Here is a 60,948-nt window from a genome sequence, read left to right as displayed (position 1 = left end):
TTGTAGCCATGTTACAGATGAGAAAAAGGAGATTCAATTACAGAAATTTGATATGAAGAGAATATTTGTAAAGGAAAAGGCACAAAGAGAACAGGGATATGACATATAACATCTGTAAAGTTATTAGCTCATTTGTTTAAAGGAACTTAAAACAAATGGTTTTTAATAATTTGGTGTTTTAACATAGTGATTTATTCATAGCTTTGTAGGTATACTGTTTCCAGTCCCATTACTTACCTTTATCACTCTATGGTGATAACATAGACCCTAATGAAGACTGACGCCTGTGTATTTGATTTAAAAACTATTAAGACATGGTAAAGGTTCAGTAAACCAAACACCTTAGCAAATATTTGCTAGGTTAGGTTATACACGCATAAATTTATATATAGATGTACTTACCTTTACACAGTAAGTACCCCAAAATTGTATGTAAATTGATTACTTTTGAGTGTAAGCAGTTTAAATAAAACCTGTGGTTGAGTCCCCTTTATTGTTAAAGGTCAGTCAACACTAACTTAGTTTTGTAAATTTGATTCTAACATACTGGGCTTTTCAAAGTGAAACCTGTATATGCATATAAAATATGAGCATGCATATATGTACCAAAACCCTTAAAAGGAATTCAGCTTTCTTTTATAAACACCAAAACTCACTCTGCCTGTAAAATGTTTTTGCTAAAGTTTGCATCACTGACTCTCAAATTTGCACCTTTCTGTCTGCATACACTACTAGGACTATCTGTGCATGTAGATTTTTGTCAGCTCCCTCCTTCCCCCTCAATAAATCCGTTAACTTAAAAAAAATGTGACACTTCTATAGAATAAATGTTCATAAAACAAATTAGCATATTCAGCTTATACAGAAATAAAAATTAAATTATTCCATTCACACAAGGAATTTCTACTTTGTAAAAATGTAGCTTGTATTTTGGAGTGTAATAAAATCTGATGTAAGAACAACTGTTGAGTGGGTTAAGTGATTATTCTGAATATATTTACTTTTTTAGTGTCAACAATTATTTGAGGTGATGGTGGGAAGGAGTTATAAGGATGAAGTTAAACAAGTTTTTAACATTGCAATGGAAGTTTGTTCCATGAGATATGTTAATATAATATAGAACACTTAATGAAGCCCAGCAATACCATTTCTTCATTTTCTCTCTGTGCTGACACAGCAGCATCTATCACATCCAAGACTACTGAGTCAAACTAGGACCTTAGGACCTTGAAAATGAACCTGTGATGTCCATTAGGATTGGTTTATATCACCACTGAGAATTAATTAAAGGACAAGTCAAGATTCAGCACAGCAAACTGGGCAGCATTTGCAGCTTTTGGACTGGCCTGGTTAGAGGTTATTTAGGGATTAGTACCAATTTGCAAAAAGTTTGTATTCAGCAGTGTTGTCTCTTCCGTAAAGTACATTCTTCCTTTGTACACTTGATTCTTCCCTTTCAAAGTAGACCTTTAGTTTTCTTCATTGAACACAATTTGAGTCTCTTTTGTCATTCCTATGCTTAATCCAACCTTGAGTTTCCCCTCTGCCCTTAAAACATCCATTTTCTTTCATATTAAGTTGACTTCCTTGGGTATTGAGTGACTTTCCATAACACAGCATAATTCCATTCTCTGTTAAGTAAATTCAGTAAATACACCTGTATTTCATTTAATTGTGGTGCTTTAAAAAGGAAACACCTTTTCAAGAGGCAGCCTTCCTTCCCTATGACACGCTCTCCTCCTCCTTGCTAAGTCTGGCACCTCTTCAGTTATCACATGGAAAGCTACCAAGGGGATCCAGCTAAAATGGAAACTTAACCAGCCTCCTCCTTGCCCGAAACCTTTCATTGGTTTCCTATTCCTTATCCCCAAATAAATTCAATTAACATGCAGTATGAGTAAGATACAGCTCTTGCCTACATTTCCATCTTTTTTTTTTTTTTTTTTTGGCCACACCTTGCGGCATGCGGGATCTTCCCGACCAGGAATCGAACCTATGCCCCGTGCAGTGGAAGCGAGGATTCTTAGCCACTGGACCACCAGGGAAGTCCTACATTTCCATCTTGATATTTTTCTACCGCAGCCTGAATGCTCTGTTTCCCTGCTTGTACCATACAGCCTCACCTCTACTTGACCTATTCCCTCTGCCTGGAATGCCCTTCCTTTCACCACCCGGCTAACTCCTGCTCATCCTTGAGTACCCATTGAAGGCATTCCTTCTCCAAGAAGCCCAATGCTCGCATCTTTATCAAGGCCTTTGATATACCGAATCCCAATTATCTGTTCTCTCATTAGACCACAAGCTCTTCTGGGGTGGGATCACTGACTCGATCTTTTTTTTCCCTTTTATTTCCAGAACCAAGTACGTACAGGTTGCTGGGTGGTGAGGTGGGAGATGGTGTGCAGAACCATTGGCACTTATTTGCTTAGTTAATAGAGTGACAACCATTTTGAAAACAACGTGTAAAATTTGTAAATGTAGGAAGTTGCTGCTGCCTGAACAGTGTGATCATTACATATAATTCAATGTGTATCTTTCCTTCCTCCCTTTTTTCTCCAAAGACTAGCTTGCTGTACATTCCATTAAATGCAGGTATATGAGTGTTCATCTGATAACCAAGTTTTAAAAATTCTATGACTTTACAGATTTAAATTGCCAACACTAGATATACAGTAGTATGGTGTATATAGACTATGGGACTGTCATGGTATCAAGACCTTTCATCTCTGAATCTTTGTGTTGTTTTGGAAAACTTTTATTTTCCTTAGGAAAGTTCTTAAACTATGAGAGTCAAAACTAAAGTGTCAAAAACATGAAATACCTGCTCATCTTCCTGATCTAATATTTTAATTTTTAAAGACAGTCCTTGTTCCTGAGATTCTTTATGTCATTATAGATAAATAAGCCATTCCTCCTCAGCCGTGTCTGTCAAGCCGCACTGCCAGCCCTGTTACTAGGAGAGTAACTTATTGGTAATTGGACTACATCAGCAGCCTGATTTGTACTGCAAAGGTAGAAATCATTATGCTGCTCCATGCCCAATGACCACTTACTGAAAGCAGACTGAAAGGGTGTGAAGACCTGGTTTTCAGAATGTCAATGAAAGTCCTTCCCTACAAGTCTGATTTACCTTCGACTACATTTTCCTTCTTTATCCTAATGCTTGCTAATGCTCTTTTCTTGGGGGTGACTCTTAACAGGGCGGCCACCTGTTAATCACATGCCAGCACATAGTATAAAGAATTTCCTATGAGCTGCCTTATAATGTTTACTCTCAGATGCCATTATACGTCTTGTTTTCCCTTTTCTGTCTATGTTTTTATCTAGGAACTCTGGGGGCACATTTGCAAGACTGGGAAAGAACAATAAAGGTTAAGAACAACTGAGGAATTATGTACAAATAACAACAGCAGACAACTAAATTGTTTTAGTCAGTGATGATTTAAAAGGAACTCAAGTGTACAGTTGAGATCTTTGACAAATTGTGAATAATTTTTCATGATTATTTCAAAATAGCTTGGTAAGGAAGTCTTAAAAGCAGGTCTTACTGGCAAAGAAAAGCAAAAAATAGCAAGTAATAAAAGGATTATGATGAAATTTTAGACTTAAACTACCCTTTCAGTACATTTGCAATTCTGGATAAAGTTCTGCAAAGCAGTTCAAAAATATTCTGTTAAGTGTCTCGAATAACATTGCTCAGATGGAATATAAAATACTTTGTGGTCCCTTCAGCATCAAGATGCCTCAAACTTTGGTTGTTTCTGGAGTTAATTCTTTACAGCACCTGGTATATGAAGTGATTTCACACCATGCCCAAGATGCGGGCCACCCACCAGCTACATGGCATGACAACTCTACAGGCTGAACGGCAACCCTGGTAATTATAAGGCCATGGATAATAGCCCCCCAGTGGTTCACAGATCTTCTGGCAGTGGGTGTAGCTCCGCCTGCATTCTATACAGCAGATTCCTTCATGATCCAATCTAGGGTCGAATGTCATGCCTTCTCCTTCCTGCTGCTGTGAAATAAAAGAGAATTATTTGTGTTTCCTTCCCAATGAGAAGTTTATAGCATCCACGTTATTTTAAAATAAGGTCCTGAATGTCTCACTGCTACCAGAAATCAGCATTATTTTCTGTAAGGAGTTTTCAATCTTTAAACCTTATAATTCAGAAATCCTTCTAACATCAGGGAACTTCCGTCCTACCTAATCTGTCACTGGCAGGAAGGTTTAGTTTTTTTTGTTTTTTTAATGTTATGGTGAAGTTTCTCCATGCCTTAAGTGAGCCATGGTTACCACTCACTAGTGACTCAATTTGTTTTAAATAGGAAAACAGGGAGCGTGATTCAAAAGTAGCATTTCTGCCACTGCTGAGGCACCCTGGTGCCTTCTTGTAGTAATGGCTTCCAGGGCTCTGGGGAGCACATTTTGAAACTCATTGATCCAGGCTAACAACAGATTGCTATTCCACTTGCAGTGGCTGAGAGCACTGCCAGGTCATTTAGCTTCTGCCCTCATGTCAACGTAAGGGTCTGTAACACTCAGAAAAAGGCACCATACAGTGTGGAAAGATTCAAGACCTTAAACTTTATCTTCTAGTTTCTATGTGCCATCGTTATAGTTACATAAATACAAACTCGTATCGAAGTAAAAGTCACCTACAGAACCCTATTTTCACTGCTGGAGAGATCACAGAACTGGAAGAAACGTGCCCCTGCCAAGTTATGTAATACCTGGTTTTCCTTTTCATGGATTTCTAGGGGTAAAGAGTCCATATCCTCTTTAATATGGCATTGAATTACACTGGCAAAAAGCCCTTATCATTCACGTAAATTCTTTGTTCAATTTAAGCCTCTTTCCTGGAAGAACAACTTGGGGAGATACAGCACCAACATGGGTTAGGCTTGAGCTAAGTGAACTTAAGCAACCCTATCACCTTTCTGGTATCCTTTTAAAAAAGTCTTTATTCAACTTTTTTTGCTGTGTGTGTGTGAGGGGGTGCTTTCTATTATGAGAAATTTCCAACATATTGGAAAGTGGAGAAAATTGTGTACCGAACATCTAGATTTGACAATTGCCAACCTTTTGTCAAATTTGATTTTTTTAAGTATTTTAAATTCTGAAGTAAATTTAAAGAGACTTGAGGGCATTGTGACATTTCACCCGTAAATACATTAGAATGTCTCTCCAAAATAAGATAGTGTTTTCCTGCACCACACTGCCATTATCACACCTCACAAAACTAACAATTCATTAACACCATCTGACAGCCTATGTTCGGATTTTGTCGTCAAAGTATTTGTCTTACTCTCTTAACACCATTTTTAAAAAAAATTCTTTAGACTCTCCCCTTTAGAATGTTCCCTTTAGACATTTTTTCCCCCTTATCTCTTGAAATAGGTTCATCTGGGACAGCAAAATTAAAAACTGCCTCATTAATTAATTGTCGCTGACTCTTCCAGGGCAGGAGTAGTCAAAAAGCCTGTTGGTTGAGGCATTTCCTCACCTGAGGGTTCAACAAAAGTTTGTTAGGATTAAAAAGTTGGCAGAAATCTCAGGTTCTTGCCCTGAGATATTTCCTTAAAGGGATATGTGAAGGACTGAGATCACGGGGAAGGTGTTCCTGCTTAAAGCTCAACACGTAAGAAAGGAAACTGTTATCAGTGGAAGTTTTTCAAGAATATGGATCACTTAAGCCTGAAAGCAGGGCAAAGTCACATCCTGCCCTTCTGTGGAGGGGCTGATGCCCTCATCCCTAGAACCAGATGCAGCTAGGCCAGCTACCTGAGAATAAACTATTAAGTTTTCTGCCTATTCAGTGTTTTTTTTTTTTTTTTTTTGTCTGCGTTGGGTCTTCGTTGCTATGCGCGGGCTTTCTCTAGTTGGGGCGGGCGGGGGCCCCTTTTCGTTGTGGTGCGCGGGCTTCTCATTGCAGTGGCTTCTCTTGTTGCGGAGCATGGGCTCTAGGCGCACGGGCCTCAGTAGTTGCAGCACGCGAGCTCAGTAGTTGTGGCTTGACGGCTCTAGAGCGCAGGCTCAGTAGTTGTGGCGCACGGGCTTAGTTGCTGCACGGCATGTGGGATCTTCCTGGACCAGGGATGGATTACCTGTGTCCCCTGCATTGGCAGCGGGATTCTTAACCACTGCGCCACCAGGGAAGTCCCAGATTTTATTTCTTTATTCTTTGAGCTTTAGGGAATGAAGTACTGTGGTGTCCTGAATTTTCTGGAAAGCCTTGGGTTACTTAAAAAAAATACTTTTTTGCTCTAAATCTTTCTAAAATATATTAGTCTAAAATGGTAAACTAGAAAATATATTTGCAACACATGAAACGAGGAAAGAAAATGTACAAATGGCTTCTCTGTGTATGAAAAGATGCTCAATCTTACACATAATTAAAGACTGGCAAGATAAAGACAACCAGGAGATACACTTTTACACCCAAGACTTTTTAAAAGTTTGATAATAAATTAGGCCTTTCATTACCATTTGAAGACATGTAGCTGCTGTAATTCCCCGGAAGACAATTTAGTGTCCTCCATTAAAATATAAAATTCTTTGGCCCAGCAGACCCATGTGTCAGTATTTGTGCTAAAGATATACTCCTACAGTGTACAAGAGGTATAGACTAATAGCTAACATGGAGTAAGGTAGTGCTTACTATGCGCCCAGCACTGTGCTAAGAGCTTCACCTGCATTACCTCATTTACTCCTTCCCATACCCTATGAAGCATGTACAAGGTGTATCTTATTAACAGTATTTGAGAGGGACTTCTCTGGTGGCGCATTGGTTAAGAATCCGCCTGCCAATGCAGGGGACACGGGTTCGAGCCCTGGTCCGGGAAGATCCCACATGCTGCGGAGCAACTAAGCCCGTGCGCCACAACTACTGAGCCCGCATGCCACAGCTACTGAAGCCCACACGCCTAGAGCCCATGCTCCACTACAAGAGAAGCCACCGCAGTGAGAAGCCCGTGCACCACAACAAAGAGTAGCCCCCACTCGCCACAACTAGAGAAAGCCCCCATGCAGCAATGAAGACCCAATGCAGCCAAATAAATAAATAAATAAAATTAAAAGTTAAAAAAAAAAACGGTATTCGAGGAAAATAATTTACATGTCCACCAAAGCAGAACTAGTTCAATTTCTGTACATTTATCCACACAATGGAATATAATGGTGCCATTAAAATGAATGAGGTGGATCCATATAGGAGATACAAAAAAATTTCCAGAATACTGTATTGTAACTGAAAAGACAGCAAAGTGGAAGTTGTGTATGCTCCTTTGTGTTAAAAATGTGTGTGTCTGTGTGTGTGTGTACACTTATACAAAGGAACTGGGCAAATAGCCATTGTTAGCACGTTGCTCAGGGGAGGGTGTCTGTGGTAGAAAGGAAACTCACTTTTCATTGTATACATTTTTATACTGTTTTAAAAAAAATACATGCATGTATTATTTTTTCAATTAAAACACTAGTTACACATAAGTACTTATTTTTCTATTTTCACTCCCTGCAAAGTATAGTAATGGTAAAACTACATTTCATTGAAGATTTGAGAAGTTTTTAGCATGTTGGTGTCATCCTTACAAACACCAGTTCTCGAGGTTTCTGTCTAAAGTGTTTGATCCCCGTATGTGAGTCTGTCTCCTGAATGGACTGAGTGCCCTCAAGGGCAGAAGTTACTCCTGTCTGTGTGCACAGGGCCTGGAAAAGAGCAGGTTCTCAACCAATGTCTGTTGAATGGATGAATAAAGTGCATGTAAAGGGGGATAGAGAATACTTTCATCCTGTGTGTTGCCTGCAGGGCACACTCTTGGAAATATTTTTAAATAATCAAATTCCTGATATGAATTTGTGTTTATAAATTTGCCTGTGACTCAAAAAAGGAGAGCACAGAAAACAACTTTGAACAAGGAGTACAACCAATCAGGATTTTACACTACAGAAGCAATGCTGAAGAGTTGTTACCCTCATTTATAAACCCTGCAACAAACAAATTAAGATGTATTTTTTAAAATAATTGAGTAGAAGTCTCAGTTGAATCCTAGATGCTTATTTGAAATCTCAAGCAGAAATATCACCGCTTCAGTGCTGGGTTTAGTGCAGTCATCTGAAACTGTCATACAAACGCCAGTACACACGTGGTAAGGGTTGTCTGGATTGAAGGGCTCTGAATCCTCTTGAACACTGGGTCTGGTTTCGTTATTTGGTCTTCCAGGCCCTGGGTTGCCCCGTGGACCACTGCGTAATCGTCTTGTGGTCATCGTTGTAACAATTTTTCTTACCAATTCTCTTCTTTCTCTCTGGATTTCTGCCAAAAAAAAAAACAAACTTGCGGTAAGTTAATTCCTTTATTTGAATAATTAAGGAAATTCTGTGTTTATCAGGGTGAAAAACATTAGAAAAGGATATTAAAACACATACGACCAGATCCTATTTAAATTTGTATTAATGATTTTCCCAAGAATAAAGCATGTTTCACAGTCTTGGGTTAGTAGTTAAACATCAGATAATCAGAATTTGGTTTATAATACTAACTGAGGCAGGTGTTGTAAGATAACTGACAAAATCCATTCTCAGTTCCCTTTTTCTTTGCCTGCCTCTACTTAGGGGCTGAGAAAGTAAAATAGCACTTATTTCCGTAGCCTCCCTTGCAATTAGGAACGGCCAGATGACACATAAGCAGAATATGCTAGTGCAGTTTCTCGGAAAGCTTTTGCTTTCTTGGTAAAAGGGGACAGATACAGCTTCCTCCATCTCGTCTGCCTTCCTTGAATGTAGATGTGACATCTGGGTTATGTGACCAGAAGTGATAGGCACAAGGATGACAAGCCAGCATGCCTCAGTTAGCAGATGGTAAGCTAGAAAGAGTTGACGATAGTGCCAAAAACCTACCTCCAGACTTCTGGCTGTATGAAAAAAGTCAACCCGTATTTGTTGAAACCACTGTTGGTCTGCTATTCTGTTACTTGCAGCCCTACACATTCCTCATGAATTTACTATATATGTATAAAGCTTTACAGTTTTCAGGGGATTTACTATTATCTTGGTTGATTCTTTTAAAAATCATTTGGGATAGAATAAGCAGATACTTTTATACAAAAGGGCAACAAGGCTCGGAAAGACCAAGTGACTTGGCCGAGATCACAGAAGGGGTGGCAGAGAAGAGGGTTGAACGTGAACTTCTCTGGCTTCCAGCCCACTGCCCTCATTCTCCACAATGCCTCATGGGTCCTGCAGCAGGACTGATGGCTGCCGAGTAACAAGAATGGAGAGAGGACCACACAGGGTGGCTTTGGCATCTCTCTGAGTCTCAGTTTCTTCTTCAGTAAAATGGAAATAATAATAGTATCTAATTCAGAGGATAGTAATAGAGTTCATGAGAGTTTGTTTCTAAGGGTTTTAGCATAGTGTTTGGCATATAATAAGCCCTCAAACGTTAGGTGATGATGATGATATGATGCTATGTTATCTGTGAGGGCATGCATGTGCGTCCAGCCGTGGATAGCTTCCACGGATATAGCTTCTTGGTCTCTGAGGCAGGGCTGGAGAGGCATCAGGGAAACCTGGATTCAAACCTCAACTTCACTCCTTTTTTTTTTTTTTTAATTAAAAAAAATTTTTTTTTAGCAACTCCACTTGTTTTAACTAACAATGACCTCAGGAGAGTGATTCAATCTCTGAACCTTAGTTTATTCATCTATAAAATGGGAATATTACTAGTTAGCTGGACAGTTGTTGGCAAAGATTAAATGAGGACAAGATGTAAAGCTCTAGCACAGTACGGTGCCTGGTACACAGCCCGAGCTCAGCAGACCTCAGCTCCCACCCGCCTCCCCGCTTTCCTCTGACCTTGTACAGCGTCATTCCCAGGGTCTCTGATGATACAGCTACATGACACGACCTGCCAGCGTAAAGATCCAAGGGCAGGGGTTGCTGGACCCTGGAGCTGGGAGGCTTTTATTAGAATTAGGTGGTGGGGAGCCAGGCATCCTCAGGGAGGGTTTCATTTTGTTGACTTTATTGTAAAATATGACTGCATTTATGAGACTGGAAAAAAAATTCCCTCACTTTTAATGTCTATGATATTCCATCCTATGACTACACCAACACTTATTTAATCCTTTTCAAATCTGGGGGCATTTAGATGGTTTCTACTTTTCTGGTGTTGTATGTAATGTGTGTAATTCTTGGATGGATGGTGTGATGACTGAATACTTAAGATGTGTAATTAATACTTAATGATACATAATTGAATACTTAAGATGTGCTCATGGGATTTCCCTGGCAGTCCAAGTTGTTAAGACTCTGTGCTCCCAATGCAGGGGGCACAGGTTTGATCCCTGGTTGGGGAACTAAGATCCCGCATGCTACACGGTGTGGCAAAAAAAAAAAAAAAAAAAAGATTTGGTCATGCTGTTAGCTGTGAGGGACCAAGTCACATCTTGGATGTAGGAAACAAGCTCCTTCCCAGAAGGTGAAGGTTCTCATTGTATCAGTCATCCCAGCACTGCCAAGAGCACTGTCTTCCCAACCCCACCCGCAGACCTCTTGCCCTGCTCTTTTTCCATAGCACCTTGGATCATACCATACGATTTTCTTATTTTAGTTTAGTGTTTATGTACTGTCTCCCTTCAGCTACAACGTAAAACTCCTGGGGGGCATGGATTCTTGTCTCTTCTGTTCATCAGCGCATTCCAGGTGCCTAGAACAAGTAAATGGCACATAATAAACGTGTCAATAAATGTTTGTTGAATGAATGAATGAATACATGAATGAACTTTCTGGGTAAGAAGCATGTCCTCAAACAGAAAGTGATCAGAGAGAGGTCCACATGTAGCAGAGTCGGAGACTTTTGTCCTTGACTGGAAAAGGTGACAAGGTATTGGAGAAGGAGTTCCTGGGTGGTGGAAGGCAAGAAGGCCCATTCCACGTGGAGACAAGTGGGGAACTGAAAACCAGAACTTGTAAATGGCCAGAGAATTGAGTTGCGACCACCCGCTGGGGCAAGACCTCGGATGGCAAAAGCGATGGTCCATTTGGCAGCCCCTAGGGTTGTGACAGACACCGCTCAGAGGATTCCTTCTCACTGAGCCTGCGTGTAGCCTTGGAATTCTCAACCCACTCTTCCAGTCAGCCACTGCCAGCAGCTTATAAATTGCATCCTATTTGCTTTGCCTGGGCTAAAAAGTAACTGTCTTATCCAAGCTTTGGAACTGAATAAGACTTGTGAACTGTAGGAATAAGTTAGCCATGGCAGAATCAGAAGCCTGGAGTGTGTGTGTGTGTGTGTGTGTGTGTGTGTGTGTGTGTTTAATTTTTGGGCGCATTGTGCGCAGCATGTGGGATCTTAGTTCCCCGACCAGGGATCGAACCCACGCTCCCTGCATTGGAAGCGCAGAGTCTTAAGTACTAGACGGCCAGGGAAGTCCCTGTTTTTTCCAATTGTGGTAAAATATATATAAAACTTACCATTCTAACCTTTTTAAGTGTACAGTTAAGTGGCATTAAGTACAGTCACATGGCTCTGCTAACATCATCACCATCTATCTCCCGAACATTTTTCATCTTGCAAAACTGAAACCTGCACCCGTTAAATAGTAACTGCTCGTTCCCCTCTCCTAAGTCTGGTGGTTTTAATTCCTGTGTTTTATTTCCATGCTGCTCTCTCTTTGCGTTCAACATAATCTTTCTGAGAACATAGCCTATCTAGGCTGTGCTAGGAGAGGGGCCTTTTCCCCCCGCTTGAGCCAGAGCTACAAAGTAGGACTTTGGGAGGCCAGTGGGGTGACTGGGATGGAAATCAAGAGAGCAGCCCTGGAGACAGACAAAATCCGGGGAAAGAGCCTGGCCTGCAGAGCTCATCAGCTGCCCTTCTCCACCCGGAAACAGCCCACAGGGTGCTCCAACCTAGCTCTGAACCCCAGGGGCCCTTCATTTATTTTCTCTGGACTTGGAAGTGGACCCTTGAGCCTTGAACTTAAGGAATCTCAGCCTATACCCACAGCTGCTTTTGGCTGCCCCATAATTCAAGGTTTGACCATAATAAGGATTCGGCGGTATAACAGCTTCTTAGACCCCTGATTCTCTGCTTTAGGAATAAAAAAATGTAAAATTGCAAAGTGCAAACAACAGAGATTAGGGGCAGAGTGGAAGCAGTGGGAGTGTCATAAATAAAATCTGCAGGTGAGGCAGAGGTGTTCTGGGCCCACCTGCTGCCTGTTACCCCGCTGCTCTGGCCCTGCCCTGTGACATTCATGGCTGTCCTTTCCCTTCCCTTTGACCTCTCATGCCAATTACTGTGACACTGCGATGTGCACCCGGATTCATCTTCCTTGTCACATGCTTGGGCCTGTGCAGGGGCTCACAGGAACCTCACCAGGGCAGGGAGAATTCCAAGCAGGGTCAAAAGAATTTAAAATGTTACCTTTTGGATAGGTTGGTTTAAGCCAGAAAATAGGAAGGTCGCCACAGAGTTCTAAGATTTTAGAACTCAAGAAGCTGTTGTCCTTCACGGGCTGGTCTACAGCCACCCAGATGAGAGAATTTTCTTCATATTTAACAGGCATGATCTTGCCTTCCTGTAAGTAAGTGAAAATGAAATGCACTGAACAAAGAGGACAGTGGAACATGCTGCATATTAAGATTCATGTGTTGGTAAAAGATTATCTCGCCCTAGAAAAACTTAATGAGTTTGGGATTAGCAGATGCAAACTAGTATATATAGGATGGATAAACAACAGGGTCCTACTGTATAGCACAGGGAACTATATTCAATATACTGTGATAAACCATAATGGAAAAGAATATGAAAAAGAATATGTATCTGTACAACTAAGTCACTTTGCTGTACAGCGGAAGTTAACAAAACATTGTAAATCAACTATACTTCAATAAAATTTAAAAGAAAACTTAATGAGAATTCTCTGTGTATATGTGTGCGCATTCGCGTTCACACACGTGCATGCACACACACACACACACTCTGAAGTTCTAATCTCTTCTCTCTGTAGCTCTTTTCACAATATTCCACACCCCTCATGCCATCCTGCCTTTGGATAACTCGAATGTGTGAATATGAGCATCCTGAGTGGAAGTGAAAATTACTTGATGTCAACTTTGAGATTTAGGTTAATCTGATGTTTTTGATCAAAGATGTTTTAGAGGAAAAGCAACTGAACGGACTCTGGAATCTGATAAAGGATAGAGGAGCCCTTCGTGTGAAGTGAAAGTCCTTTGGGGGCTTGTTCTGCCACTTCCAAACCACAATGGAAAAAGCCAGCAATTGGTTCTTTAATGTCTTCAGTTCAAAGTAGTATTTAACATAAACCATTTCTACATTTCCCAGTTATAACAAAACATATTTCAGATGTTCTTTGCATCAAGCACACCACTGAGATTTCAAAGCTAAACGCTGAGTTTTCTTCTACAGCGAGATGCTGAGAATAGTTTGATAACCCAGGAGACAAATTTATATTGCCAGGTTGCTCCTTTCATGTATTTATTAGTTTGCAATAGGTTGGATAAATTAAAATGTTTTCTTATTTTTTAGCTAAAAGCAACACTTCATTTATGCTTTCTCCCTCAGGCTTCTGGCTGCATTAAAACAAGTTAAAGTTATTGGAGGTAGCTAACACTCAGGTAATCCAGTTATTTACCTTAAATTAAATGGCTCCATCCAGGAGATGAATGTTCTTTGGGTATAGGACTTTTTAAAAGTTATACAAAACTGGGCTTCCCTGGTGGTGCAGTGGTTAAGAATCCGCCTGCCAATGCAGGGGACACGGGTTCGAGCCCTGGTCCAGGAAGGTCCCACATGCCGCGGAGCAGCTAAGCCCGTGCGCCACAACTACTGAGCCTGCACTCTAGAGCCCACGAGCCACAACTACTGAGCCCACACGCTGCAACTACTGAAGCCCGAGTGCCTAGAGCCCGTGCTCCGCAACAAGAGAAGCCACCTCAATGAGAAGCCCGTGCACCGCCATGAAGAGTAGCCCCCGCTCGCCGCAACTAGAGAAAGCCCGAGCGCAGCAACGAAGACCCAATGTAGCCAAAAATAAATAAATAAAATAATTTTTTAAAAAAATAAATAAAATAAAAGTTATACAAAACTGATGAAAAATGTATGAGAGCTAGTGGTGCATAAATCTACCCCATCACAATCTAAAGTGTGTGGGCACAGAATGGGGTGATAGGAAGAATGCATGTGTGCACAACCTACAAGCTAGGGATGTTAAATAAAAAGTGTATGGCACATACTTTCAGCTGCCGACCCCATCTCCTTCCTCCCTCCCTCCCTTTCCTTGCAACACAATCCTGCTTTTGTTGGTGGCAGCAATGTGCTGGCCCCAGGGGAGACACCTGTTTCTCAGACTCCCCGGCAGCTAGGGGTGCCCGTGTGACCAGCTCTAGACAATGCGATCCGTGCTAAAGTGTGTTGCGGGGCTGAGAAGGCGTCTGGCTTTTCCCGAGTTAAGGGAAAACATGGTCGGCACTACTCAGCGTCTTCCTGCCTTCCTTACTTGACTGTGCAGTTGATGTTTAGAGCTGGAAGGAAAGGACGAAAAAATCAGAGATGCTGGCCACGGAGCCAATGTCTGGGGCTACCTACTTCCACAGTACTTACTATGGAGAAAAGTCTTTATTTGTCTAAGTCACTCTAAGTGTAATGTTCTGCTACTGACAGCCAAACACATTCCTAATTCCCACAAACACGTTGCCTGAATTTGGTTTTGTCCACCAGAGAATCCACCACACACCCTATAAACAATCAAAACACAAGAAAAAGCATTCACCTCTATGGCCTAAGAAAAGAATCAGAGGCAAAGATTTAAATACAAAACTATTCACCACAGTGAATTATATCTGTATTCAAAAAATTATTTTGAATTATTATTATTATTTGAAAAATGGAAAATTGAAGATACCTGTATTCAAGAACAAAAGATTTTTAAAATTATATATAATCATATGATGACATACAATACATTCATTATAATCTACATTTTAGAAGACCTAAAGTTAAGTGAAAATAATAAGAATGTACAGCAGTATAACTTCCATTATGAAAAGAATATCACACACATTTGCACATGGAGAAAATCCACCAAAACATTAACATTAGCTATCTGTGGATTATGCAATTGTGGGTGATTTTCTTCTATATTCTTTTATGTATTTCCCAACTTTCTACAATGACAAAGTATTGTTTTTAAAAATCAGAGAAAGGAACTTCCCTGGTGGCGAAATGGTTAAGAATCCTCCTGCCAATGCAGGGACACGGATTCGATCCCTGGTCCGGGAAGATCCCACATGCCGCGGAGCAACTAACCCCGTGTGCCACAGCTACTGAGCACATGAGCCACAACTACTGAAGCCTGCGCGCCTAGAACCCATGCTCTGCAACGAGAAGCCACCGCAATGAGAAGCCCACGCACCATAACGAAGAGTAGCCCCTGCTCGCCGCAACTAGAGAAAGCCCGCGCGCAGCAACGAAGACCCAACGCAGCCAAAAAAAAAAAAAAAAAAAAAAAAAATCAGAAAAAAAACCCACCTTGCTTTTAAAAAAATCAGAAAATGTACTGCAAACTTATGATAAGATCTCGGTTGGCTATGGCTGAGAAGTTGGTTCTTTATATCCACTCATGGGGGAAATGTCAAGAGTTATTAGTTCACTAAAGGCTTCATAACAGAAACTGAGTGATAGGACCATTAAAAAAAAAAGGTAATGCAATAAGGGATGTTCAAGGTCAGAACACAGGTGGTCTCCGTCTCATTTTTAGACTCTGTACTAGTGGGTCCACACTTGTGTTCTGAAGGGCACAGCTCAAGGGGAACAAACCAGATCATGATCAGAGGAGAATCACGAGAGGGATGAAGGGCTGGAACCTATCTCACAGGACGAATGGTTGGGGAAACTGGGAGTAGAGGAGATACTGAGGACATGAGATCCAACTTTAAAAACTCACCGGGTTGGTTTTGGCTCTTGTTTTGAGACACCTGGGGCTGCTCCTAGGAGAGCAAACAATCGGGCAGTTTCCAGGCACTTTTGCTTATTCTTATTTTTCCTCAGCTGCCTTGAGGAAGCTGATGCCTGATATATCTCCCTCTCGGGGATACTGGAATGATCAAAGGTGATCATAATAAAATTAAGAATTAAAGCAGCAGCCGTCTATTCATTATCTATCGAGTTCAGGGCCATGGGGACGGGGTGCACACTGTAGTTTGTAGGTGACAAATCTGAGGCTCAAAGAGTTGAAGCTACATCCATAGCAAGTGTCAGAGCTGGGATTTGAACCCACATTTTCCAAAGTCCATTTTTTTTCCCACCCTACCCTGCCACAACTCAAATGGAAGATGAGAACGAATGCGGCTACTTCGTAAGCCCTAAAGCACCAAATAAGTGTAAGGTATTATTGTTAAATGTATCTTTAGAACTCTGTGTGCAATTCTTAACATAAATTTTTATAAAACCAAGCTCAAAGGCAAGCTATTAATAATAAATGGATGAACTATGTTTAAAGCACCTCACAAGCCTGACACATAGGAAAGGAATTCGATATATGTTGAGTAGCCTCGTTGGGCTGAACTTGAACCAGTGGGAAGAAATTGCAGAGGGAGTCACTCAGCTCAACGTAGGGCAAAACAATTAGAACTACCTCCCATGAAGTCACCTGACACACAGGGAAGGAGCGCCCTGTCGCTGCTTTCCAGCAGAGGCTGAGGGATCAGCTGTGGTGAATTTTCAGGAGGAAATCCCCCTGCTGAGTGGCGCTGAGGCTGGAGTGAGGCTTGAGGCTCCTGAGGCCCCTTTAATGAAAAGATCCTAACACGTGAAGTCCTTTATTATTTTTTTAAAAATTTATCTATTTATTTATTGATTTTTGCCTGCGTTGGGTCTTCATTGCTGCGCATGGGCTTTCTCTATTTGCGGCCAGTGGGGGCTACTCTTCGTTGCGGTGTGCGGGCTTCTCATTGCGGTGGCTTCTCTTGTTGCAGAGCATGGGCTCTAGGCGCGCGGGCCTCAGCAGTTGCGGCACGTGGGCTCAGTAGTTGTGGCTCGCGGGCTCCAGAGCGCAGGCTCAGCAGCTGTGGCTCACGGATTTAGTTGCTCCGCGGCATGTGGGATCCTCCCTGACCCGGGCTCGAACCCGTGTCTCCTGCATTGGCAGTCAGATTCCCAACCACTGAGCCACCAGGGAAGCCCATGAAGTCCTTTAAGTTGTCATTTAAAAAAAATTTTTGTTTGGTTGCGCTGGGTCTTAGTTGCAGCAGGTGGGCTGCTTAGTTGTGGCATGAGAACTCTTAGTTGCGCCATGCATGATCTAGTTCCCTGACCAGGGATCAAACCTGCGTCCCCTGCATTGGAAGGCAGATTCTAAACCACTGCACCACCAGGGAAGTCCCCTTTAGGTTGTCTTAATCACTGATCAGATAGTTCCCTAACATCAGGCAAATAAGGGCCATGTCATGACCAATCCCCTTTATGTACTTTAAAATCTGGTTTTCCAAAACCTCCAATTATACTACATCACGTAAGAATGATCACTTGGAACCAATGAGTAGGACCAAAATAATTAAGTTCCTTTGGCAGAGAAGAAAGAGAGCTTATGTTCAGGTCACGAACCTATCCAGGAACTAGAGACAGAAAGGGCTGTACCTTCAATGTCTGCCCAAAGCCCTTGCCGTGTGGAGCAGGCTGGTACCCACCAGTTCAGAGGAGATGCTCTGCTTGGTCATGGTGCCCACCTCAGGAACTCGAGCCTTCACCTGTGTTTTGATGTAGCACTTCTCCCCTCCGGCAAAACGGATTCCTGTGATGCCCTAGGAAACAAAAGTTTATCCATCCATCTATCCATCTGTTCATTTATTCAGTGTATTGAGTGTCTACTGTGAGCTAGGCACCGTTCCAGGTCCTGGGTACAGGGATGAACAAAACGGATGGAGTCTCTGCCCCCATGGAGCTTATCTTTTAGTGTTATTTACCAAAAATAAAAAAACAGAGATAGTCAGGTGGCGTTAAGTGCTATGGAGAAAAATAAAGCAGAGTGCAGAGATAGGCGTGACAGGGGATTGTACTTTATACTGTGTGATGGGGAGGCCCCTGCCAGGGGCTGCCTTCAAGCTGAGACAGAGCTGTTAATTGCTCCATCCATCCCCCCAAGCTCAGATGAAATGCCATCTTTCCTACGCAGCTTTCTCTGACCATCCCAGGCTAAGTGGGCTTCCCTCCCTCTGACTCCCTGAAAGCCCTCCCATCTTCATTCCTCATTTGGCACTTAGTTCTCAGGGCCCTTGCTCCTTGTGAATGTCACCTCCCTACTCAGGTCTAAGCTTGAGATTGATCTGAATGTTTTCTTTTTTGTTTTTGTTTGTTTGGTGCTCCCACAAAGGTTCTCAAAAGATGTTGGTCCAACTAATTAATTCCATCAGTTCGGATTTTTCCTAAGTTGCTGAGCCCAGAGTAAATAGTAGCTTTCTATAACATTGGGAACTGAATTTTGCTCCTAGACCTTATCCAAGGACATGGACGTTTTGTTTTTGTCCCCTGTGAGATATAAACAGTGTCTCCTCCTCTGCCTAGGGAACAGCCTCAAGGGAAACCTCAGCCGCAAGGCTCCAGTCTTGGCTGACAGCTGGGCACTGACTCCGCCCGCGGAGCGCATCAGGCATAACGGTATGTTCTGACCCAAGAGTGTTTACTTTCACTGTGCTGGTTAATTTCATGACTAGTGAGTGGCCAAAAGCGGTATTAAAGACCTACAAATTTTATGACATAATAATGTAGATACCAACACAAATCTGAACATCTCAACTGATCAATCTTCTGTTGAACTGAGACAAATGTCAGGAAGATACAGAACTTGTTCTAACGTCAACACCAAGGAGCGGGAAGAAGAAAAGCCTTTATAAACCTAGGGGCCTGGCTCAGGAGTCAGCCCTCTTAAATGAAGAACGAAGTGAAACGTCATTCATGCTTGAGGATATTCACGGATGGTTACACCATATGGAATCTCAGAGCCAGGAGCCCTGCAAAACGGGGTGGGTGACAGACTGGAGAAGAGAAGGAAAGGCTCCTTCTTCCTGAAGCTTCTCGTTATTCGCCTTGCGGCCTGATTGGCCACATACACATGTAACACATGTCACTTATTCCTCCCAGTGTCACCTCTCACCCAGAGAGAGGTGGCGGCATGACCCCCCCGACCACCCTTTACAGAGGACGGACTCCAGGCTTACTGCAGAGGGTCTCGACTCTGCACCAAAATCACCTGGAGAGAGTTTAAAAACACAGAGGCCTGGGCCTCTCCTCAGAGATTCCCATTTAATTGGCCTGGGGCCGTGCCCAGACACTGGCATGCTTAAAAGCTCCCCATGTGTTTATAATGTACAGCTGGAGCTGAGGACCACCAGTTTAGGGAGAAAGACACTTGTTCAGGGTAACAAAGTTTTAAAATAACTGAAACAGCCTGCTATGCACTGAATGTCTGTGTCCCCCCCACATTCCTATGTTGAAACCTAACCCCCCATGTGATGGTACCCAGAAGTGGGCCTTTGGGAAGTGATGAGGTCATGAGGGTGGAGCCCTCATGAATGGGATTAGTGCCCTTTTCCCAGAGAGCTCCTTTCCCCTTCTGCCATGTGAGGACACAGTGAGAAGACAGCTGTCTGTGAGCCAGAAAGCAAGACCCTCACTAGACACGCAAACTGCCGGCACCTTAGGCTTGGACTTTCCAGCCTCCAGAACTATGAGAAACAAGTTTCTGTTGTTTAAGAGTCACTCAGTCTATGGCAATTTGTTATAGCAGCCTCAAGGGACTAAGACACAGCCTCTGGACCCAAGTTTCTTCTGTACTAGTGGCTCACAAATTTTCCCTTGTATTCCAATCACCTGGAGGACTTGTTAAATAAAATACCGTGTTGGTCCCCTCCCCGAGAGTTTCTGATTCAGGAGGTCTGGAGTGGGGGCTAAACTGTGTATTTCTAACAAGCACTCAGGTGCTGCTGCTGCTGGTGGCCTAACGAACACACTTGGTGAACCACTGCTCTCCACCATGCTATCTCTGGAAGGTCTGCTGTTCTTATTCTACTTGTAAATCTAGGGCACATGGTTGGAAAAACAGAAGGCAGGGGAGGGGGATTACTGCCCCCCTATGTGACATGTTCTCTTAACTTCAAACCCTCATAGCCTCTGAATCTGAGATGCCAGGGAGGAAACACCATAGAGATATTACCATATCCCTAGGGAGAGAACTGACACTCTGGAAGGATTCACAGCCCTGAATGTGAGTCTAGTATGTATTGAGTTAGTTCTGACAGTCTACAGGCTGCACAGGAAACCGAAACCCCATAGGGATGGGCCCTGTGGGAAGGAGTTCACACTTATTAACCACTCTGTTTAGCTACAAATCCATATCAAGCAGCCAGACATGTTAAGAGATTAAACAGAGGGAAGGGAAAGGCAAGAAAATATCCTGTTTTTGCAAACAAACAAGACCTTAGAAGCTGGTGATAATGAAGAAGTTTGCTAAAAAGGTAATGAGTGAGGATCCCAGTGATCTAACATCCTTTTATCGAGTCGGCTAATCTCGTGTTAGCTGTACAATTTTTTTCTTTCTAGGGGATCTCGTTTATTTCTGTGGCTTAAACCAGAAGTTTCCAAGGAGGGCAAGGGGTCCTTTCCCCAGGGGGGCGATTTAGAAACTTTTGAGGGAGTTTTTTATTGTCACAAAAACTGGGGGCTCTCTGGGTTTTTGTTGGGCGGGGCCCAGGGGTGTCGGGTCCCAACCAGCTCGGGGCGGGGGGGGGCCCTGAAGAACGAACCACCCAGAGCCCTGGGTGAAAAACCTGATTGTAAGCATCTGTGCCTAGAACATAACACCGTTTTACATATAAAAGAGTGATTTTTGGTATAGTCTTAATATACAACCAATTTCCTAGGAATGGAATTATTGTGCAAATGGAGAGAAAATGGTACTTTCGTTTACTGTTTGAGAAAATTACCTGGTATTTAATTTGTCAACACACACTTAGGTCAATCTCCATTTTAGGCTGTGGCACAGACATTGACCCAAGCATATGACTTTTATGATGTTTTCAAGTACATCAGGCTCAAGTCCAAATTTTATTATAAATTACTTTCAATTTATTTTTTCTTTATGTTATAGTTGGGGGCCATACTGATTCTTGAAACCAATAACCTGCTTACCTACCAGGTAGGTTGTGCTAACCTTTCCCACCCCCCCCACTTTTTTCCCTTTTCCCAGCTTTTTAAATTAAAAATTTCAAATATACACAAAGTCAAAAGAATTGTAGAGTGAAAATCTGTATATATCAGTTTATTCTATCTTAATTTCTAACCAGGATTTTTGTTATATAAATGGGTCATTAGGTCTGAGAGGGTTGGCTTAAACCAACATCACTAATGCTATTGAGGGTATAACTTTCTAGAAAGTAACTCATACATTATCAACAAACCTAGCTTCTGTGTTCCACAGGGTATTGACAAAGACTCTCCTGACCTAACTCTAGTCAGGCTCCTCTGAGTCCTCTGTTTACTAGGCCCCAACCTTGGGCTCTGTCTTGGCCCGTTTATTCCAGTTTTAGCAAGAATCCTGCTGAGTCAGCCTTGGTCTCTGATCAACCTGGATATCTGATCTCCTTGACCTGCCTGCAGCAAAAATCCTGTTAGGTCAGTTTAGCAAAGAACCTCTTAGTAATTTTCCATCCACCAACACCTCCACCCTGCTCCTTGGCTATAAATCCCCACTTTTCCTTATTGTATTCGGGGCTGAGCCCACTCTCTCTCTCCTACTACAAAACCCCACTGTAGTAGCCTGCCTTGAATGAAGTCCGCCTCACCTTCTTTAACAAGTGTCCTGAACAACTTTTTCTCTAACAGTGTAGAGCCTGGAGCCCTTTGTTCAGTGCTAATTCCCTCTCAGGGGGCTCTTTTTTTCCATTGGCTCTACTACAGTCTTGGTGGGGTTAGCGGGGAAGGTTGTTCACTTACAATTCAGAAACTTTCCTACTCTGGCCCCATCTGCAACTCCATTTTCTCGTCTTCCCCACCTCCCGGGCTACTTAGAACTTGGGAGCAGAACTGAGCACGGGTATTGCGTAGTCTTCCCTGGGCCTGGAAAGTCCTGCCCCTGCTTCTCTGCCGGTCAAAATTCTTCTTCCATTCTTCCAGACCTGATTCAACTGTTGCTGATAATGAGCAGGACCCTGTGGGGCTCCTGGGCACAAAAGCCTTTCTGTGTCCCCTATTTCTTTGGTTACAGGAAATAGGCATCATTCAGCCTCCAGGATATTCCCTGAGTTCCAATGCGCAGGTTCAAACAGTTGCTAATTAAGGAAGGGAAGGGATGCAGAGACCAGGGAGGAACAGTCAAGAAACAATAGTGCAGCCTTGGGGCAGGGTCCTGGTTCCCCATCAAGGGATACAAACAACAATATCTTTGAGCTGTTTTGCAGATACTGAAACCCCCTCCAGGTGGGAGAAGTTAACTGTGTGCTGCCCACAAGCCTGTAGACCCCAGACCAGTTGGACCCGGAAGGTTGATGATGCTGACTCCCACTTACCTCACCACCAACCCATCAGAAGAATGTCCACGAGCTGATCACACCCTCTTTGAACCATTACTATAAACTCCTCACTCCCCCCTCCAGGTTGGGACACACAGTTCTGAGGGCATTAGCCCACTGTGGCTCCCTTTGCCTGGCAAAGCAATAAAGCTATTCTTTTCTACTTCACCCAAAACTCTGTCTCCAAAAATTAATTCAGTGCTGGGATTCAGAGACTGGATTCGGCTTCATTGCCACCTCTGTAAAACCTGCTCCATCCCCTAACTGGCAGCGATGGCCTCCTCCTCCTCGATGGCTCCATGTTTCTGTTCATAGCTCCGTGGCAGCATGTTTCCCAGCCTTACCTGAAGCCACTTCTGTGTGGATGTCCGCCTCCTGGACCCGGACTGTAAGGTCCTTGAGGGAGGGGACAAGTGTCAGTCATCTTTGCATCCTCCATGCTTCGCACCATCCCTTGCACACAGTGGGCTCCAATAACGCTTCCTGAATTTGACTGACAGTTTGTAATACAGGAGAAAGTAATACTGCAGGTACCATAGTGGTTGATTCATGGGTTTTCAAAAGTCCGGGCTTATTTATACCCATAACAGGTTCTATCCATCAAAAAAATGTTCTACTCACCAGTTCTGACTTAGAGAAATGTGGAAGCTATCAAAGAGAATTGATCAGTTTATAAAATATGTGTGGCCCCATTGGCCTCTGAGAACAAAATACAATCAATACCATTATTAGAACCAAAGGATTATAAAACAGAAATATAGGTTTGGGATTAAATTTTTTTAAAATAAATTTATTTATTTTTGGCTGCATTGCATCTTCCTTGCTGCGTGTGGGCTTTCTCTAGTTGCAGCGAGTGGGGGCTACTCTTCGTTGCGGTGCGCAGGCTTCTCATTGCAGGGACTTGTTGCAGAGCATGGGCTCCAGGCGTGTGGGCTTCAGTAGTTGTGGCATGTGGGCTCAGTAGTTGTGGCTCTCAGGCTTAGCTGCTCCGTGGCATGTGGGATCTTCTCAGACCAGGGCTCGAACCCGTGTCCCCTGCATTGGCAGGCGGATTCTTAACCACTGTGCCACCAGGGAAGCTCAGGATTAACTATTTTAAAAGGATATTCCTGATACATGCACATCTTGAGAGAGATGGATCTTTTCTTATTTAACTGCATAGCTACCTTTGCATATCTCGATATTATGGCACATTCTAGGTATTCAATTTTGTTCTGGGTTGGATGAATAAAGCATGTGTGGGAGTCACATTTTATAATTTTATATTGAGCAGTGCAAAGAAAAAAATGCCTTTTACCTTGTCCTGGGTCTTGCAGTAAAAGCCTTTAATAGGTCCAGAGAAATTATCCCTGTGCCTTGACCAGAACCATCTGCAAAGCTATGACTAAGCGAAATGCAGCCACGCACACACAGGGCTGCAGAGCTTGGTCCTGGGGCAGAGCCCACGCTGAACACAGCCAGTCCTTGTCATCATCAAATAATGTGTAACATCAGCTGGGCTCTGAGGTTAGCATCTGTTTGTTATTCAAAAGGGCTTGTGAAGTGTGTTTGGGTATCAACAAGGGGAGTTCTTTCATTCGAATGAAAAGCATCTCTAGTTTTTCTCATCAGTCAGAGGAAGACAGGTCGATGAGATGTTTGTAGGCCAATAAAATATCAGAAGAGACATTATTTTCAAGAGCCTTTTTTCATGAAGTCTCACCAACTCCATCTACAGATTTAACAGGAGAGCACAAACAGTGATGCCTCTTTCTCATCTCAGAACATGAAAGAGAGTAAGATATTTATGGTGGCCACCCAGAGAGGAGGCCTGCAGTGACACTTTGGTTTGCAGATGTCCACTGAAGCATCAATGCATGGCTTAATGTCTCCAACTGCCTGTAAATTGAATTTTTGAAAACAAACATGTGTGCCCTTTTCAAAGGAGACTCGAAGGTTTCATCTGTAATAGGCCATAGTCAGAAAGCAGATGATACACTCGGGGAATTTCTCCATGCTCATTTCCTGGATTAAATGGGAAATCTGAAGAATTGAGAAACATGTATAAATAGATCCCACCTGTTGTTGATGAGATTATTAGGTCATTAAAGTTTCCTTCCTCTTGACAAGTGCCACTTTCAGACCTTGCAATGTTCTAGAGGAGCTTGAGCATTTTATTCACTGTGTTAAGAAAGCTGCTTGGAAAGAAATAGCTCTCGCAAGTCTTTCTGCCAGAACATTTTTTTTAAAAAAATAATTAATCAATTAATTTTGGGCTGCGTTGGGTCTTCGTTGCTGCGCGCGGGCTTTCTCTAGTTGCGGTGAGCAGGGGCTACTTTTTGTTGTGGTGCGTGGGCTTCTCATTGTGGTGGCTTCTCATTGCGGTGGCTTCTCATTGCGGTGGCTTCTCTTGTTGCGGAGCATGGGCTCTAGGTGTGCAGGCTCAGTAGCTGTGGCACGTGGGCTCAGTAGTTGTGGCTCGCGGGCTCTAGAGCGCAGGCTCAGTAGTTGTGGCGCACGGGCTTAGTTGCTCTGCGGCATGTGGGATCTTCCCGGACCAGGGCTCGAACCCATGTCCCCTGCATTGGCAGGCTCATTCTTAAACACTGCACCACCAGGGAAGTCCCTCTGCCAAGAATTTGTATAGTTCTAAGAACTTGTTTTTTTTTTAATGCTAAGATGTTGCTTTTTCATTTTGAAAATGTAAAGGACACAGAGTGGTCCTTTCTCAGAGAGAATATGCTGCACGGTGCAGGTGGGTTAGCGGTACCATGACTGCCAAAAAGAACAGTTCCCATTTGGATGTGTGTGAGAGGTGCTCCTTCTCCCTGAATGAGAAGTCTCCCAGGCTTGCCTGGTTCAACTCCCTAAATGCACGAAATATACTTACATTCTGGAAATCATTAACTTCAATCGCTTCTTCAGCTCCACTTCCCATTTTAAAGGTCTCCAAGTTGTTCCCAGCATCTATTTCCATTGACCCATCTTGTAATTTCCCATTGATACTCATGGTATAATGGACATTGTAAATCTGGAAGAGAACATCAGAGTTAGTGATGCCTCCCTTTTAGAGCAATTCAGGGCTTATCTTTAGATCTGCAGTATATAAAGTAGCTTCCCTATTTCTCAGAGATACACTGAATCATCCTTAATAGTAAGGATGATTATCTTAGTTATCGGTGACGACTTTATTCATAGACCAATCACTTAATACATGATTTCTTAAAAAATATCTTAAAAGTAAAGCTTTTGATAGTCTCTGATACTAAATCAAATAGCTCAGTGATTTGCAATCCTGACTGCATGTAGAATCTCCAGCTACCATGCTTAGGTTCCCCCCACTGGACTGATCAAATCAGAGCCTGTGGGGATGGGGTGTGAGCATAGATCTTTCTTTTTCTAAAGGTCAGTTCTACTATGCAGCCAGAGTTAAGACCCGTTGATGGATAAATGGAAATTGAGGAGGCAGAGGGTTCACTGGGCTGTTACCTAAACAAATCTGCAGTGGCACCTCACTTTGAAGGTATTCTTTTTAAGTCCTTCAGTCAAGATTTGGCGTGGAGTGTGGTATACAGTAAGAACTGCAGACAGGACTAGGATATGCCTGAGATAGAGTAGCATTTACAGAGAGCAAGGTCAATGTGCACATCTGTTTCAGCTCAGAATAAGAGGTACTCATTTTAATGACTCTTTGGGACAGACATGGCATCATAAGGCATTATGTTATGAGACGTGTGGGGAGAAGGGAGGGAGGCTTGGCATTGTCCAAGAGCACTGGCCCAGGAATCAGAAAAACAGGTGGCCACACCCCTTACCCCTGGGTCTTGGGAGTTGCCTTGAGTGTAAAACAACGAAGTGGGACCTCAGAGGTGATTTGCATTTATGTCCTTAGAGTTCTGGGGCTTCATGGAGGTGGTCCAGAGGTGAGGGGAGCAGAGCAGGGGTGACTGTGAGGCTCCTTTATCCACCCCAAGCCCCAGCCCCACGCAGTTTAACCAAAGCAGCTCTGCTTCTGATCTGTTTTATGTGTTGGATTTCTGAGTAACATCTTGTTTAAAATTCTGCCATTAGAAATTTTTTTTCCAGTGTACCACGAAATTAGATGATCCAAAGGGCTCTCTTAGTTTAGACATCTGGTAAGGACAATAGTTTAAAAAGTAATTCACACGCAGCTCCTGCTCAGTATGCTGCTGTTCTAGAACATTCTCTGTGTCATGGGGTAGTAGGTGGGTTCCTTTTCTTCTCTTTTCTTCCTTTTCCTTCAAGGTATATATATGTATATATCTATATGTTATATATGATATATAATATATCTCTTATATGATATATAAGCTATAAAATCTTTAAAGGGGAAGGAATGGGAACTGATGAAAGACACTTGCTACTTAGTGTCAGGTCAGTAGGTCAGAACTGCAAAGAGCTCAGATTCAATTCAAGTCTGATTTTCTCCCTCGTTATGAAGAATGGCTGACTGCAGCATGGACAAACCCTGGGAAAAGTATCTGTTGTTATTGGATCATTACTTGTAGAAAACTCATTATTGCAAGACCCACAGAGTGCTATTTTATTTTATCAGCAGAGACGTAGAAACGGCTTTGCTAGCGTGTACCCTTTTAGGTAACAGCCCTCGGTCAGTGGAAGGGAAAATGCCGGCATGCAGTTCAGCCACGTTCTCAATGCCCCTCCTTCCCTCCTTCTGATGAACTTCGATTCCAGCAGGACACTGTCTCCACAGCTCACCTGATCATAAGAACCACTTCTAGGGGTTCTGATTTAGGGGGGCGGGAGCAGAGCCCACCAATCTGTTTTCACTTTCCAACTCAGGCGGTCCTCACCATCAGCCAATTTGGGGAAACCTGTTTTCTTTGGCTGAGCCAGGGCTTTCTGCAGGTAAAGCTCAGAAAGCGGGCTCTGTTCTGCCCCTGTGCTCTCTGAGCAGCCCCTGTTCACTTGAACAAATTTTGGTTGTCAAAGGGCATATGGCAGACAACACGCATGTGAGTTTCTGCTGGCACGAGTGTCCTTCCTTCACTCATGAGACAAGAGGCTCTTTTTTTTTTTTTTAAGCATTGCACATAAGCTTTTTACTACTCAAGCAATCCTAAATTTAAGTTAAGTGTTTCCAAATTCTTAGCGGGTCTTAAGGAGACAAGATCGTAACACTAGAACTGTGGCTTGTTATCCTAATTTCACTTTCCTCTACCACCCTTCGCCACCTCCCCGCCAGCAAAAGCTCCCTAACGAGGCATCCTTTGTGATGCAGCTGCAGCCCGGCTTTCATAAGCAGTACACTGTCTGCATGGGGCAGCAATGGAGGTTTGTGCCCTCCTGAAATGCCTTGGCTTGGGGGGTGGTAAAAAGTCGGAAGTTATTTCCAAAGTACTGGGCCTTGAGCTCAGAAAGTGGCTCGGTTGGTGGAGCAGTAATTACATTATCTGCTCTAAACTGATGGAGCTGTTAGCACCTACGGCTATTTCTATCCAAGCACAAAGAGAGTCTATTATGTGCCAATATTCTGCGCAATATGGTGCCTTTACAGCCAAGGAGATTTGCTAATGAGTTTCTAATAAAGCCTGGGTTCATAAGATAATTACATCATGTTTGGGACAGTGTCTTGAAAAATCAGGCTGAGAATAAAGGCCCCAAGCAATGATCTCATCCCCTCATCCCACGGGGTAGGGTTGTCAGTTATCTCATATTGGTGGGAGTTTCCCATATTTCAATGCCTTGTTCCATTTACAATAATGTGGATGAAGCATGGCCTCAATATTTGAGCCCAGTCACTTGTCCCCTGATTATTAGCACTCCAATGCTTCAGAGTTCTCTAGCTGATTTCCAGTAAACCTGTCCTAAGGGGATTTACCCATATGAAAGGCATAGGAGGTAAATTACTGCTGGTTCTCCTCTATAAACCAATATAGAGGAGCAGAGGCATGGATAATCTGCAAAGAGTGGGTAGTCCATTTGGTTGGGGATGTCTTTCTGTTTGACAGAGACTTGATTATGTTTTGTTTGGGCCATCTACGTTTGTATTCAGGGAAAGCAGACCTGTGCCTGTGCTATGCATAGATGGTGCCAAATTTACTCTGTTTAGTATTTTGTGATTTGTTTTTCAGATTTAAGTAATATGGATCGGCATGGAATAGTTTGGGAGTTAAAAACAAAAACACAAAAAAAACCTACCACGATTTTCTTCATTTTCCTGCCTCTATAAGAGACAGGGATAACTTTGATTGTTGGCAATAAAATGTGATTCACTATTCCTCTGTATTTTTAGAATTTAATACTGCTCTCTTGAACCAGACAACCAACCATCTTGCAGTAAAGTACAAGTTATGATAAAAGGAGGCCCTGCTCATTCAGGGTGATCTTTCAATCTCTCTTTCTAGAAGCTTGTCAGTTAGCTGTGTTTGCCTTGAATAATTAAATGCCAAATGGTGTTCATTTTAATACATATCAGGACCAAAATCTTTACCCCCCCCCAAAAAAAAACCAAAGCTATTTTTGTACCCAAAGGACCTATACCATTGAAGTTTTGTCGTCTAAAAGATAGCATTTACATTCGAAGATGGTACAATTTCCCAAGGGATGACAATCTAAACCCTGCTATTAATGGAGTTGGAGATACTGACATCGTTCTCATGTTCAGATATGCTGCTTTCAAATGTGAGCATCTGGCCCAGCTTCTATATTTAAAATATACAAATAGATTAAGGCACTTTTCAAATATACACAAAATACTGTGCAATTCTGATCTTACAAATCGATGCTTGTAAATTTGATGTAGTCCCTAAAACAGACTCAGTGCTAAATGGCATGCTTATCTACGTTAGGCATTTGAGTTAAAAATACAAATTATGCAGTGACTGCAGAAGATGTGATGTGTAAAATGGTTGAATTGCTTTCAGCACCATTTTCTCTAAGTACTGGAATTCGTTCATGCTTTGAATTTCATGGTGGGAGAGAAACGGGAAACAGCAGTCACAGGTCCTCTGAGGGTAGTGATTAAGAAACAGCCCTTTGTGTGCACCCTGGAGATGGAATTCTTTTCCATTAGTTGAAATACTTATACCAAGCCTGGCAATGGTCATCAAGATAAAATGCCTCCCTTTACATAGGTGAACAAAATTCAGAGTATTTAACAAAAACACGGGTATTTTGTTTAGTTGGGTCAGAAACACTTTTTATATTCCTTGAGAGCCAACTGAGCTTTAAAATAAATAGTTGCATACAAAGAAAGTAGGACAGCAGTTAGTAAAACATTTACCATTAAATCACAGGTGACCAGGCCAGAAGTGATTTTTAAAGACATTTGCCATCTTTAAGGAAGTTAGATCTTTTTTTTTTTTCCCCCTTACTGCATGAGAGAAGGGGGCATTAAAAGATGGGGAAAGAGAGAGGGAGAGAGAGAGAGAGAGAGAAGACAGAAGGGAGAGGGAGGAAGGGAGGAAGGGAGGGAGAGAGAGAGAGGGAGAGAGAGCTACTGAGAGGTCAAATTCGTCCCCTTATTGGGTCTGAATGTTCCTCCACTGTCTTTGTCCCAGGTTCTTAAATTCACAGCCTTTCTCAGCTGGGAGAGGGCTTAGTTCCATTTCTTTCCTAAGGATGAGTAAAGCGAGGCCAGAGGGGATGTGCCTTACCCATGGTCACTCAACTGCTTAGTGGAGACGCCAGGCTGGGATGGGCCAAAAAGAGCTTTCTTGGAACCGTCCACTGCATTTCCCCGCTACTCTGTCTTAACATCTTCCCGTAAAGCCCTGACTGGCTTTTCTGCAAAGTTGCCCGTGAGTGGGAAGCCGCATCGTGGATTTGGATGGAAGAAGGGAGAAGGTACCCGGGAGGCCCGAGGCCCCGAGGGGAAAGCATCAGCTGGAGCGAGGGGGCCGCTCTGGCGCCCCCTAGGAGGGGACACGCGAGTGACAGAGAGGACCCCGCCAGCCCGCGCGCCCCCAGGCCCCGCGCCCCTCCCGGCCTCGCGCACCCTGACTCGTGCCCGCAAGCCGGCAGCCGCCCTCCGGACTTACGTGATTGTCGCTCCCCTTCCAGAAGTAGAAGGCCCCGATGGCCCCGAAGAGCAGCAGCGCCGCCCCCGAAATGAGGACCACGGCTCCGACCTGGAGCAACCGCGCGGGGCTGGTGGGCTTCACGGTCACCGTGGCGTACGCCTGCGGGCCGGCGGGAGAGGGACTGTCATGTCCGCGCGCAGCGACCCTGCGAGTCGGGGGTGGCGGACAGCTCGCCCCGGGCTCCTCCGGGCGCCCCCTTTCGCCGCGCTTGTGTCCGCCGGTCCCTGGTCCTCGGGAGTGGATGTGCGCTGAACAAACTTCGCGGTGCAGGACCATCGCCCCGCGGGTCTCTCTCCGCCTGCCACCCGACGCCCCCTCTTTCCTCCCTATCCACCCTCCCCTTCACACCAGACTGGGGATGCCAGGCCCCTTGCACACGCACACGCGTGGAGCGCCACCCCAAGCCCACATTTGGGCGCCCACATTTGGGCGCCCACATTTGTTCCCACCTCCCAAATTCGGTGACACAAATCGCTGACCCGGGACAGGGGATACGGGCCCCGCGTGTCTGGGGCTCCCAGGCGGTACTCACCGGGGGGCTACAAAACTCAACCTCGTCGGGTCCCACCAGGGCGATGGGCACTTTGTCCGAGTTCTCCGTCATGGCTGCGGCCACAGGAGCGGGACACTGGGAGGCTCCGCGCGCGCCCTGGGCTCTGTCCTGCTGCCCCGACGTGCCGGGCACTTCAACGCGGCGCACGCGCGCGCGTGCACCGTGCCCCGTCCCGCCTGGGCCAGCCCAGCGCTCCCCACCCCTCCCAGCGCCTCACCTTTCTCCTCCCTTCCTTCTCCCGCCTGCAGCAGCAGTGAGCGCATCCTGCCTTCCAGATGCCCCTCTTCTCGCTCTCTCTCGTCTACTGCCCCCACCGCCCCCCCCCCAACATCCTGGTAAACCTGAGTGTGTCATGGTGGGTGGGCTGAGTGAGTAGACTAGGGATGCTGACCCCAAGAAATGCTAAATCGCCGGCACTCTTTCCACCAGCCAAGGATCTCTTAGGTTGTCAGAGGGCTCTGCCGTGACGCTTGGCTGGAGGCCCATTTCCTGCAGTGTCCTCGGATGTGTGTGTTGGGCGGTGGTGCTGGTGGAACAGGACGCAGAGGAGAGCAGGGCCGTGGAGGTGGAACCGGGGACACTGGCCAAAGTTTGCCAGGGTTTATGCTGGCCTGGCACTGCTGGATGGCCCTGGGACAGGAGCGTGGATCAGGGTCTTAGAGATGGGCCCTTGTCACTGGTTTCTCTAGGAGCCTTAGCAGGAGGGTACAGCTGCAGCAAAACTGAAAGCCAAGCAAAGGGGCTGGAGGGAAGGAGCTGGCGAGACCAGAATAAGAGTACCTTCTGGTTGATTGACTAAGTTAAACAAAGAGACAAAAACAACAATGGCAACACACATACACCAAAAACACTGATATGTCCAAAGGAATAGCTAAGTATATATGTACATATATAGTATGTATTTTATACTATATATAGAGATAGACAGATAGATATAGATATAGTATATAGTATATATTTTTAAAGCAGAACAGGAGAGAGTTTGTTCACTTTGGAAATGCCATCTGCCAGTACTAGGACTACGTGGTACCTCATTTGGATCCAGGCTGCATTAATTGGGTTCTAGCTTGGTGCAGAGTCCTTTGCTGGGGAGTAAGCGGGGTAGGGGACGGTGCAGGGGAGGACCTGTGGTTTCCGGAGCAGAGTGAGGTTGGGCGGGCAGTACTGCGGTAGGAGGAAGTGTTGGATCTTGAGGGGATGCTGATGAGAGGGAGCACGTGGTGACAAGTATGATGACAGCGGAGCCGGGAAGGAGCGGAGGAATGGAAGAGACTTGCACAGAAGAGTCTGTAGGTCTCTGCCGGTGCTGGGCTGGGGAGACTGAGGCTTCAGGCCTAGGGAGACTGGGAGAGTGGTGGGAGCCCAAGGGAAATGAGGAAGTTGGGAGGAGCAGTTGTTAGAGCGCGGATATGGTAAGACTAATTTCAGACTTGTTGAGCTTGCTGTGGGGAATGGAAAAGAAGAGCCCAGGAACGTCCTAAACCTGCCTTGGATTCAGACAAGGCACCACTGGCTGCACCTCCCACTAGACGTAAGGGGCTGAAAAACCCCCTTACAGTCTGCAGAGGCTCAGCCCCAGGGCACTGCTGCAGAGTTCAAGACCTCCTCTCCCAGGGGCACTTGTAATGGGAATTTCAGAAGGAATAAGAGTAGTCACAGTCAGAAAATTGGGAGAAGATCCAGGATATAGTAGTGACGCAGGAAGAAAAGGAGAGTTCGAGAAGGATGGGTCCGCAGAGTCAGATGCTGAAATCACGGAAACAGGAAGGAATACACAGTAAGGCCATTGGATTTCCCAGTTAGGAGGGCACGGGAACCAAAGAGACAGCAGTTCCAGTTGTTTTATTTATTGGGCACAGAAGACATGCTGCAAAGCATCATAGAGTGACTAAAAATATTTGCAACTCATACCACAGACAAGGAGCTCGTTTTCTTAAATAGAGAGCTCCTCAGAATCATAAACAGACCACCAAAAGATAAAAGGATAGGAACAGAGACTCCACAGAAGGGGAAATTCAAATGGCTCTTCAACAAAAGAAAAATGTTTGACTACATTTATAAAAAGGCATGCAAATGAAAAGTATTCCTTTTCACCTATCAGACTAGCAAAAATAAAAACCCTTGTTAAAACAATCTGTTAGGGCTTCCCTGGTGGCGCAGTGGTTGAGAATCAGCCTGCCAATGCAGGGGACACGGGTTCGAGCCCTGGTCTGGGAAGATCCCACATGCCGCGGAGCAACTGGGCCCGTGAGCCACAATTGCTGAGCCTGCGCGTCTGGAGCCTGTGCTCCGCAACAAGAGAGGCCGCGATAAAGAGTGGCCCCCACTTGCCACAACTGGAGAAGGCCCTCGCACAGAAACGAAGACCCAACACAGCCATAAATAAATAAATAAATAAAATTAAAAAAAAAAAAAAACAATCTGTCAGAGAGTATGAGGGGAAACGAGGTCTTGTTGCTGTGGGTGGGTGAATTGGTACAACTTTTATGGAGAAAATTTAATTCCAAAATGCAAAGCATAATTTCATTTCTGTGGATTTATCCCCCAGATGCGCTCACAAGGCTGGAAAAGTCCTCTACATGCAAGGATAGTCCTTGTAGCATGTTTGTTAGAACAAAGGACTAGAAACGTTTTCAGTGTCCACAGCAGAGAATTTATGGTACAGCCTCACAGAGGGATCTTGGCAGGCATTTAAAAGGATGATGCAGCTTTGAATATACTGATCTAAGAACATCTCCTAAGATACTTTAAGTGAAAAAAGGAAAGGGTAGAAAATGTTCATAAATGCTTCCATTTGTATAAAAGATACAAACAAGGGAATTCCCTGGCGGTCCAGTGGTTAGGACTCTGCGCTTTCACTGCCGAGGGCCCGGGTTCCATCCCTGGTCAGGGAACTAAGATCCCACAAGCTCTGCGGTGTGACCAAAAACAAACAAACAAACAAACAAACAAGAATATGTATATGCATATGCTCTCTGGAAAGACACAGAGGATGTTGACAACAGGGTTTGCCTCTGAGGAGAACCGTGGGGCTTGGGGACACCAGTGGGAGGAAGGTGCGTCACTGTGTGTACCTTTTGGAACGTTCTGAATTTTGTTTGTGAACATGTATTAACTATTCAAAAAAATGAGTGAATAAAACAATAAATAGCAGTGAGTGGGTGGGGAGGAAGTGAATGCTGCAAATGGAGACAATTCTTTCGAGAACTTTGGCTTTAAGGGGAGAAGAAAGTAAGGAGGACAGATCAAGGGAGTTGGAGGATCAGGGAAGTGCTCCCCAACCCTTCCAGGCTGGAAAGATGTTTGAAGGCTGAAGGGGGATGGGAAAGGAGGGGATGGAGCCAAAGCAAGCGAGAAGATTAAATCTGAGAAGGAGAGAGGGTCTGGGGGAGTAAGTGACGATACGGATGCTTTGGGGATATGGATGCTGAGGAGAGGGACATTGAGGAGAGGGTGAGGAGTGGGGCTGGGGATGCGGGACTCTGCCTCGTTCATACAGCAAATGATGCCTGTTTCAGTTACAACACAGAAAGCAGCTGACTGGGGCTCGAGGGATGGCGGTGAGGGTCGGGCAGGGAGACCACTTACATCCTCTGAGCACATTCTCCCAAAGTGGTATATTTTCAACAATTTTAAGGTGATACGTTTAATACAATGATCGTTACGAGTGATGAAAAGATAGTAGAAGCAAGAGCACGGCGGGAGGTCCGGGGGGAAGGGGATGAAGGGATCCCCATTTCACAGGCTTGCTCCCCTCTGCTCATCCCCCTGCTGTACCTAATCCACGGGCTCATTTCCTGGGGGTCAGGACCCGACTCTGCCCTTGTGCCAGGCACTGTGCCAGGTCTGGGGACACAGCAATGAGCAAATGAGACATGGTCCCTGCTCTTGAATTGCTTATAGTGGAGTGGAAAAGACAGTCATTAGCCAGGTAATCGCAAAATAAAGGTGTCCCTGCCTTTGTGATAAACAATAAGAGGGAAAAGTACAGGTACCCCAAGATAACATAACATCTACTCTACGTTGGGCAGGGGAGGGAGGAGCCCCTGAGGAAGTGACATTTAAGCTGAGGACTGAAAGAAGAGTAAGAATTTTGCAGGTGGAGGTGGGTGTATGGGTGTGGGAAGTGTGGAGAGACAGTGGGTTCAAAGGCCTTGAGGTGGTAAAGAATTTGGCATTTGAAAAAAAGAGAGGCTGGATTGTAGAGAATGAGAGAAAGAATGGCAGGAGATGAGGCTACAGAGAGAGGCAGTTATCTCAGCAGACAAAGCCACGTTAAGGGTTTTGAATTTTTTTCTCTTGGGATTGGGAGGTCATAAGGGGTTTGAAACAGTGAAATGGCATGATCAGGTTTGCATTTTAAAGACATCATTTTTATTACAACCCACACAAACTCATGATAAATTTTTTATCTATTATAATGATTTTATATTTCTTCAGACACCTTTTCCCGGTAGCCTAGATCTTTGGCTATATATAGGGAAATACTTTACCAGACTATAGAACAGTGCTACACTTGGAATTGAAAACCCTCTTTTCTTTCCTAAACTTGTCATATACTTGCTGTGTGGCCTTGGGTAAGGTTTTTCACTTCTTTGGTGCTCTTTTTTCTCAGCTTTAAGATGAAAGAAAAGTCTAAAAGGCGTCTCAATTTGTGACCTTCTATAAGTCTATGTTTTTCCTTACAGATAGTCATAGAAATAAAACATTACTACTTGCAAAAAATGAAATGAAATGAAATGAAATAAAATAAAATAATAGAAACATCATTTTGACCTCCGTGGGCTAGAATGGCTAAATTGGAGGGAGGCAAACGTGAAAGGGGTAGGGCTTCCCTGGTGGTGCAGTGGTTGAGAATCTGCCTGCCAATGCAGGGGACACGGGTTCGAGCCCTGGTCTGGGAAGATCCCACATGCCGTGGAGCAACTAGGCCCGTGAGCCACAATTACTGAGCCTGCATGTCTGGAGCCTGTGCTCCGCAACAAGAGAGGCCGTGATAATGAGAGGCCCACACACCGCGATGAAGAGTGGCCCCCACTTGCCGCAACTAGAGAAAGCCCTCGCACAGAAATGAAGACCCAACACACACACAGCCATAAATAAATAAATAAAAATTAAAAAAAAAAAATGAAGGCAGCTGTCTGTATCATTCAGGCAAAGCTCCAACTTCGCCTACAGATCTTGGGTGATTGCCTCAATTAAAAAAAAAAAAAAAAAAAAAAAAGAGTGAAAGGGGTAGATATTTTAGGAGGTTTCTTAGCAGTCCAAGCAAGAGAGATGATGGTGGTTAGGACCAGGAGAATCACAAACGATGGAGATGGGAAGGAATGAATGGATTGGAGATTTCTTTTGGAGGAAGAATCAACAAGCTCTGAAGGTTGATTGAGTGTGAGGTATGGGGCAGAGGCAGATGTCAAGATGACCCCTACATTTGGAGCACAAATAACTGGGTAGATGGAGGGAGCGCTGGCTGAATTTTGGACACGTAAGTGTAAGAGCTATAAAAATTCAGGTGGAGAGCTTGTACTTGATAGTGTCAGGGAAGAGGCAGAGAGGGCCATCTGCTGAGACAGAGAGGCTGGGAGACCGAGCAGGGCTTCTGAAGTGTGGGAGAAGTTGATAGCAGTTGTATGAGAGACACAATATGGAGTTTACAGAAGTTGTGACCATTTGGAGCTGGAGAACAGAAAGGTGCCAGGACTCCATCAGCTCGGAACAAACTAGGAGCAGGGTAGAGGGCGCTGGATGATGTTGGGAGTGATGGGTATATTGGTCAGGGTTCTCCAGAGACACAGAGCCAATAGGGTGTATATAGATAAATAGAAAGGTATTTATTACAGGGGATTGGTTCACATGATTATGGAGTCTGGGAAGTCCCATGATCTTCCATCTAAAAACTGGAGGCCCTGGAAAGCAGGTGCTGTTAATTCTCAGTTAGAGTCCTGAAGACCAGAGAATGAGTGCAGATGTCTGAGGGCAGGAGATGGGTGCCCCAGCTCAAGCAGAGAGAGTGACTTCACCCTTTTGTTCTATTCAGACCCTCAACAGACTGGAAGATGCCCACCCATATTGGTAAGGGCAGATTTTCTTTACTGAGTCTACTGATTCAAATGCTAGTCTTTTCTGGAAATGCCTCACAGATACCTAGAAATGTTTTACCAGCCATCTGAGCATCCTTTAGTCCAGTGAAATTGACACATAACCATCACAACATGTTAATAAACTAGATGGGGAGAAATTCTTTCACAATGTATATGTTATCAAATCACCACAATGTAACACTTTAAATATCTTACAGTTTTATATGTCAATTATACCTCAATAAAGCTAAAAAAAATTAACCATCACAATTGGGTATTGAAGATGGTCTTGGGAAGGGCAGAAGGTCAGGGTCTAGTGATTCTAGGGTATGGGCTGGAAAGGGAGGTCCTTGAAGTTGGGAGGTGCTGATGAACTTGGAGAAGGATTGGCGTGATGGTGGTGGCCTGATGGGGTGGGAGAGGAAAAAGCTATGGAGGTTATAATCAGAGAGGGAGAACACAGAACTTGAGAACTTAGAGGTGGTTTGGTTCTGCATAGAAACATGGTCTAAACTGTGGACTTAGGGACAGAGGGGATTAGAGATCATGCTTCTAGGAGTTGAGGATATTGAGGTCAGGGTGATTTTGAAGTTGAAGTAGGGGTGATAAGGATGTGATGGAAAGAAAAACTACAAGAGAGTTGCAGAAATTGTTAAGGAAAGGGAGAATGTTCTGCATGGAACTCCTTCGCCAGAGGTGAGGGAGTGAATAATATGGTGTGAAAAAAAGGAAAAGAAAAAGATGGCGTGAATGGATGCATGAACTTCAGAAGAAGAACTCTGTTCCAAGAGGGTGGTGAGACCCAGTCCTGGAATGGACTGTGGAGAACCAGAAACAGCTTCTGGTCTCCAGGGAATGCATGGAGCACCTCCCTTTTCCAGGAGAGGGATGGAGGAGCGGCGTAGAGCTCCAATATTAGCACTATTGTTGTAGCTACTTTTATACAGGTTTTCTATCACTACTGCTTCCTGTATACTCTGGCATTTAGGTGAGGAAATAGTGGACAAGTGGTTAAAAGGGGGGATTCTAAAAGAAAACAAAAACATTAACTCAAAAAATATCCACACTCCCATGTTCACTGTAGCACTATTTACAACCAAGATATGGAAACATCCTAAGTGTCCATCAATGGGTGAATTGATAAAGAAGATGAGATATGTATATACAATGGAATATTATTCAGCCATAAAAAATGGGGAAATTCTATTTTTGACAATGTGAATCAACCTTGAAGGCATCATGCTAAGTGAAATAAGTCAAGAGAGAAAGACAAATACTGTATGATCTCACTTACATGTGGAATCTAAAAGAAAAACAAAACGAAATCAGAAAACTCACAGAAAAAGAAATCAGATCTGTGGTTACTAGAGGCAGAGCGTGGGAGGAGGGGCAATTAGAGGAAGGTGGTCAAAGGGTACAAACATCCAGTTAGAAGACAAATAAATACTAGGGAGGTAATGTATTTACAATATGATGGCTATAGTTAACACTGCTATGTGATATATATGTATATATATAGGAAAGTTGTTAAGAGAGTGTAGCCTAAGAATTCTCATCACAAGGAGAAAACTCTTTTCCTTCTTTTCTTTTCTTTTCTTTTTATTGCAACCATATCAGAAGATGGACGTTGGCTGAACCTATTGTGGTAATCATTTCACAATATATGTAAATCGAACCACCATTCTGTTCGCCTTAAACTTACACACTGATATATGTAAATTATTTCGCAATAAAACTGGGAAAAAAGGGATTGCATGGTGTCACTAACACACACTCTACTCAGGCAGCTGGCACCTCTCTATAACTTTCCCGTGGCAACATCGATGTCCACGACTAGGGGGACTGAGAGGGCGTTGATGTACGGCCATCGTAGGCAGTTAATTCTTGGTGTATCGTTCCAGGCCCTATATACCCGTACTCATGAGCTAGCTCATGGGTTCTGTTTGCTTTTCCTTTCCCACTTCCTGCTGTGCAGTCAGTTTGGAGTTAGTGCAGGGAACATTTTTATATTGACAAAATAAAAAGCCATTGCACTGATGGCAGATACACTCCAGAAAAAAAAAAAAAGAAAGGTGCATTCCATTGCTACACACCAGGGGTTAGTTTATTATCTGCCTTTTGGGGTCATCAAAGCAGGACTTCTTCCCTTTAGCTTAGCCAATTTTGAGCCTTTAAAATTTTTGTCAGTCCACATAGATAGGTTAATTTCCAGAGGATTTTTCACTACTCATCCCTAAGCTGCCTCCTTCTCCTCATCTAAATGCCAGAGTGTATAGAAAGCGTGCAGAGCGTAGTGATGCAGAGCCTGTATACGTAACTGGAGCTGTAGCCTGTCACTGCACCCCTCTAGGTGGCTATTTCTCGGCTTGTTGGCTCCATCTCACCTTTCCACTCTCAAGAACTGAAATCCCCCTTGATGGAGCTTTATGTGGCAGTAATCCCTGGGACATCATGAGAACGTCCTCTGTGTCTGCCTGCCTCCCTTCAGGCTTGCCCCCTTCAACCCCTTTGCACTGTAGTGAGATCAACTTTTCTCAAGTGCAACTCCCATCCCCTCCCACCTCTGCTTAAGACCCCACAGTGGCTCTCAGTGCCCAGAGTCAAGTCCATCTTCCTTCAAAGCACATGCGAGGCTCCGGCCATTTCTCCAGTTGCCCCTTTGCCTAGTTATTTGTCTGTTTTCCCCTCCAGACTGTGGTGTAAGTTTCTGGGAGGTCAGGACTGTGTCTTATTCACTGTCATTCATTGGATAGATGCATAGTTAATTAATTAATGAAAAGAGAAGCAGCGCAAGGGCCATTGAAAACAAGTCATAGGTTAGGAAACCTTGCTGGAAAGGCTCACGCTCCTTGTTAATTGCCTTTGTAGAATTATGAATGGTCACTCACCTTATGGTAGGAGCTACTCGTGTGTTCAGTGACCATCAGTTTTAGCTAAAAACCAGAACTCATGGTTTGACAGGATTTTTGCTTTGCTTCCAGATAGGAGAGGTGGTCTGAGAAATGCAGTTTGGATGCTGATTATTGGAGTACTTCAATGAGTTATGGGGATAATGACATAGAAAATGAAGTATTAAAACTAGCCTGTTTTGGGGGGGCAAGAAAAAAAAAACTAGCCTAGCAAATCCAGGACCTATGATCACGGGTCATAAGGATAGCAGAGCCATTGGCATCTAAACTGTACGACCTTGTGTTGCCGGGGACTGTCTTGTACAACTTTGGACCCTTCCAATGTTTAGTGGTGTGTGTCGAACATGGTAGGTCATTGGTAGATGTTTGCTGATGTTGAAGAAGGAGTAAGTCAGTCATCTCCTCTGTGTTGCACATAATTGCTCAGGGGAACGGAGACGGAATACTCAGGAACATCTAGACACTCTTCACAACAGAGCAATTACCACCTGAGCCCATTCACCATGATTTCCCCTGAGTTTCCCTCAGAGAACAGCTCAGCCAATTAACAGTTTATTTATTTATTTAAAAATTGATTGATTGATTGATTGATTTTTGGCTGTGTTGGATCCTCGTTGCTGTAGGTGGGCCCTCTCCAGTTGCAGCGAGTGGGGGTCACTCTTCCTTGTGGTGCGTGGTCCTCTCATTGCGGTGTCTTCTCTTGTTGTGGAGCACAGACTCTAGGCGCGCGGGCTTCAGTAGTTGTAGCACGTGGGCTCAGTAGTTGTGGTGCACGGGTTTAGTTGCTCCGCGGCATGTGGGATCTTCCCAGACCAGGGCTCAAACCCGTGACTCCTAACCACTTCGCCACCAGGGAAGCCCAACAGTTTATTTAAAATGACTATAACTTCAACACACCTTTCCTTGGAATCACTAAGGAAAATGGGCCAAGCTGGTAACTTTCAAGTCCCATTCATATGGATCTTTATGGTCCTCCAGCCATACTCATCCAGATATGTTTTTCCATCAATTGTGGGAAATTCCTTCTAAGAAAAGGGACTGTGAAAATAGATAGGGATAACCAATTGAATTCTCTTTGCTGAAAGTAATAAAAATGGGAATAGAGAGAAATGAAGATGGGGGCATCCTGAAGGATCATTAGGTCTGTCTCTTCTGCATCCTTGCTGAATAGCTACTGCGTGTCAACCCACAGCGGGTGCAGTAAGTGGGTAGGATCCCTGCACAGCAAGTTAATCCATATGCAAACACGGTGACCCCAATTGCTTTGCAATAGAGAGCCACATGGCCTGTGCCCTTAAAATACATCATTTGGGCAGCTGCCAGTGGGCTAATTTATCCCAGCTGGCCAGAAACAGCCCTGAGATCATCAGCGCTTTTGTTAATTGGGAGAGAGGGGTAGAGGAATCGAGATATTCCTGGGCACCAAGCATTCATTAGCCACCTGGCCTCCCTAAATTATGAGCCTGCCATGATTTTCCCAGTGCTTCGACTGAAATTTTAATATTTGGAATGTATTAATAACTCGGAACATGTCATTTCCTAAATAAGCAATGCCCTTCTGGACTCATTGGAGAAGGGAGCCCAGAGATTGGTTAAATGGTACAGATATTGGCTACCCAGTGAAATGAGCAGTGTGGAGGTGACCCTGGAAGTTCTATCCACGGCAGCAAATACAAACAGATGCGATGTATGAATGGACCTCTGGGTTGATGCCCCTGATTTCTATTCATTTGTTCTATTCATATAGCATCTTAACAGGACCAACCTGGGGAGAAATGGTGAAACAGATGATAATAGCAGCTAACAATTCTAGAGCACTTATTCTGCACAATCACCATGCCATGCAGCTTATACCACGGACTCTTCAGAGCAACCCCATGAGACACTGTTACCATCCCTTGGGGATGTATGCTTCACAATGGCAGGGACGTGGCCTGTCTTGTGTACCTTTTTTATCCCCAGCACCTACAACTGTTCCTGGCATACAGTAGCAACTCAATAAAATATTTGGTGGAGGAACAGTTAAGTCTTCATTTTAGAGGAGGTGGTTGAGGTGTGGCAAAGTTAGTAACCCATCCAAGTTGTCTAGCTCTAGAAAGTGACAGAGCCAGGACTCACACCTTACTCACCGTCCTCAAGCATCCCCTTATTCTGGTGCTCAGAGTCCCATCAGCCTCCCATTTAGGTCTGTTTCTCTTAGTGCTCTGTTCTCCAGTGCTCTGCCATTCATATGTTGAAGCTCTGGCCCCCATGGGATGGTATTTGGAAGCAGGGCCTTTGGGAGGTAATTTGGTTTGGATGAGGTCATGAGGGTGGGGTCCCGTGATGGGATTAGTGCCTTTATAAGAAGAGGAAGAGACATCAGAGCTCACTCTCTCCACCTTGTGAGGACACAGTGAGAGGGCAGTCAGCTGCAAGGCAGTAAGTGAGCCCTCACCAGGAACAGAATCTGCCAGCAACTTGATCTAGGACTTCCCAGCCTCCAGAAGTATGAGAAATAAGTGTCTGTTGTTTAAGCCACCCAGTCTGTGGTATTTTGTTAAGACAGCTTGAACAGATTAAGACAACCCTTCAGGTACACTCATCAACATTTACCTGTCCTGTGTCCCACTCATTTAAGGCTCTGTTCGCCACCATTCAGCAACAGCTGGTGACATGGTCAGCTTCCTGCCTCTCCTTCCTGCCGTCTCACCCCTCCAACATCTGTGTCGTACATCAGAGTTTACAGAGAGTTCACATACGTGAGCTCACATGATACTCAAACACAACTTGTGAAAGAGGCAGCACAGTCATTATTATCCCCATTTTACAGATAAATAAACTGAGGCTTAGCAGGATCTATTGACTCCCTGTGGCCATGCAGAAAAGACTAGGACTCAGTTCTCTGACTCCCTAGCCCAGTGCCCCTTCCCCAGTACCACATTGTGGATGATGTCATAATGTGTCATTCATTCAAGAGCAGGTCGCCTCATAACTGGAGGCTGATGGAGAGGATGTCAACTTAAACGAATGACCCTCCTATGGCAGCATTTTGGGCAGGTGAGCTCAGATTTGGGGTACCTCAAAGGACTCTGAATTAGCAGGTGTCTGTCTTTCCTACACCTAAGCCTGAGGCAGGATCATTCTCCTGAAAATCTCCCAAAATCTGGCAAACAAGTTCATTTGCCTAACCTGGATACCTGATTGACCTTCAAGGTCTGACCATTCTTTTTTTTTATATAAATTTTATTTATTTATTTTTATTTTTGGCTGCGTTGGGTCTTTGTTGTTGCGAGCAGGCTTTCTATAGTTGTAGTGAGCGGAGGCTACTCTTTGTTGTGGTGCACGGGATTCTCATTGCTGTGGCATCTCTTGTTGTGGAGCATGGGCTCTAGGCACACGAGCTTTAGTAGCTGCAGCATGTGGGCTCAGTAGCTGTGACTCGGGCTCTAGAGAGCAGGCTCAGTAGTTGTAGCGCATGAGTTTAGTTAGTCTGCGGCATGTGGGATCTTCCTGGACCAGGGCTCGAACCCATGTCCCCTGCACTGGCAGGAGGATTATTAACCACTGCGCCACCAGGGAAGCCCAAGCTCTGACCATTCTGTCACCTGCGTTGGCCCCTTCTGACCACCCCCATCACACCTGCCCTACATACCTCAGAGCTTCACCTTGTCCTGCTGGGACTATTGCTGGGGTCTTCTAACTGGACCCCTGCTACTCCTCTACCCTGTCCAGGCCACCTCCCATGTTGGGAACAAAGTGATCTGCCGGAATAACAAATCCAGTGACCTCATCCTCGTGCTTGAAGACTATAAAAGGTAGATGTGGCTGACTTAAAAAAGGAAAGATAACAAAAATTAAAAAACCTTCTTTGGGGGGAAGAGTTGAAAATTGCTTAACTCTTTTAAAAAAACCTGCCTTTTTACTTTCTTTTGGAAAGTAAGCTCATTGAGAGCAGAATTTTATTAATTTATGACACGAAGTGATTAGACACCTAAATACTAAGTAATATGTGGATGAACAACCACACCTGATGTGAATTCTACTAAGGACTTGGATCTGTTGTATGTCATAAAATTCAACACAGAATCCACTTGCATCAACTTTATTTTTTAAAGAGTATACCGATTTTTGACTCCAAGGAACGAATCCAAAAGAAGGAAAAGTCAATAAAAGTCAATAACAAGTCAATAAAAATGAAGATGATCATTGTGGAGTAATTTATAATGAACAACTAGAAACAACCGAAGAGTTGTTAAGTAAATTACGTTGTGTCAATTTGATGGGTTATCATGCAGTCAGTAAAACTTAGAATCAGGCAGACTGTGTAGCAACAGAAAATGCTTATGATACAATGTTAAGCACGCCAAGTGGAATAGCAAATTGCACGTATACCTCATTACAACCCTAAAAATCATGTTTACATGTGGCAAGGACTAGCAGGAAGCAAGGAGAATGAAAACAGATGATTAATTCAGCTAGTGGAATTGTAAGAGATTCCTCTGCTTTTGGCATTTGTGTGCTGTTTTTCATGTTGTTTGTGCAGTTTCAAAAGGATGCTGTTCCGCCCTTTGGGAAACCACTTTCGAGACTGTCAGTCCCAGGAAGGCATATAAACAGCAACAAGAACTGCAATTCCTGAATATACCTTACTACGGAGTCTCTCCTGTGGGCCTGGCTCTGCTGGTGGGAATACACTGATCCAACCTGATCATGGCTGTTTGCACAATTGTTCCCAAATAGAACGTTGCTGCAGAAACGCAAACACTGGAAGAATATTTACACGTAAATGTGATCATAGCCATGGCCATTTACTATCTTTTTTTCTTTTTTTTTCATTTAAAAACAACTCAAGTACAGGCTGGGAAACTGGACTGCTGTGGAGGGATTGTTGATGGGGGTAGAAATTTGAACTAGATGATCTGGAAGTCTCACTGAATCTATGAGCCTCACCCATCATCCGTGTGACGTTTATACACATGTGGCCAAGGCTCTTCGTTGTTCATAGGCCTTCTCCTGCTCCAGGCAGACACGGTGCATCACTAAGGAGCAGGACACTGGGAATGGCTAGGCCAGGCTCTGCGGTCAGGCAGCCCTGGGGGCAAATCCCAGTTCTCCCAGTGACAAGCTTTGTGACTGTGGCTGAATTACTTTGATCTCTCTGAAAACCCCTTTGCTCATCTGTACAACTGGGACATCAAAACTTATCCCTGAAGGAGTGTAAATTGGTGCAGCCACTATGGAGAACAGTATGGAGTTTCCTCAAAAAACGAAAAATAGAACTACCATACGATCCAGCAATCTCACTCCTGGGCATATACCCAGACAAAACTATAACTCAAAAAGATACATGCACCCCTATGTTCACAGCAGCACTATTCACAATAGCTAAAACATGGAAACAACCTAAATATCCATCAAAAGATGAATAGATGAAGAAGATGTGGTATATATATACAATAGAATACTACTAAGCTATAAAAAGGAATGAAATAATGCCATTTGCAGCAACATGGTTGGACCTAGACCTAGAGATTATCATACTAAGTGAAGTAAATCAGACAAAGACAAATGCCATATGATATCACTTACATGTGGAATCTAAAATATGACACAAATGAACCTATCTACGAAACAGAAACAGACTCACAGAGAAAAGACTTGTGGTTGCCAAGGGTGAGGAGAGGTGGGGGAAGGATGCATTGGGAGTTTGGGGTTAGTAGATGCAAACTGTTCTATATAGGATGTATAAACAACAAGGTCCTACTGGATAGCACAGGGAACTATATTCAATATCCTGTGATAGGGGCTTCCCTGGTGGCACAGTGGTTAAGAATCCACCTGCCAATGCAGGGGACACGGGTTCCAGCCCTGGTCTGGGAAGATCCCACATGCCGCGGAGCAACCAATCCCGTGCGCCGCAACTACTGAGCCTGCACTCTAGAGCCCACGAGCCACAACTACTGAGCCTGCATGCCACAGCTACTGAAGCCCGCGCCTAGAGCCCGTGCTCCACAACAAGAGAAGCCACCGCAATGAGAAGACCATGCACCGCCACAAAGAGTAGCCCCCGCTTGCCACAACTAGAGAAAGCCCTCATGCAGTAACAAAGACCCAACGCAGCCAAAAATAAATAAATAAATTTAAAAGAAAGAAAAAAAATATCCTGTGATAAACCATAATGGAAGAGAATATGAAAAAGAATGTATATATATGTAAAACTGAATCACTTTGCTGTGCAGCAGAAATTAACACAACATTGTAAATCAACTATACTTCAATAACATAAATTTAAAAAAATGACCTATCCCTGAAGGTTGTTGAGAGCATGGAGAGAAACAGCCGTGTAGTAGGTGCTAAATTAAATGGAGACACACGATAGTGACCCAGGAGCAAGCTGGTGGGCTTACACACACACGGAAGCACAGGAGAAGAGAGTTTTAAGTAGGGATTTCAAGGAACATATCAAGTGCACGAGCAACAGAAAACTGCTGCTAACATATGCTACGACGTAAAGTTGGGAGTCACTGCCGATTCACAGGTGGTGAAGATCCCACTTCTCCTGGGAGCAGCTGTACCAAAAACAAACGTGAGCAATCAAGAGGCTCCTAACTTCTCATTTAATTGCAAAAAAAAAAATCAAATGCAAAATCTGAGAATCACCATAGGCACCTGCTCTACCTTCCCTGAGTCGAGATACTGTCTGCAGCCACGTGATCAGCCTTTCATGCTGCAATTCAAAGAGTAGCTTCCCTAATAAGCTGGCTTCTCAGACTTATGCCAGCTACACATGTCATGTGAGCTATTTTCTGTTTTAAATCCCTAGCAATTCTCTTGGGACCAAGATTTCTGTTGACATTGAGATTCGGCATTGAATTCAAAGATTCTTTACATAGTTACACAAGAATTCCATAAACGAAAACAGAAAAACTTGGGACTTGTTCATCCCAATATTTTTTTCTCTTCTCACCCAGCCTTCACGTTGTTTAGGAAAGTAAGAATGTTGAAAGGAGAGTAGTTCTTAATGTTTTGTACAAAACTTAAAAAGCAATCAGCTAATTTGATGTCTCAAAGCAGACCTTGAGCACCCAAGAAACTTCTAATATTTCAGGAATGTGGAAACTGAGCGAATGAGCATGTTGCATGAAAAGATTAAATACACAGTAAATACATGGTATTTTCAGAGTCAACACAAAGCCCCCTGGGTATGTATGGCAGCTCAAGACTGGCTTTATGAAACCCACTGAGCCAAGTTTTGTGCTGAAGCCAGATCTGTGAAGGGAGCTGGACAGAGGCGCTATTCATAGCACTTGGGGATTTTTGTGGAAACAGCTTACAGATTTTCTGACAACCTGGTCTTTCAATTCAGATGAATGAAGCGCTATTGTTTGGTCATGAGGAACTTTAATTAAAAAAGTTGTCACCAGAGCTGTTTCTCATGGGGTGCATGTGTGTGGAAATGACAGTCTTTAAATTTTGCTTGAAAAATGAAATTAGACACCAAAATCAATGCCAAAATAAGGTTAACTTTGAATGAGAAAATAAGGAAAGTGACAGAATGCCAAGTTAAGACTAATAACTTTTGGGCTTTGTTTGTAGATACACTGTCTCCCACACTGGACCCCAATTTAGATTACTCTAAAGAAGGAGTGTCTAGGGTACACAGGACAGCTGGGCATTTTGTAGATGGCTGCTTGAGTATCGTGTTGTTTGAAACTACCTTACTTAGTCCTTTTCATTTCGAGTATGTTGGTCTGGTTCAGGGCTTAGTGGTGGCATTCCAAGACACACTTAGCTGTTCTTAAGCCATGGATGTTCTTAGCTGGATCTAAAATGCCAAATATTGTGCTCTATAAGGGCATGTTAAGACTTCTACAGTTTCCCAGGCATCTTCCATTTGTAAATCAGTTTAAATTGACTGCTGGGTAGACTATTGCTCCAATATCCCCTGGGCTGAGCTGAGTCAACATAGAACCCAAGGATGCTAAACCTCTCAAAACATCTGGCTCAACAATTGCCAGTTAAAGAGGAAGCAGATTTATTTCTCCATCTTCTTCAAGGGCAGATGGCTTAGAAGAAAGTGCAGTGGATTTGTACTTGATAGAGCTGGGTTTGAACTCAAGTGGAAAGAGGGTGAGATTTGGAATTTGAGATGTGGGTCTTATATGGACCAATGTTAGCAACTGTGAAAACCTTCTCACCCCTCAGAGCCTCAGTTTATCTCTGAGAAATGAACCTATCAGTAACATTATTCTCACAGGACTGTTAGGAGGGTTCCATGGAATATGATGTACTTGAAAGTGCTTTGTGTCTTCTAAAGCACTGGACTAATTTAGCCATTATTCTTACTACTTGTGGGACCTTGAGCCAATCTCTTAATTTTCCTGAGCCTTGGTTTCCTTCTTTGTAAAATGGGGAGAGGAATAGCAGGCTTGTCCACTCCATAAAGTTATCTTAAAGTTCAAAATGAAATAACGTGAAAACCTGGGTAAACGGCAAAATACTTTTTTAGCAATTTAGAAAAATTAATTTAAAAATATTCAAGTGAAATGCCTTGAGTGTTGTCCATTTGGGGATGATTGAATGATTGCTGTTCCTTGTTGAATGTTGCCATTTGTTTAGTTTGATATACAGGTGATTTCCAAGATTCTAATAATCCCTTAAGTAGTCAACAGCATAATTGTAACTTGGTGGCTTAAGAGAATAATGTTCTCATGTTACCAAAAAGTTGTTTTCAGTACCTCACAGGACAACCTCCTCTTGAAAGCTGGCCCATCATTGTACCCGCCTTTTCTCCTTTTGGTAGATATAACCCCTGTTTTCTAATCTCTCTATTGTCTGCTTCAGCAATAGACAGCTGGCACATATTGGCCTGGAGCCAACCCTAATTCCTTCATTGCTCTTTTCACCCTTTGAGAATTGGAAGAGATGATCTCTGCTAGCAGTTGGGCACTGCTTATGCAGAATCTTTGTGGAGCAGGAGGGGAGTATTAGAGACACTATGGAAACAGACACATTCGGACCACCTCGATGAGCAGGCAGAACTTAAGCAATTGCATAAATGTACATTTTTGAAGAAAGTCCTCTTCTTGCTGTGCAGTAACAATGCAGCCTTTGAGGCATTTTATGAGCTTTTCCCATGCTTTTCAGTGCTGGTGTATGATAGTGTTCCATAGTAGCCAACATGTCTTGAAAGTTTCTGTCATTGCCTTTATCCGGAGAAGGTTGGCTCAGCCCAGCTGAATATATACTCTTCCTTTAGAATAAAGTCCAAAGACAGACACAGTTGACATTATCTTTGCAATTTCAAATAAAACGTTCCTTGGTGAAAGGCTGTCTTGCTCCTCTCCCAAGATCTATCAATACTGGCTGCCAAGCTGGTCTTTGCATTTCACAGAGAATGCGAGGGACAAGCATTTGTACTTTTCTCCGTCCCTGCAAAGTCCTTCCTTAGCAGGTCCCCACTTCATCAAACAGGACAAAAAAGATTTTTCTTTTCTAGGGGATTTCGACTTCCAAGGACCGACTGGGAGGTTAAAAGGCCATATGAGCTGATGTGACAGACCCAAGGACTGATCTATTTTTCACATTTCTCCCAAATGAAAAGCAGAAAATGACCAATTCAGTTAAAACTTGAGAATGTGAAGTAGTACAAAGGACTAAGTCTTTCTGAAAAGTAAAATAACCACCATAAAAACAAATAATAAGACTTGTTAGCAGCTACCCAAGTAGTGAGAGCAAGGAACGGCACAGGTAAAGATCTGTGTGTGTGCTGGGATTAACAGATACACACTACTGTATATAAAATAGGTAAACAACAGGGACCTACTATATGGCACGGGGAACTATACTCAATGCCTTGTAATAACCTATAATGGAAAAGAATCTGAAAAAGAATAGATAGATGGAAAGATAGATAGATAGATATGTGTAACTGAATCACTTTGCTGTACACTTGAAACTAACACCACATTGCAAATTAACTATACTTCAATTAAAAAAAAAGAATCTGGGAACAGTGGCATGGAGTTGGGGGGAATGGAGATTTTAAACACAATAATAAAACCCACTAAAAGTTGGGAAAAAAAAGATCTCTCTGTGTGTGTGTGTGTGTGTGTGTGTACATATACACAGTTGGCATTAACAGACAAGATGCAGAAGAATGTAATGGTTAGGAGGACAGACCGTCTTGGGTTGAGTCACAGGTCCCAAAGTTACTTCTTTGAGTCTTAATTTTTTCATCTGCGAGTGGGAAAGATAACAGTGCCTACTTCATAGGATTGTCATGAAGATTAAATGAGATATAGGGAATAGGAAACACAACAAGTACCTGGCATAGAGCAAGCCCTTGGTAAGTACTGTTATTTTATTATTCCCATGTATTCCCTGTGAATGTAAGCAGTATAAAGATAAGATGAACAGTCACCCAGTGTTTTTTAGGTTTTGAGATTGGACTTTCTGCCACCTACAGCATCATAAAAGGGAAATGTGTATCCTTTAGTTCTAAGAATTTTTCTTGTCCTTTTTGGAAGTCAATTTCTTTCCCTATGTCTTCACTTTTTGGAATATCTTTTGAATGATCATTCATTTTTTAAAAATTTCCCATTAAAAAATTCTAATTTCTGTGAATTTTTCACATCTTTATCTTCCACTTCTTTTATTCTGCTGTCATATGTCTTCTTCTCAAATGATGCTTAAAAATAGCATTTTAGTCTAGTTTCATTGATGTAATACCTTCCTTTATATCTAAGAGGATATGAATTACAGTTTTTAAAAAAATTTTACATTGTAAAGCAATTATACTTCAATAAAGATGTTTAAAAAATTTTTTTTAATTAATTAATTAATTAATTTGAATTTTTGAATTACAGTTTTTAAGGAATTTTTCTTCTATTCCCTGCATCGTCTTTATTTCTTCCTGGTTTCTTTGTCCTGTGTATTGGTTTTGGACTCTCTTTTCCTGTAGTGGTTTTCCTCACTTGTCTGGGATCCTTGGCTGTCATTGCCACTTGAGTGTGAGGTCTTGAGAAGCTGAATGGGAGCTCCGTGTGCATGAGCAGGACCACGAGCTGGTGTGGAAGACGGACGGGGACACTTGGCTTTTTGTTGGGGACACCCACATGTTTTTATCTGGGAGGGAGTCTTTCCCTTGGGCCCATCAGTTTTCTCGGAGAGGAATCCTCTGTATACTCTTGTCTTGAGAATTTCAATTTAGTTCCAGCATTTGGGGAGCAAGAAGGGAAGGGGCAGGAGGTTCTGTCCATACAGCTTGCAGTATCTTCTTTGATTTTCCTCTTCTTAGATGCATCTCATCTTGCCCTCAGCTGTGCCTAAGCCGCAGACTCCCGCCGCTGTCTTGGTAATCCTCCCAGAATGAACCTAGTTTTCTGCCTGGCGGGGGAAGAGCTGTTGCCTGGCTGCATGGATGGGGCAGGCACCCAGGGCATGAACTGCTTCTTTTTTTTTTTTTTTTTTTTTTCACACACACTGTATTTTATTTTTACAAGAGATAAATAGACTGACACCAAGCATTGTACATGGATGACCACAACAAAAGCAACAATGATTGCAATTACCAAACATGAAACACACTCATACTATGTCATAATATTGACATTCAGTCCAGTAATCCTCCACTGTAACAGCTCCTTTACTTTGCAGTGAAAATTGATTTGTATATTCTTTGCCTCTGAGTTCTTGTGGGATTTTTTCTTTTTTTAAATTCAACCAGAAAGTCACAAAAATTATGCTCATCCTCATCAGTTCACTCAGTCCCATGTAATTAATTTTTTTTTTTTCATCTTGATCTTTTGTTAGCACTTTTATGAGCTCATCAGTTTTTCATTAGAGTTCTGAAAATGCTTATTCATTCAGTTCAGCAGTACAGTCAGGTACCAGAAACCTGTACTTGTCAGAGTCTTTTCCATGAATTTCCTGAAGATGAAACCCTTTTATAGGAACATATTTACAAAAGTATCAGAGTACACCCAGAACTGTCTGTAAATGACAAAAGACTTAAAAATGACCACGGTTAAAGATTTGATGAAAGTTCATAATAATGCAGTTGACAAGAAAATTAGTTATTTCTGAGATATACATTTTAAAGTAATAACTAGGATTATGACTTATAACATTATACCAGAACATATAAGATTTGTAGAAATTTCATGTAATGTCTGAAACATTTATATTAACATATTTCCATACAAATAACCCAATGAAAGTTTAGTATTAGTTGTTTTGTTTGTTTGTTTATACTGCAGGTTCTTATTAGTCATCAATTTTATACACATCAGTGTATACATGTCAATCCCAATCGCCCAATTCAACACACCACTATCCCCACCCCACCGCAGTTTTCCCCCCTTGGTGTCCATATGTCTGTTCTCTACATCTGTGTCTCAACTTCTGCCCTGCAAACCGGCTCATCTGTACCATTTTTCTAGGTTCCACATACATGCGTTAATATACAATATTTGTTTTTCTCTTTCTGACTTACTTCACTCTGTATGACAGTCTCTAGATCCATCCACGTCTCAACAAATGACTCAATTTCGTTCCTTTTTATGGCTGAGTAATATTCCATTGTATATATGTACCACGACTTCTTTATCCATTCGTCTGTTGATGGGCATTTAGGTTGCTTCCATGACCTGGCTATTGTAAATAGTGCTGCAATGAACATTCGGGTGCATGTGTCTTTTTGAATTACGGTTTTCTCTGGGTATATGCCCAGTAGTGGGATTGCTGGGTCATATGGTAATTCTATTTTTAGTTTTTTAAGGAACCTCCATATTGTTCTCCATAGTGGCTGTATCAATTTACATTCCCACCAACAGTGCAAGAGGGTTCCCTTTTCTCCACACCCTCTCCAGCATTTGTTGTTTGTAGATTTTCTGATGATGCCCATTCTAATTGGTGTGAGGTGATACCTCATTGTAGTTTTGATTTGCATTTCTCTAATAATTAGTGATGTTGAGCATCTTTTCATGTGCTTCGTGGCCGTCTGTATGTCTTCTTTGGAGAAATGTCTATTTAGGTCTTCTGCCCATTTTTGGATTGGGTTGTTTGTTTCTTTAATATTGAGCTGAATGAGCTGTTTATATATTTTGGAGATTAATCCTTTGTCCGTTGATTCGTTTGCAAATATTTTCTCCCATTCTGAGGGTTGTCTTTTCATCTTGTTTATGGTTTCCTTTGCTGTGCAAAAGCTTTGAAGTTTCATTAGGTCCCATTTGTTTATTTTTGTTTTTATTTCCATTACTCTAGGAGGTGGATCAAAAAAGATCTTGCTGTGATTTATGTCAAAGAGTGTTCTTCCTATGTTTTCCTCTAAGAGTTTTATAGTGTCCAGTCTGACATTTAGGTCTCTAATCCATTTTGAGTTTATTTTTGTGTATGGTGTTAGGGAGTGTTCTAATTTCATTCTTTTACATGTAGCTGTCCAGTTTTCCCAGCACCACTTATTGAAGAGACTGTCTTTTCTCCATCGTATATCTTTGCCTCCTTTGTCATAGATTAGTTGACCATAGGTGCATGGGTTTATCTCTGGGCTTTCTATCTTGTTCCATTGATCTATGTTTCTGTTTTTGTGCCAGTACCATATTGTCTTGATTACTGTAGCTTTGTAGTATAGTCTGAAGTCAGGGAGTCTGATTCCTCCAGCTCCGTTTTTTTCCCTCAAGACTGCTTTGGCTATTCGGGGTCTTTTGTGTCTCCATACAAATTTTAAGATGATTTTTTCTAGCTCCGTAAAAAATGCCATTGGTAATTTGATAGGGATTGCATTGAATCTGTAGATTGCTTTGGGTAGTATAGTCATTTTCACAATGTTGATTCTTCCAATCCAAGAACATGGTATATCTCTCCATCTGTTGGTATCATCTTTAATTTCTTTCATCAGTGTCTTATAGTTTTCTGCATACAGGTCTTTTGTCTCCCTAGGTAGGTTTATTCCTAGGTATTTTATTCTTTTTGTTGCAATGGTAAATGGGAGTGTTTCCATAATTTCTCTTTCAGATTTTTCATCATTAGTGTATAGGAATGCAAGAGATTTCTGTGCATTAATTTTGTATCCTGCAACTTTACCATATTCATTAATTAGCTCTAGCAGTTTTCTGGTGGCAGTTTTAGGATTCTCTATGTATAGTATCATGTCATCTGCAAACAGTGACAGTTTTACTTCTTCTTTTCCAATTTGTATTCCTTTTATTTCTTTTTCTTCTCTGATTGCCGTGGCTAGGACTTCCAGAACTATGTTGAATAATAGTGGTGAGAGTGGACATCCTTGTCTCGTTCCTGATCTTAGAGGAAATGCTTTCAGTTTTTCACCATTGAGAATGATGTTTGCTGTGGGTTTGTCATATATGGCCTTTATTATGTTGAGATAGGTTCCCTCTATGCCCACTTTCTGGAGAGTTTTTATCATAAATGGGTGTTGAATTTTGTCAAAAGCTTTTTCTGCATCTATTGAGATGATCATATGGTTTTTATTCTTCAATTTGTTAATATGGTGTATCACATTGATTGATTTGCGTATATTGAAGAATCCTTGCATCCCTGGGATAAATCCCACTTGATCGTGGTGTATGATCCTTTTAATGTGTTGTTGGATTCTGTTTGCTAGTATTTTGTTGAGGATTTTTGCATCTATATTCATCAGTGATATTGGTCTGTAATTTTCTTTTTTTGTAGTGTCTTTGTCTGGTTTTGGTATGAGGGTGATGGTGGCCTCATAGAATGAGTTTGGGAGTGTTCCTTCCTCTGCAATTTTTTGGAAGAGTTTGAGAAGGATAGGTGTTAGCTCTTCTCTAAATGTTTGATAGAATTCACCTGTGAAGCCATCTGGTCCTGGACTTTTGTTTGTTGGAAGATTTTTAATCACAGTTTCAATTTCATTACTTGTGATTGGTCTGTTCATATTTTCTGCTTCTTCCTGGTTCAGTCTTGGAAGGTTATACCTTTCTAAGAATTTGTCCATTTCTTCCAGGTTGTCCATTTTATTGGCATAAAGTTGCTTGTAGTAGTCTCTTAGGATGCTTTGTATTTCTGCGGTGTCTGTTGTAACTTCTTCTTTTTCATTTCTGATTTTATTGATTTGAATCCTCTCCCTCTTTTTCTTGATGAGTCTGGCTAATGGCTTATCAATTTTGTTTATCTTCTCAAAGAACCAGCTTTTAGTTTTATTGATCTTTGCTATTGTTTTCTTTGTTTCTATTTCATCTATTTCCGCTCTGATCTTTATGATTTCTTTCCTTCTGCTAACTTTGGGTTTTGTTTGTTCTTCTTTCTCTAGTTTCTTTAGGTGTAAGGTTAGATTGTTTACTTGAGATTTTTCTTGTTTCTTTAGGTAGGCTTGTATAGCTATAAACTTCCCTCTTAGAACTGCTTTTGCAGCATCCCATAGGTTTTGGGTTGTCGTGTTTTCATTGTCATTTGTCTCTAGGTATTTTTTGATTTCCTCTTTGATTTCTTCAGTAATCTCTTGGTTATTTAGTAACGTATTGTTTAGCCTCCATGTGTTTGTGTTTTTTACGCTTTTTCCCCTGTAATTCATTTCTAATCTCATAGCGTTGTGGTCAGAAAAGATGCTTGATATGATTTCAATTTTCTTAAATTTACTGAGGCTTGATTTGTGACCCAAGATGTGATCTATCCTGGAAAATGTTCCATGCACACTTGAGAAGAACGTGTAATGTGCTGTTTTTGGATGGAATGTCCTATAAATATCAATTAAATCTATCTGGTCTATTGTGTCATTTAAAGCTTCTGTTTCCTTATTTATTTTCATTTTGGATGATCTGTCCATTGGTGTAAGTGAGGTGTTAAAGTCCCCCACTATTATTGTGTTACTATCAATTTCCTCTTTTATAGCTGTTAGCAATTGCCTTATGTAATGAGGTGCTCCTATGTTGGGTGCATATATATTTATAATTGTTATATCTTCTTCTTGGATTGATCCCTTGATCATTATGTAGTGTCCTTCCTTGTCTCTTGTAACATTCTTTATTTTAAAGTCTATTTTATCTGATATGAGTATAGCTACTCCAGCTTTCTTTTGATTTCCATTTGCATGGAATATCTTTTTCCATCCCCTCACTTTCAGTCTGTATGTGTCCCTAGGTCTAAAGTGGGTCTCTTGTAGACAGCATATATATGGGTCTTGTTTTTGTATCCATTCAGCAAGCCTGTGTCTTTTGGCTGGAGCATTTAATCCATTCACGTTTAAGGTAATTATCGATATGTATGTTCCTATGACCATTTTCTTAATTGTTTTGGGTTTGTTGTTGTAGGTCCTTTTCTTCTCTTGTGTTTCCCACTTAGAGAAGTTCCTTTAGCATTTGTTGTAGAGCTGGTTTGGTGGTGCTGAATTCTCTTAGCTTTTGCTTGTCTGTAAAGCTTTTGATTTCTCCATCAAATCTAAATGAGATCCTTGCCGGGTAGAGTAATCTTGGTTGTAGGTTCTTCCCTTTCATCACTTTAAGTATATCATGCCACTCCCTTCTGGCTTGTAGAGTTTCTGCTGAGAAATCAGCTGTTAACCTTATGGGAGTTCCCTTGTATGTTATTTGTCGTTTTTCCCTTGCTGCTTTCAATAATTTTTCTTTGTCTTTAATTTTTGCCACTTTGATTACTATGTGTCTCGGCGTGCTTCTCCTTGGGTTTATCCTGTATGGGACTCTCTGCGCTTCCTGGACTTGGGTGGCTATTTCCTTTCCCATGTTAGGGAAGTTTTCGACTATAATCTCTTCAAATATTTTCTCTGGTCCTTTCTCTCTCTCTTCTCCTTCTGGGACCCCTATAATGCGAATGTTGTTGCGTTTAATGTTGTCCCAGAGGTCTCTTAGGCTGTCTTCATTTCTTTTCATTCTTTTTTCTTTAGTCTGTTCCGCAGCAGTGAATTCCACCATTCTGTCTTCCAGGTCACTTATCCGTTCTTCTGCCTCAGTTATTCTACTATTGATTCCTTCTAGTGTAGTTTTCATTTCAGTTATTGTATTGGTCATCTCTGTTTGTTTGTTCTTTAATTCTTCTAGGTCTTTGTTAATCATTTCTTGCATCTTCTCAATCTTTGCCTCCATTCTTATTCCAAGGTCCTGGATCATCTTCACTATCATTATTCTGAATTCTTTTTCTGGAAGGTTGCCTATCTCCACTTCATTTAGTTGTTTTTCTGGGGTTTTTTCTTGTTCCTTCATCTGGTATATAGCCCTCTGCCTTTTCATCTTGTCTATCTTTCTGTAAATGTGGTTTCTGTTCCACAGGCTGCAGGACTGTAGTTTTTCTTGCTTCTGCTGTCTGCCCTCTGGTGGTTGAGGCTACCTAAGAGGCTTGATGGGAGGCTCTGGAGGTGGGTAGAGCTGACTGTTGCTGTGGCGGTCAGAGCTCCGTAAAACTTTAATCCACTTGACTGTTGATGGGTGGGGCTGGGTTCCCTCCCTGTTGGTTGTTTTGCCTGAGGCAACCCAACACTGGAGCCTACCCGGGCTCTTTGGTGGGGCTAATGGCAGACTCTGGGAGGGCTCATGCCAAGGAGTACTTCCCAGAACCTCCGCTGCCAGTGTCCTTGTCCCCACGGTGAAACAGAGCCAGCCCCCGCCTCTGCAGGAGACCCCCCAACACCAGCAGTTATGTCTGGTTCAGTCTCCCCCAGGGTCACTACTCCTTCCCCTGGGTCCTGATGCACACACTATTTTGTGTGCGCCCTCCAAGAGTGGGGTCTCTGTTTCCCCCAGTCCTGTCGAAGTCCTGCAATCAATTCCCACTAGGCTTCAAAGTCTGATTCTCTATGAATTCCTCCTCCCGTTGCCGGACCCCCAGGTTGGGAAGCCTGACGTGGGGCTCAGAACGTTCACTCCAGTGGGTGGACTTCTGTGGTATAAGTGCTCGCCAGTCTGTGAGTCACCCACCCAGCAGTTATGGGATTTGATTTTACTCTGATTGCGCCCCTCCTACCGTCTCACTGTGGCTTCTCCTCTGTCCTTGGACGTGGGGTATCCTCCTTGGTGAAGTCCAGTGTCTTCCTGTCGATGATTGTCCAGCAGCCAGTTGTGATTCTGGTGCTCTCACAAGAGGGAGTGAGAGCACGTCCTTCTACTCCTCCATCTTGGTTAATCTCATCATGAACTGCTTCTTACATAGACTTCCCATCGGTCATCCTCTTCTTTGCAACCCTACTTTGTACCTCTGCCTTCAGGGGTACATAATATTACCAACTCCTGAGTCTTCCTGGGGTACAATGGGCTTGCCTCTGATTGCCTTCCCAGCGGGCACTTAGACTCAGCTTTCTTTTTTGACTCTCCATGTAGTTTCCATGTTACAGAATGTTATTGACATTTCTCGTCTGCTGTTGGCTCTTCTGTTTTTTTTTTTTTTTTTGGTATATTTTTAGCTGTTTAATTCTTTTATTTTTTTTTAGAGTAATTTTATTTATTTATTTTTGGCTGCATTGGGTCTTTGTTGCTGCGCGTGGGCTTTCCCTAGTTGCGGGGAGTGGGGCTACTCCTCCTTGAGGTGCGCGGCTTCTCATTGCGGAGGCTTCTCTTGTGGAGCACGGGCTCTAGGCACACGGGCTCGGTAGTTGTGGCTCACGGGTTCTAGAGCGCAGGCACAGTAGTTGTGGCGCATGGGCTTAGTTGCTCCGCGGTATGTGGGATCTTCCCAGACCAGGGATCGAACCTGTGTCCCCTGCATTGGCAGGCAGATTCTTAACCACTGCGCCACCAGGGAAGTCCCTCTTTAACTCTTTTTTTTTTTTTTTTTTTTTAAATTTATTTATTTTATTTATTTATTTTTGGCTGTGTTGGGTCTTCCTTGCTGCATACGGGCTTCTCATTGTGGTGGCTTCTCTTGCTGCAGTGCATGGGCTCTAGGCCTGCGGGCTCAGTAGTTGTGGCACACAGGCTTAGTTGCTCTGCGGCATGTGGGATCTTCCCGGACCAGGGATTGAACCCGTGTCCCCTGCGTTGGCAGGCGGATTCTCAACCACTGCGCCACCAGGGAAGCCCCCCTCTTTAACTCTTTTGCTGTCATTTTATCAGGCTTTAGGAGGAAGTGGAGATAAACACCTGTGTTTATGTCATCAGAAGTCCACCGAGGGAATTTTAACAATATCCCAGCACCCAGGCCCCATCTCAAGATTCCCATGTAGAGACCTGGGGTGGGATCTGGGTGTTCCTACATTTTAAGGGCTCCCAGTAGGGTGATGAGGTGAGCCGACTTGGTGGCTCACTGAGCCCCAGTGGAGTGTGGCTTTCGGCGATTTTCTCATGCGCACTTGACTTCTCTCCTTCTTGAGAGAAGCACAGCAGTAGGAAACAGCTAATTGGCCCCTTTCTATGTACCTAGTACTGCGTTAAAGATTCTGTCGGTTGCAGATGATAGAATCAAACAGTTTGGCCAAGAATTTTTGGCTGATACCAATAAATGGTGGAAAAGGTAGGGACTGAAGCACTGTACAGGCTTCCCTGGTCTCTCATTAATTATTTTTTCTGGGTTGATGTGATTCTTCACGAGGCTAGAACCATTTCGACTGTCAGGCTTGGTCTCACGTCTCAACAGATCCAAGTTTAGAAAGGAGGGGTCTCTCCCTCCAACCCTACTATTCCCATCCCAGTTCAAGTGTGAACAATGCTGGGGAAGGGCCCGGGATGGCTGGCTTGGGTCAGGTTTTTACCTCCTGATCAATGGTGATAGTGGGTATTGTAAGAAGATGGCAATGGCAGCTTCAGACCTTGTAGTGAAGGAGGAGGGGGAGGGATAGTCCTTCTAATGGAAGAGGGAGAGAGGGTTGTTCTCAAAAGAAGGGAGGAGTGCTGGGTAAAGAGAAAAATAGATCCATTACAGTCCACACCGTTGGCTATTCAGTACCTGGGTATGTGTGTACACATGTGTGCATACACATACACACACACACACACACTCTCTCTCTCCGTCTGAGACCCTTCCAAAAAAGCAATTATCTTGTGCAAAACCGCAAACAGGCTTACCTCCTCAGCCTTTAGAAATGTTCGAAAGTCATTTCCAAATTCCACAATTCCACATCTTTTGTGATGTCCATTCCTTTTCATCAGCTCCGGATATAGCTTCTTATGATCCTGTAATTTACAGGCAACATGAACATTTAATTTTTCTCAACTTACCCAAGTTCCCAAGGCTCTAGTCTCAGTGGGCTGAGTCCCCAGACACGGCAGGTAATCGATGAACAAACAGCTTAACTGATTCTTACCAAAGAGAGAATGAAGGGATCCTGACTGCCTTCCCTTTGCTGTTCTGGTTGCCTGTTGCTGGGTAACAAACCACCCCCAAACAGTGGTTAAAACAATAACAATCACTTTTTTTTTTTTTGCTCATGATTCTGGGGGTTGACTGGGCTCAGTGAGTCAGTTCTGGCCCGTGGTCTCAGATAGTGGCTGGGGCTGGGGTCCTCTCAAAGTCATCTTTATCCCCTAAAGGGCTCCCCGCACAACTCTCTCCTCGTGGTCTCTCCATACGGCGGTCTCAGGGATCTAAATCTCTTATATGGCAACTGAAGGCTCCCAGGGCGAGTGTCCCAAGAGAAACTGGCAGAAGCCCTGTGGCTCTTTTCCTCCTAAGCTCAGAAATGCTACACTGTCATTCCCACCACATTCTGTTCATTGAGGCAGTCACTAAGTCTTGCCCAGTGTCAGGGGGGAGGGGACAGATTTCTCCTCTTGATGGAAGGCTTGTCAAGAATTTGCAAACAGTATTTGTTTTTCTCTTTCTGACTTACTTCACTCTGTATGACAGACTCTAGGTCCATCCACCTCACTAC

General features: G+C 43.2%; 1 protein-coding gene across 2 annotated transcripts; it reads right to left on the bottom strand.

The window, feature by feature from the left end:
* Positions 1-3,514: 3,514 nt before the first annotated feature.
* On the bottom strand, positions 3,515-31,323 carry CNMD (chondromodulin). Of its 2 annotated transcripts, none has more exons than XM_061170886.1 (7): positions 31,166-31,323; positions 30,592-30,732; positions 25,458-25,598; positions 17,714-17,827; positions 12,432-12,585; positions 8,146-8,315; positions 3,515-4,018 (listed from the first exon to the last, which is right to left on the bottom strand). In XM_061170886.1, the coding sequence occupies exons 1-7, from the start codon at positions 31,235-31,237 to the stop codon at positions 3,803-3,805; spliced, it is 1,008 nt and encodes a 335-aa protein (XP_061026869.1). In that variant the 5' UTR covers positions 31,238-31,323; the 3' UTR covers positions 3,515-3,802. The 2 variants fall into 2 exon arrangements, with proteins under 2 accessions (XP_061026869.1, XP_061026870.1); XM_061170887.1 differs by having other exon boundaries at positions 3,515-4,015.
* Positions 31,324-60,948: the final 29,625 nt, after the last annotated feature.

Source organism: Eubalaena glacialis, chromosome 16 (assembly GCF_028564815.1).
Source record: "Eubalaena glacialis isolate mEubGla1 chromosome 16, mEubGla1.1.hap2.+ XY, whole genome shotgun sequence".
Classification (NCBI taxonomy): domain Eukaryota; kingdom Metazoa; phylum Chordata; class Mammalia; order Artiodactyla; family Balaenidae; genus Eubalaena; species Eubalaena glacialis.
Note: the sequence above shows the minus strand (reverse complement) of the source record. Positions and strands in the feature narration are given on the sequence as shown.

What these genes read in the sequence shown, in the direction of transcription:
- CNMD (XM_061170886.1), bottom strand. Translation starts at nt 31,237, where the DNA reads ATGACGGAGAACTCGGACAAAGTGCCCATCGCCCTGGTGGGACCCGAC. An exon ending in TTGAGTTTTGTAGCCCCCCG is followed by an intron (nt 30,733 to 31,165) that starts GTGAGTACCGCC and finishes GCCGGCCCGCAG; the next exon opens with GCGTACGCCACGGTGACCGT. An exon ending in AGAGCATCTCCTCTGAACTG is followed by an intron (nt 12,586 to 17,713) that starts GTGGGTACCAGC and finishes ACTTACTTACAG; the next exon opens with GAAGGCAAGATCATGCCTGT.